The sequence below is a fragment of the Chanos chanos genome, chromosome 9 (genome assembly GCF_902362185.1).
Source record: "Chanos chanos chromosome 9, fChaCha1.1, whole genome shotgun sequence".
Taxonomy (NCBI): Eukaryota; Metazoa; Chordata; class Actinopteri; order Gonorynchiformes; family Chanidae; genus Chanos; species Chanos chanos.
In genome coordinates, this window is record NC_044503.1 from 27,759,606 (window position 1) to 27,831,694 (window position 72,089).

General features: G+C 39.7%; 3 protein-coding genes and 1 long non-coding RNA gene across 4 annotated transcripts in view; all 4 read left to right on the forward strand.

Moving 5' to 3' along the window:
- Positions 1 to 9,718: 9,718 nt before the first annotated feature.
- LOC115821548 (meprin A subunit beta-like) lies at positions 9,719 to 31,893 on the forward strand. The gene is made up of 18 exons (XM_030785362.1): positions 9,719 to 9,788; positions 9,871 to 9,912; positions 10,028 to 10,059; positions 10,194 to 10,272; positions 10,452 to 10,569; positions 15,527 to 15,705; positions 16,007 to 16,225; positions 16,829 to 16,976; positions 17,316 to 17,596; positions 17,894 to 18,340; positions 18,537 to 18,710; positions 20,364 to 20,472; positions 21,272 to 21,371; positions 21,774 to 21,809; positions 22,214 to 22,249; positions 23,539 to 23,574; positions 24,252 to 24,281; positions 31,849 to 31,893. Exons 1-18 carry the CDS (start codon positions 9,719 to 9,721, stop codon positions 31,891 to 31,893), a joined length of 2,181 nt encoding a protein of 726 aa, XP_030641222.1.
- A 1,529-nt stretch (positions 31,894 to 33,422) lies between these two features.
- LOC115821549 (meprin A subunit beta-like) lies at positions 33,423 to 45,493 on the forward strand. Its single transcript, XM_030785363.1, has 10 exons — positions 33,423 to 33,540; positions 40,734 to 40,766; positions 40,936 to 40,967; positions 41,101 to 41,179; positions 42,118 to 42,235; positions 42,760 to 42,938; positions 43,099 to 43,317; positions 43,862 to 44,017; positions 44,339 to 44,560; positions 44,886 to 45,493. Exons 1-10 carry the CDS (start codon positions 33,423 to 33,425, stop codon positions 45,491 to 45,493), a joined length of 1,764 nt encoding a protein of 587 aa, XP_030641223.1.
- Positions 45,494 to 47,466: 1,973 nt separating this feature from the next.
- LOC115820059 (uncharacterized) lies at positions 47,467 to 52,341 on the forward strand. Its single transcript, XR_004025566.1, has 3 exons — positions 47,467 to 47,495; positions 52,004 to 52,042; positions 52,279 to 52,341. It is a non-coding gene; the product is annotated as an uncharacterized LOC115820059 (long non-coding RNA).
- Positions 52,342 to 67,708: 15,367 nt separating this feature from the next.
- The window catches only part of LOC115821550 (meprin A subunit beta-like), a 5,537-nt gene continuing 1,156 nt past the window's right edge, over positions 67,709 to 72,089 (forward strand). The window contains exons 1-8 of the mRNA XM_030785365.1: positions 67,709 to 67,777; positions 67,975 to 68,053; positions 68,782 to 68,899; positions 69,608 to 69,786; positions 69,942 to 70,160; positions 70,757 to 70,912; positions 71,233 to 71,454; positions 71,763 to 72,089. The exon at positions 71,763 to 72,089 is cut by the window's right edge and continues 267 nt beyond it. Coding sequence (XP_030641225.1) covers positions 67,709 to 67,777; positions 67,975 to 68,053; positions 68,782 to 68,899; positions 69,608 to 69,786; positions 69,942 to 70,160; positions 70,757 to 70,912; positions 71,233 to 71,454; positions 71,763 to 72,089 — 1,369 coding nt within the window. The remainder of the gene's footprint in view (positions 67,778 to 67,974; positions 68,054 to 68,781; positions 68,900 to 69,607; positions 69,787 to 69,941; positions 70,161 to 70,756; positions 70,913 to 71,232; positions 71,455 to 71,762) is intronic.

Here is a 72,089-nt window from a genome sequence, read left to right on the forward strand (position 1 = left end):
TTAATTGTTCATAAATGATTGTGGTGATGTTATTATGAGTATCTGTGGTACTATAGAATCATTGTTATGATGATGATGATGATGATTATGATGATGATACTACTACTACTACTACTACTAATAATAATAATAACAACAATAAATAGAAAATTGAATTATTATTATTATTATTGTTATTATTATTATTATCATTAGTAGTAGTAGTAGTAGTAGTAGTAGTAGTAGCAGTAGTAGTAGTGGTAGTAGTAGTAGTGTTCATTCATCATGGCTCTTCCTTTGGTCAGCTGTTCTTTGGGGTGTTGGAACCCTACCAGTCTTCTGGGAGATCTAGGATCTTGTGAAGGATGTATCCACTTCCAAGCAGCATTGCTTCGATGAGGCCTGCTGCCTTCTTTGTTCCAGGCAGGCATCTTAGGTGTTTGTTCAGTTCAGGGCAATGGCTGCCCAGGAATCTGATGACTATTGAGATGACTCACGCCTTCACATTCCAGATCTTTTGTACTTCAAGTCAGAGGTCCTGGTATTTTTTTATTTTCTCCTGCTCCTTGGTTGAGACATTCTTGCCTGGAATTGCGATGTTGATGACCATTGCTCCTCTGTTTGCCTTGTTGAACACTGCGCTGTCCAGCCATCCTGCAGGGATTTTCCATGACAGCCCATGACCAGCAGGATTTTTACCCTGTCATCCTTTGTGACTGGTTCAGGTTTATGCAGTTGTGACAGGTAGAGCTACTATCTCCAGATGGCAGGAAAACTCAGGGTCTGGTCCCGGTCTCCGCACACAATTTAACTCAGACCTACACTGTATTGTGGGTAGGAAGAAAAGGGCTTCAGGAATTTTCAGTGTCACAGTGTTTACCGGAGGTGAGGTGTGGCCTAGTGTGTCCGTGACTGTGCTTACAGGTAATAACTCCCAGCCGCTTCCCTTAACCCCTTCACCTGCAGTAGTAGAAATGAATTGCCCCTGCTCTGGAGAGTCACTTCTGTAAAGTCTTCAATGAACAGCCCCAAGTTGAAAGAGAACCAATGAAGGGGTTTATTGCTTTAGCTGGGTGGAGTATGGTAATTAACTAACTAACTAAATAAATAATTATCACTTTGAATGCCAGAGGCTTCTCAACTATGTCCAGCAGACCAGTTTCAATTTAATTTAACGTAAGAAAAACTCAGTCTTACCCCTCTAAGTCTAACTCTCACCGGTGAGATACAAATAACCTATTAACCCTATTAAAATACCACACAACAGCATTAAATGCAAACCTTTGAATGGTACCATACACATGGGGATTACAAACCCCAAATAAAAAACTCACAAATAATCCCCCAATTCTATTACAATGTTTCTCAACAGTCTTAAATGCATACCTTTGAACTGTACTTTAACTGTGGGGACTGCAAACCCCCAATTAAAAAAAAAATCAACAGGGAGAGCAAAGAATTAGTGAAAGACTGTCAACAAAGAGAGCCAGTACAGTATGTTAAAATGGAAAGTAACAGCGCCTAATTATCAATTGTACTAACACACAATTACCATATACATAGGTCGGCCAGCCGCTGGGCCACGCATTCTCTCACAAGCAGAGTCAAATGAAATGCCCGTGCATGAAGCTACGAGTGCAGTTAACAGTTCGCAATGTGATTATTGTCTGTTGCACTCTTCTTTCATAACCCAGTGTTCGTGAGAGGGGGTCTCGTGTGGCAGGGAAACAATAGGCCATGCTGAAGAACGTCTGTAGCTTTAGTTAACATGGATGCAGGGAGAAAGCTGGACAACATGCTACTCACAGTCTGTGTTGAGAGAGAGCTGTATAAAGTGAGTATAAACCAAACAAAAGTCACCGTGCTTCACTGTGCTAGCAGCTTCGCCATGGCAGACAGCAACTAGCTGGCCCGGTCCTCTTCGGAAAGTGGTCCTGTCCTCCTTCTTTTCTCACGGACCAGAGTAGACCGACACTTTGGGGTGCAACTACTGCGACTGAAAACAACAAAACCGACTGTGTACTCACTTGGTAGACTGAAGTTATCTTGTTGCAAAGCAGCAGAGACTCCATGCACACCCACACCGATACTACCATCCCTCACTCTCTCTTGCGCGTGCGGTCTCTCTCACAAGCTTTTTCAAGCAGCTCATTGGCTGAGACTTAGGCATGCACTCACCAGTGGAATTGGGGGGATGAGCCTTAAAGGGATAGTGCATGAATACAAAAAGGGGAATAAAAATGTCTTTTTAAATGTCCTACACCACTCATTCTGAGTATCAGTCCACACAGTCATGGCCTCCGGGACCAGCTAGTGCCCTCAGGTCCTATGCAACAGTGCTGTAATGTTGTCATGCCTTTCCAAGTTCTTAGTGTTGCGGATCTTCTGGCATCTAGTCAGTAGGTAGGTGACTGTCTCTTCCCGTTCCTTGCTCAATGTGCACTTTGTGGCATTGGTGAACTTCAATATTTTTGCTTTATGACAAGTGTCTGATGAGACCTTCTGTGAATGCTCGCCTTTCTCATTCACCTGTATGCTTTCCACAGTAATTTGTTCCTCCAGTTGTCAGAACTGTCAGGGTCTTGTTTGTCCAAGTCCTGATGGTGTCTTCTATTTGTTCTCTCCTCCAGGCCTTATCTCCTTTGCCTGGTTTCATGTGAACTCTTCCTAGGAGGATTGCCTTGATGTTTGTGTCCCAATCTTGCTTTGGGGACATTGTATTCAGCCAGACTGAGTTCCTCTGCTCTGATGACTGTCTCTGATGACTGATGGTCATCAGTTTCCCTGTCATTTGATCCATCGGATGATTCCTCCAGTGTATCTTACTAGCATAAGATCATAGCTGTTAACCACTTGGATCTACTTTCATCCACTGAGCTTGAACTTCAGGATTTGTTTCAGTCTATGTTTGGAGGCACTTCTTACTAGTTTCCTTAATTCCTCAGACAGATTCTCCTGAAGGCATGTTCTGAGGTACTTGTAGCCATTCTTCACATCTGCATTCTAGATTTTTCCCTCATCTAGTTTCATCCATTGGTATTGGTGATATAGTCAGTAGTAATGCAAATTTGTCAAGTACAAAGAGCATCGTCCTTGGGTTTCACTGTTTACTTTAACAAGTCTCACATCCTATTGTAGTACCATGCTGTTCCAACTGTTACTGATTACCTCTGTACAAACATCTTGTTTCTTTACTCTGTTCTACCTTGCCTGTTTTTTTTTACTATAATTTAAACAATCCCTGGTATAATCTGTTTGCCAGTAACTGGAACACTACCTGTTTTGGCCTGACTATTGTCCTATATAAACATTCCACTCCACACATGCAACCGATCTGCCTGTCCATAAGGCTATCTGAAAAGTTGCTTATCACTGAGTTGAAATATATTTGTTGAAATAATAGCAAGCAAGAATCTCACCTCTGATCCACTCTGCTGCTGGTGTTCAACTTGAAAGGTGCCTCAGGCACCTCTGGGTGAAAGGGAAGAGATATGCATCTTATGCAAATTTTTTTCCATTTTCATTCTTAGGCATAGCAGTATACTTGAGAGATTTATGATCTATGCAAGAGTAAGCATGTCCTGAATGCTAATTACCAATGATGTTCACATCTAACAAAAAAGGGGGGAAAGAGGAAAATAAAATAGAAACAAAACAATCAAGATGTGTCATTGAAAATGAAAGATTGGATCTGAATGAATAATTCCTGAAATATCTTCCATGTAGCCATGTGTCATGAATTCAGTTGTCAGGGTAATCTTAATCCTTGAATTGCAATTATGCAGGCAGTAGAAGCAATGCTCAGTATTTAAGATTATGTGGACTGCAGACCAAGCAAAATGCCTATTTTATCTGGATTTTGACAAATTACATAATAAAAGTTGAGGAAAAGGTTATATGTCACTTCTTAAAAACATAATCAATACATACCTCGTATGACATCTTGAATTCTGGATACTAGTCAGAAGGATATGTTTCTGAGAACGGAACTTAATGTCTCAGAGCACAGAGGGTTTGGACAAGGTAATGGAAACGTGGTATTTCAAGACCTATAAATTTGCTGACGTTTAGACATTAATACGATTCCCAGTGATATGTAAATCTTGTGTATATGCACTGCAGGCACCCTGTGCTTTATGTATTACCCAAGATTTTTCTTTCTGTAGAGATCTGTGTATTAGTATAAGTCAAAATTTCAGATTTCAAAAGAGGGCAAATTGTTGGAGCGCGAATGGCTGGCACTTCAGTAACAAAAACTGCTGAGTTGTTCAATGTATCAAGAGGAACTGTTTCTAAAGTCATAATGGCATACCAAAAACTAGGGAAAACTAGTTCTGGGAAGCGTAATTCTGGATGGAAGCCAAAACTCTGTGAACATGACTGCAGAGCACTAAAACGTATTGTGATTTGTTGATATGAGCATAAAATCAGCCTTTAATTTGAACTCTGCGAGTTTTCCATGGCATCCTGTATGCTTGCACTGCAGCCTCAAGTACAAGAAGTAAGAAACAGGAAAAGTAAAGGCGTTTTCATTCCTCAGCTCATTAAAAGAGTCTAAACCCTTTTTCATCACTTAGATTTAGATGTAATTTAGATTTAGATCACCTTTATCAACCTAAGCCAAGCATGCAAAGGATTGTTCTCTGAGTATTAAGTGAAAGTTATGTTATGAATTTCATATATATTTTAAGTGGGAAGTGACGAGGAAGAATTTAAATTGTTCTAAATTGTTCAGTGGGTCTAAGCGTAGACTCAAGCATCAGGGAGTTTGGAGAAATGGCATCCAAACCTGGGAATTTACCTATCTGCATGCACTTGAATACCTTTCCAGTTTATTTTTTTATTATTATTTGCACTTTTGAGATAAATTTGGCAACTGTAAAGTGTCCAAAAATACTCTGCAGTCATCAGTATGAACAGAATGTTTTGATTTGTACGGCATAGTATAGACACTTTGAAAAGTGTTTAGGGCATCTGGACTAGTTTATATATTCATTTCCCTTTTCTCAATTGAATAAATAGTTGCTTTGGACTCATTTTCTTTACGTCTGAGCACAATATCCAGAATCTTTAATGCATATGTGTCAAACATATACAGTTACCTGGAAAGGAAATGAAGCCATGACTCTATGAACATACTTTTGCTTTCGTTTAATACAGCAAGCTGGCTCTTGATGCTCAGAATGAGGAAATACTGGTGTTCCGAAATATTTCCGCGTCATGTGTGCTCATGGTTTCCATTCTTACTAACGAAAGCGGAAATATTCATAATGATAAGAATAATCACTCGGTTATTGTCATCCCCTCATTTTCATATGTTCCAGTGTGGCATGTGACAGGCCACCCACATAATTGCTCCTAGTCTAATCATCAGGTCTTCTGTGATTGATAATTAATGAAAATAACCACCCAAAACTGGTAGCTCTACTACATGCCCCCTGAGGCAAAATAAATAAATGAGTAAATTCAAAGTTGAGGCATATTAAAGAACGGAAAATTACAGAAGTGGCTTATCTTTGGATAACACCGAGACTGATCTCACATAAATATTTTTAATGCTAATGCAGCAGTACACAGATTGGAGATTTAGAGGAGATTTAGCAAAGAAATCCATTTGATTTGTCCAACTCCTTGTGTGGTTATTTTGCTGAACAATATCAACCCACTGCTTGGAAGAACACAACGTGAATGTATTTGAAGCCATATCTTCATATTTGTTCATCGCTCTCAGAATGCATCAAACTGCAAATAGTTCTCTGACAGTTCTGGCCTTTCTAAGTTGTTCACCTCCATTTATCATGTGTGCTATTTTTAGTTTAATTTTTTAAAATACTTTTTGTAATGAGAAAATAACCATGCTGAAAAGCATGTATTAGTCTACAATTAAGGAACTTCTCTCCAGCTGATCTCAGATAAGACTGAGCAGGGTCTGGTAATCTTTTATTCAGAGAGTCCAAACCCCTCTCATCATTTAATTTTAGATATCATTTAGATTTCGGACACCTTCATCAGCCTAAGCCAAGTAAGCAAAGGGTTTTCCTTGTGGTATTAAGTGAAAGTTATGCCAAACTGGAGATGATCCAAATAATTTAAAAGGTCCACTCGTTATTTTTTTGTGAATTTCATCTATATCTTAAGGGGGGAAGTGAAGATGAATAATTTAAATTGTTCTAAAATATTCAGTGGATCCACATATAGACTCAAACATCAGAGGGCCTACTATGTCCAAGAGTTCTAAACACAGTTCTGGAGGAATGCCATCATGTTTGCATTTTTCTCTTAAGTTATGGGGTAATCTGGTTGTTTCTTACACTCTTGAGATAAATTTAGTAACTGTGAAGTGTCCAAAAATGCTCTGCAGTCATCAGTACGTACAGAATATTTTGATTTCTACGGCATAGTATAGACACTTTGAAGAGAGTTGTTGAGGGCATCTGGACTAGTTTATATATTCATTTCCCTTTTCTTATTTGAATAAATAGTTGCTTTGGACTCATTTTCTTTACGTCTGAGTGCAATATCTGGAATCTTTAATGCATATGTGTCAAACATATAGTGTTACCTGGAAAGAAAACAAAGCCATGACTCTGTGAACATACTTTTGCTTTCGTTTAATACAGCAAGAATGCTGAACTCTGCTTACGCTCAAATGCCAAATTTGTCTTTGGCCAAGTATGATAACAAAATTGTTCTGTACAGTTTAAACAACAATAACAGGTTTCAGAGTGACCTTTAAATTTACAAAGACCATGAAAACAGAGCAGGAGGAGAGATTTTTTGTAACAAGGTACGGTCTAGAATATGGAACTCCAGTGCACAAGCTGGTTCTTGATGCTCAGAATGAGGAAATACTGATGTGCCGAAATATTTCAGCGTCACGTGTGCTCATGGTTTCCGTTCTCACTAACGAGAGCGGAAATATTTATAATGATAAGAATAATGACTTCCTCATTTTCATATGTTCCAGTGTGGCATGTGACATACCACCCACATAATTGCTCCTAGTCTAATCATCAGGTCTTCTGTGATTGATAATTAATGAAATAACTACCCAAAACTGGTAGCTCTACTACATGACCCCTGAGGCAAAATAAATAAATGAGTAAATTCAAAGTTGAGGCATATTAAAGAACGGAAAAATATTTTTAATGCTTATGAAGCAGTTCACAGATTGGAGATTTAGAGGAGATTTAGCAAAGAAATCCATTTGATTTGTCCAACTCCTTGTGTGGTTATTTTGTTGAATGCTGAATATCAATCCACTGCTTGCAAGAACATAATGTGAATGTTTTTGAAACCGTATCTTCATATTTGTTCATTGCTCTCAGAATGCATCAAATTGCAAATAGTTCTCTGGCAGTTCTGGTCTTTCTAAGTTGTTCACCTCCATTTATCATGTGTGCTATTTTTAGTTTAATTTTTTAAAATACTTTTTGTAATGAGAAAATAACCATGCTGAAAAGCATGTATTAGTCTACAGTTAAGGAACTTCTCTCCAGCTGATCTCAGATAAGACTGAGCAGGTTCTGGTAGAATTTTATGAAAAGTGTCTAAACCCTTGTCATTTAATTTTAGATATCATTTAGATTTCGGACACCTTCATCAGCCTAAGCCAAGTATGCAAAGGGTTTTCCTTGTGGTATTAAATGAAAGTTATGCCAAACTGGAGATGATCCAAATAGTTACTATATTCCCTTCCCTGGTCTTAATTGAATAGTTGCTTTGGACTCATTTGCCTGACGTCTGAGTGCAATATCCAGAATCTTTAATGCATATGCGTCAAACATATAATGTAACCTGCAAAAGAAAATAAAGCCATGGCTCCATGAGTATACTTTTGCTTTCGTTTAATACAGCAATAATGTTGAATTCTGCTCACACTCAAATCCCAAATTTGCCTTTGGCCAAGTGTGATAACGACATTATTGGCTGCAGTTCAACTAACAATTAACCGGTTTCAAAGCTACCTTTAAGTTGTCAAAGACCATAAAAACAGTGCAGGGAGTTGGACTTTTCATTGCAAGGTGTGGTTTAGAATACGGAACTTTTGAAGTTCAGAATGAGGAAATACTGATGTGCCAAAATATTTCCGTGTCATACACAATTTACATATTGCTTAAAAACTGTGCACATTTCAACTAGCTTATCTTAGATGAGACTGAACAGGTTCAGGGAATTGTCTCCATCACAAATTGGCTGAATACTAAATCACAATTTAGTCTTTGAGAGATCCAGGTGCTTAAGGTTCTTCTATGCATTTTTTTAAATCTAATATATTATATTAATCTAATTTGGTGATTAGAAACAGAGAAACTAAATGGTATGGAATAGTAGTGTTAATGTTATAAAATCAGTACAGCATTTATCTAAAGGAATCTAGTCTGTTTTCATAGGGTAACTTATTTTTTAAACTCATTATTCCTTTTTGACACAGTAAAACAGTGAGAAAATGTACTTTCAAGCCTTTGTCCTGATGAATATTTTGGCTCTTTGGCCTCCTACCATAGGGGTAAGTACAAGCAAAATGTCACAATATTATTTTATCTTTCAAAACATATGTGATGTAATTTAGTTTGATACTGGTATAGACATATTTGTCAAGGCAGTTTGTCAGTTTTCACTCTTCCTCTTGCTTTCAGTCCTCAGTAAGAGTGATAGGTGAGTTCTCATCAAATCATAAGTCAAGAGGAGAGACAAATGTGAGTGCGACATTTACAATTTACAATTTAGCATTTAGCAGACGCTTTTAGACAAAGCGACTTACAGTTAGTGCATCAGTCAGATTCCTAATACCTCAATTATGTTGTACTCCAAATGTTACAGTATAAAGATTGAAATGCATTCAGGTGTCACTTTAAATTTTTATAATGATCTTTTGTGTGTGATGTGTTTTTTATTGTTTTTGGTGCTTCACAACAGATTGAAAGAATATGAAAACGGACAGGCCAAAATTCAAGTAATTACAGCTCTATTGAAATGAATTTGAAAGTCAGCATGCCCAGTCGACAGGCATAGGCAGTATTTCAATTAAATGTATCTAAAATATGTATTTGAGCACTGTTCAGTGTCCGTTGTATTTTTGTATTTTCAATTACTTGTAGTTTAATTAAATACATTTTTTCACACCATTTTTTCACATTTTATTTTGATACATTTGAAGAGCAAATATTTGCAATTTGTAGCAAGATACTTTTTTATGTATTTGTGCCCATCTCTGCCAGGTGATAAATTGTGTATACTCTAATGATAATACAGGGGATCCATTAGCCCAACATTGTAAATGTTGTCTGTATTTCCCCAGAACTGTGCTACTGACAAAATGCTATGTCATGTAATCTGTAATCATTGAGATATTACTCATGACCGTTGCGTCTGAATTGTTTTAGTCTCCCATACAGAAAGGTTTGGGTTTGTCGTTATTTCTGTACAAGTTAGAAGGTTGTGCAACATGATGATACAACTCATTTGTTTTGAGAATAATCCCAGTATAGTCCACTCTATCTGCCATTACAAAAAAAAATCATTGTGTCTACTCTGGTCTAATTTAAATAGTGAGACTCCAGAGGGATTTTATTTGTCATTTTAGCTCCTTTTCTCCCCTAGTTAGCTGTGGCCAATTCCCTTGGTTTTCTGCTCTCTGGCACTTAAACATAGCCCCACACTGTTTGGGGTGGGTGCAGACTACCACATGCATCCTCTGATACATGTGGAGTTGTGGACCACTTCTGTTCACCAGACCATGGAGAACTCTTCCTACACACAGACACCACCAGTTGTGGATGCCCGGCTAAGACAGAAGCACTACTACAGTGAATCATCATTTCATCATATCTTTTCCTCTCTTTTTTCACACAAAATACCCAAGGCTTTGTTTCCATTTTATTTTATCAGATGTTGATTCCGGAGACCATGATATCCCTGAGATCAACAAAGGTGAGGACTTCCAGAGGGAATATTTGAGGCTTTATAAGTTTGATCAAAAACACAAATATTTATTTTGTGTGTGAATATATGCTGAACAGCTCACTCATAATTTCCTCTGTCCTAGATTTAAATCTTCGAGAAGGGGACATTTTAGAGGTCAGCTCCTTTAAAAAGCTGAATTCTCTTGTGAAAAATGTTCTGTAGCTTACAGAGTCTGATATCAGTAAATCGCATAAGAGCCCTCTGATAGTTCTAAAATGAGATGATATTTTGAATATCCTATTGAACAGACCAACCAGAGGAGTGCTGTTTTAGGAGATAACTACCGATGGGAGTCTCCTGTTCCCTATGTACTGAATGCGGACCTTGGTAAGACTATTGATTTACAGGTTTTCAGTGCTGTGTCAGTAACTTTAGACCAGATTCAATTGTCCATTAAAGTGCTAGCCATTACATGACCATTGTAGAAAAAAGGAAGTAAAAAAAATAAATTTAAATAAAATTAATATGATTTTACCTTACTTGTACTCTACATCTGATATTTTCAGATATGAATGCCAGAGGCATTATTCTGAGGGCCTTTGAACAGTTCAGATTGAAATCATGTATCGATTTCAAGCCAAAAGAGAGTGAGGACTACTACATCTCAGTTGAAAAGAAGAATGGGTATTTATTTTTCATCCTTATGTTTCCTGAGCAATGCAATGTATACCCTTTCAGTTTCTAAGCTCATGCCACCTGCCATTACCAACTAATTCTAATTTCATTTAATTTGCTAATTTAATTTCATTCTTCCTGTGTGCTATACCCTGCACTTCAAACACATTAATTGTACATCGTTGTCGCAATTATTGGCCGCTTGATGTGAGTTTCGGGACTGTGAACGAGTTCACGCCTACAAAATCAAACCTTTTGTCTTGGTAATATGGGGAGTACTCAGCTAGATGCATTCAATCCTGACGTGTGGACTACCACATTTAATGAAGCTCATATGATATCAACAGAGACTGTTGCTGAAGCATCAGCGCAAGTGTCAGCCCTTGTAGGAAACCCTCCTTGTATGAGGTCCTACTCAGGTAAAGTCCAGCGAGTCTACCTGTATGAGTCCACTGAGCAAGGCCACCAACAAGGCAAATGGTCCTATTTGCCCAAGCACTTAAAACTCTGCACTCAGCACTATGCGCTCCCACTCAGTTCATGTTGTCTCCAGTACACACAAAAGGTATTGCTATGGCAAAAGGCAAAGAAATTTGGCTAACATCCGTTCTTTGCAATACTCTTCAGTCACATGTGCATCCATCTCTGTTGGGTTATGGAACTGTCAGTCGACAGTTAACAAAGCTGATTTCATTAATGCACATGCTAACCTGCTATCACTTGAGCCATTAGCTCTCACTGAAACCTGGATCATACCAGAAAACACGGCTTTCCTGGCTGCCCTGTCTAATAATTACTCCTTTTTCCATACCTGACACTATTGGTGGAAATTATTTTCCACCTTCAACACTTTTCTCAATCCACCACTCACCTAGACCACACACTAACCTTTGCCTCTTTCTTTACTGAAAAATTGGCGGCCATCAGTAGCCAATTCTCTGAAACACTTGGAGACAACCGGCACCCCCCCAGCTAAGGGCACGTCACTTCCCTCATTCATCTCCCTCACTGAGTGTGAGGTTCCTAAACTCCTGACATGTAGCCATCCTACTATATGCCCATTGGACCCCATTCCCACCAACCTCCTCCAAGCTGTATTACCCACCAGAATTCCTCACTCGGAATGACCTCCTTGATACAATCAGTCAGGCTTTAAGAGTGACCACTCCACTGTAACTGCTTGGTTATCTGTGAGAGAAGCCTTAAAGGCAGCCAGAGCTGCAGGTCAGTCCTCAGTGCTCATTGTGCTGGACCTATCAGCAGCCTTTGACACAGTCAACCACATCATCCTGCTACCTGTTCCTTCAGATATGGGCATCTCAGACAAAGCACATTCTTGGTTTGAAACCTACCTCACCGGGCACACCTTCAGTGCATCACGACAATGACAAATGTCCACATCCCATCGCCTCTTCACAGGGGTGCCCCAAGGGTTGGTGAATGGGACCCCTTCTCTTTGCAGTATACACCACCACCCTGGATTCAGTTATCCACTCACATGGCTTCTCATATCACTGCTACACAGATGATACCCAGCTATACCTGTCATTCCTGCCAGATGACCCCACGGTCTCAGCGCAGATCTTGGCTTGTCTCTCAGACATATCCTCTTGAATGAAAGAACACCACCTTCAGCTAAACCTCTCCAAGACCGACCTCTTGGTCATCCAAGTCAATCAGTGTATTCATCACAATATCAGTATAAAAATCACCTCTTCATCCTTAACCCCAACCAAAGTAGCGAGAAACCTGGGTGTCATGATTGATGACCAGCTATCCTTCTTCAAACAGGTTGGGTCAGTTTCCCGGTCATGCCGCTTCAGTCTTTACAACATAAGGAAAATCAGGCCCTACCTGACTTAGTCTGCCACCCAACTCTTGGCACAGGCCATGGTTATCTCTCGGCTTGACGACTGCAATGCCTTTCTAGCGGGTCTCCCAGAATGCCCAGGTGAAACCCCAGCAGATGGTCTAGAATGCGGTGGCACATCACATTTTCAATCAGCCTAGGAGGGCACATGTCACACTGCTACTCATCAACCTCCACTGGCTTTCCATGGCCACCCGAATCAAATTCAAGTCACTAATGCCTGCTTACAGAGTGACCTCTGTGTCCGCACCCATCTACCTGAACTTGTTAATACAAGCTTATGCCCCTCCTCGCCCACTGCGTGCCTCCAAGGAACATCGTCTGGCATTGCCATCTCTACACACAAGGCAGTCTCAGTCCAGACTGTTTTTTTTATGGCTCCCCGATGGTGGAACAAGCTAACTACTGCCATCAGAGCAGGGTCTTCCCTCTCTATCTTCAAGAACCTCTTAAAGACTCACCTTTTCTGAGAGCACCTTCTCTCCTAACAACTAACACCTCTAACACCCTAACATGCCTTAACCGCACCTACTCTACTCTACTCTCCTGTCTCTGTCTTGAAAGAAAACTCGCACTTATTGCTGCACTTTAAACAGATGTAATACTAACACTTACTCATCGGTCTGTCACTATACAGGATCTTGAATTGTTTCCCCCATTGTAAGGCCCTTTGGGTAAATGCGTCAGCGAAATAAATGTAATGTAATGTAATTCAAATATTAATACAAATAGAAAAATTCAAAATGAAAAGTACATTTTCTCAATTTTTCTAAGGTGAAAATAGATGTTGTTGGGCCGATAAATGGTAATTACAAAGGACACTGGGAAGCATTTTCAGTTGGGGGTGCTCAAGGTCAGTGGCATACATACAGTGTATAGTGCAATGTCATACTTGTACCCCATTGAACAAAGTAGACAGGACCATTTATATCTGATGATTTTAGCCAAAGAACCTCACACAAGGCAGAAAGCCAAAACGATTACATAGTTGCACAATGCACACCAAAAGACTTGAAAACTGGTAAACCCGGCTAAGCATACAGGCTTATGCAATGTGCAAATCAAAAGAAATCATCTCTACTTCAATTATTAAAAACTGCATTAGTAATACATGCATCAGTTCAATAACTTTAGCTCTTACTACTGCTGAGTTAATAGGCAATGGTACGTTTTTAAAAGCAGATATAGAAAAACAGCCAACTTGAACTACTTGGTAGACAACAACAGAAATTATGCATGGGAGAGGAGAGGGAGGGAGAGAGATCAGATGGAGTGCCAGACTACAACAACCCGGTTTGACGCAAGTGACAGATAACACCAACTGCTGACACTAGCGTTAGCCAGCAGCTGGTCGGGCTGGATAGGACTACTGAGCTTATTGGGCCTCATTCACCAATATCTTCCTAAGTTTTTTTCAATTAAATTTGTTCTTGAGAAAGGTCCTAAGATAAAGTCTACGTCAGATCCATGACATGTTCTTAAACCACAGAATTATTTGCATCTCTGTTCTAATGATGATTCCCATTGTCCTCGTAAATTGAAAGCAATTGTCCTTAGTTAGCATAGGTAAACGCCCCGCCAATCCTTGAGACTGCAGGGCCATGTGTACTCATGGAAATCTATTGAAGCCCATTTCCGGAACAGTAAAAAAAATTTTTTTTAATTGCTTAATTGCTACTTTATTTCTTGGAATTCTGACTCTATTTTGCGGAATTCAGACTTTATTTCTTGGAATTTTGACTTATTTCTTGTGATTCTGAGTTTTGTTCTAACAAACAACAAGTATCTTCAGCCATCACTTCTGGTCCAGCTTTAATGGTTCAATGCAACTCTCCTACAATGGCAGACAGGTGAGAAAGCTACAATGGCTGTGTCAGCGCTGTCGAGGTATTTTAATATTTATTCATATGTAAAAGTAAAACTGACTGATTCTCACACACCTGCTTTACAACCTGTCTGCTTTCAGATGGGATAACCCATAAGTAGTGTATGTAAAGTTCTCATATCACAGTCTCCAACAACTGTTATATTCTCATATTGTTCTTTTTGTTATAGTACAAAAGCATGAATGCAAAAGACCATAATGCTTTGTAAAATAATGAAAATAATTATGAAAAAAATATAAATGACCAAAATATTGTTGTAATTTAAATCCTATAATATTATACAACTGCAGAATTGAAGAAGATAAATAATAAACAATTATTTAGTACAAACATGTCAGCATTCAAATGTGTGTAAATGTGCTCTTGAGTGTGCATAGATTCTGTTGCTACCTGAGAACAAATCCCAAATGAGAAAACATCTGTGAATGTCAGAAAACTGATTAAGTGGGTTTTAAGAACAAATTTCCTCTTAAGAACGGTTGGTCAATGAGGCCCATTGTTGGAGCTGGAGCCATTGTTAGGGATGGACACCGTAACTGAAGCTGAATCATCACTCGTTTTTGAAAGTTTCACTTTAGAGTTATTGAAATCATTAGAAATTCTCTTTTGCAACATTTTGAACAATGCTACATGCGTGTGGTGCGTGTTGTCTGTGTAACAGAAATTACTTCCCTTTGCGGGTGCGTCAATCTTAATCAGCAAAGACAAATCTGACTGGTTAATACACGTTTGGAAAATAAGTAAACCAAACATAGAAATGAAATGCCCACCTTCTCTGCTCAGTCTTAGTGTAAAAAATATGTCGGTAATATATATGTTTATTGCCATTGCAGTTAAACAATACAGCAAAAGCAGGGGGTGCTGCAGCACTCCCACTTCCTGCATCCATGGTAGTTAGATACAAAAAAAAAACTTGTTGGCTCTCTACCCAGCACACACGTATTTAAAACAAATACATAAGCTACCAGGTTGTAGCATGACAGCGAAAGAAGTGAAATTTAAATTCAATCATCAGTTTAAGTCAAGTGTATGAAAGTGTTGACCTGAATAGTTGAGAAATGGAGCTCTTTTTGAAAATGATGGATTGAATTCTCTTGAAGATACTTCACAGTATATCAGATCTATTTAATCTATTTTTCATTTAGACATAAATCTGAAGGTGAAACATTAAATCATGCACACAGAGTGATTTGTATCTCTGATTTTCTAGGTGTTACTCATATGTAGGGAAAATATTTATTTATGGCCAAGTTCTCTCCATTGGTGCTTTTTGCGATACCATTGCTATTGTTGAACACGAGTTTCTTCACGCTCTGGGTTTCTACCATGAACAGTCCAGATATGACAGAGATGAGTATGTCACAATTGTCTTGGAAAATATCTTGGCAGGTATAGTAACTCATTTTCTCTATGTTTGCAAAATTATATGACTAAAATAATTCATAATTATTTAGACTGACATTATGCTATGCCAACATGTGAACATGCTATAGGAACTGAATATAAAAAGGCAAATGTTTGAACTATTTTAAATTTCTTTTTCACTATCCCAGTTTCTCTATGTCTGCGAAATTATATGACTTAAATCATTTGTTATCCTTAACACTGGTGGTATGTAAATGTGTTGAAGAGACCTAAGATAAAAGTCAAATGACTGAACTATTCTTAATGTCTTCTTCACTGTCTTTAGGAAGCGTTAGCAATTTCAATAAGTACACCAAGTATGAAATCACCACCCAGGATACTCCATATGACTACACCTCTGTGATGCACTATGGGAAAGATGCTTTCACCAATGGAAATGGACCCACCATCATCACAAAGCTGCCTGAGTTCCAGGATGTGATTGGTCAGCGACTGGAGATGAGTTCCTATGATGTCTTTGAACTTAACAGACTCTATAAATGCAGTAAGTGTTCAGTTATACAATCTTTAAAACAATTTAGACAACAGTAACGATTAACCACTGTAAAAGTTTTCTCATGGTATGGTTCAGTTTCCCTTTACAGCATTGATGTTAAAAAATAACTACATTAAAAATGCTGTTTTCTTTAAGAATAAATAAATAAATAAATTACTGCCCTACAGTCTGTCAAGTAAATATAAACAACAGAAATGATTCACTCTAAGAATCTGTCTCATCTTAGCTTTCTTGCAGGGTATCAAACTAAAAAATAACACCACATCCAATTTTTGATTGGTTAACATTTCAATAAACTTTCTCAGATCGCCTGTAATATTAAAGACCCTGCCTTGTCAAATATAACAACCAGGCCTCTCTTGTCAGTTCTTTTTGGCTAATCAGTCCTCATGTTAGGAAAACCACACAAAAATAATTAATGAGGTGTCATTATCAAATGGTCATTTTCTAGTTTTTTATGCTATTGCAAAAGATTATATGGATAACTTCAGCCAGCTGGGATTTGAACATAGAGAAATACACCTTGTTGCATGAAAGTGGCCTCACTCATTTGTTCATTGTTTATGGTTTGATTTGGCTTTCCTGTCTCAGATGCAGCCGTCTCATTCCTGGACCACTGCAGTTTTGATAGTGGGGGTCTGTGTGAGATGAGTGTCTGTTCTCGCTCTGACCATGGATGGGAAAGAGTGACCAATGCCGCTGGAGGTCCCCACTCTGATCACACTTACATAGGGGGTGAGTATTAAGGTGAAAACAAATTCAACAAAATTTATTTTAAAACACAGTTATAAGACAGACAGATCAGAGGTCAGATGTTTCTACAGAAATTCTTCCTGTTTATGGAAATGTCAGTCACCCACCTACCCCCTGACCTTCCATTAGCTTTTTTTCAAATTCTATTGTGTGAAAATCATGATACAATTAAATTTTATGTTACTTTTTAACATATATTGATTTACTGTGAATTCCATGCTAAATGCACCTCAGTAATGGGAATGTATGACACAAACATTAGAGGTGCTCAGCAGGTTTTTAGATGTCCATTTCAGATGGCCTCCACAATGGCTGATTTATCTAGAAATTCTGCTGCTCCTATTTTCATGAACAGAATTTTTTTTCTGTGTTCTTCATTCTCAGCCGGATTCTTCATGCACTCCAGCATGGCAAATGGTCGGGAAGGTGACACAGCAAAACTGGAGACCAGGACAATGACACCAAGCAGAGACTGTAAAGTTCAGTGTCTGCAGTTCTTCTATTTCCACAGTGGGAATGAATCTGACCAGCTCAACATCTGGATCAGAGAGTTTGACAATGAAGCTGATGCAAATGGAACACGCAGACTAATGAGCCAGATCACAGGTAGAAATTAGAATTAGAATAGAACTGTGAAATAACAATGACAACAGTCTCAATTTATTATTATCATTATTATTATTATTGTTGTTGTTGTTGTTGTCATTGTCATCGTCATTGTCATCGTTGCTGTTGCTTTGTTGTTGTAGATTTTCCATAAATAACTGCAGAGCCTTAAATTCAGTCAAATACATGTAAACACTTATAACAAAGTATAGCAGAGGACTAAGGATAAAGTTCTTTACGTCTCTGCTCGTAGCATGTTAGAGAATTGATTTTTCTGTGCCAAAACATTTCTTTCAGGTACCCCGGCCAACTACTGGCAACTCCATCATGTTGCCCTTAATGCTACAAAAACATTTCAGGTTGAATTTGAATCACATAAAGGAGCAGGAAGTTCCACTGGTGGTTTTTCTGTGGATGATATTAACCTGTCAGAGACTGAGTGTCCACACAACACTTGGCAGATAAGAAACTTTGAGGAGCTTTGGAATTTGAATTCTCCAGGTACTGACATCTTTAGCCCAAGGTATTACTCTCCTGAAGGCTATGGCTATCAGGTATTGGTAAGGCTCCAACAGGAATACTTTTCCATCTATGTGCGTCTGGTGTCTGGGGACTATGATGATCAGCTGCAGTGGCCTTGTCCATGGAGACAAGTGACCTTCTTACTTCTCGACCAGCATCCTCACATCCAACAACGTATGTCACATCAGAGGAGCATCACCACGGACCCAACTTATATTGATGGTGGGACCACTTATATATTAGGTTTTCTGTACACTTTCCTCTAATACAAAAATATTATAGTATTGATGTATTTCATGTTTTTTTTCACAATTATGAATACAGTTATGTCCACACAAAAATGTTTACATCTCACAGTATTTCACAGTATTTGCTTAATTTTGATTGTCATAATATTATCTCCATTATTGATGAACAGGTGGTGGTTATTTTTGGGACAACCCACGGAATGTTGGAACTCCGATAGTCGAGAACAATGAGACGATCTATGTAAACAATGGGTGGGGTTACCGATATTTCATATATCAGAGGGACCTCAGTGACAGAGCATTTGTTAAGGGTGGTGACATCTTCTTCCTCTTCAGTATGCAGGGTAAGAGTTATGACTTGGTCTCATGAGACTTGGTCGACTCAGTGGAGACAGTGAGAAAGAGAAGCAAGCATGTTTGAGGAGAAAAATAAAAGCAAACAACTGTGCCTTAAAATTGAACTCCAGAATTTTGAAAGCCTTTTTATAACCAAAATTTGTTTTTTGTTTTTTTAACCTCTTTGTCGTCCTCAGATCAAGCATGTGTGACATTGGGGGAGTCACAAAAGAACAGAGAATACAGAATAGTTGTCTCTCACAACAATTACAGATTTTTAACTGAGAATTTAGCTGAGACCGCAATCCCCTCAGGGCTTTTGCTGGGCAATGTGCCTTCCCAAAATCAGCCAAAGTAAAAAACAAAGGCATTGTTGGACGTGTCAGGGTTTTTTAATACCCGCACCCACCTGACCCGTTATGAGAGCCAACCCGCACTGTGCGACCCGCAGAAATATGCTTTAATCAACCACCCGAACCCAAGCTGTCCCGCAAACTGCCAACTTTAGCCTCTATAGCGATGGCATCCATATCACAGAGTAAGAGATAGCGTTTTCTTAGTTAGTGCCCAAAAAGGATAGACTCATGTAGACAAGAAGGTTTGCATGAGCAACTGGAGGCTTTAGCAAAGTCAGCAGTGTTGCACTATTTCATTTTATCATAAAACACAGTCATTGACCAAAACCACAATCGCCAAACACTGATAAAGCTGCTGATAAACAATTAGGCCAGGCAACAATTATAAATTATAATTATAAACTATAATCTGGGTACAGAGAGATATGTGAAAGATGTAGGTTACTTTATAGTTCGGTAATGCAGATTTTTGACAGCCAGAGCCTAAGATGACCTGCACACTCTGGTGCATGCATGTGTGTGTGTTTGGGAGAGAGAGAGAGTGACAGAGAGAGTGGAGGGTAGGTGGAAGGCGGACTGGTAATCACAGCCTAGTCTATTGCATGCAATTTGGAGAGCCTGAAATGCAGAGCCTATTGCACACAATGTTTTTGTAAGTTATCTATAACTTAGTTGGAATGTTGCTTTGTCACTTTTTGACCTGACCTGCCTGAGCCCATGATATTCTCATGTAAGCTTACCCAAACCTGCCTGACCCGCGGGTTATGGGTCGACCCTCACATCACTACAAAAAAGACTGATAACATTTATTACACAATTTAAAATATAACAAAGCTTTTGAAGAAAATATAACAAAGAATTTGAAAATAAAAAAAACAGATTGATGCAACAAGCCAGAAACTTATACCATTACATCTGAATGCTTTTAAAACAGTCTACTCCATCATTTATATCTGGGAAAATGGAGTCTGTAATTCACACTGCTGAGGCAAAGTGATATCATGGCTATTGTATATGTATTGTCTGTAAAACCAACACATATTCATACCGCTTTTATGACTGTGGAAAAATTGTCAAATAGCATGATGTATTTAAAGCACGCAAAATTATCACTACACACAAGACATAGTACAAACAAAGTCACACAACCCGCTCAAAATAAACTATAGAATCCAAATCCACATGTGACATAACAATAAACAAGAACAAAGACAAAAATACACACCCCCACATCCTCACTGTGTGACATATGCATGGAGCATGTGCATTCCATCATGTCATTCTTTTTATTTCTATTTTTTTCAGATATTTCCGGACTACTGCAAAAGGACTCTCTGCCTTGTCCCTCTGTGCCTGAGCAGAGCTTCACAAAGTCTTCAGAAGAACAAGCTGATGAGGGTCCATGTGTGAAACGGTACAATCATCAGAAAAGAACATTGCTGTAGAAGAACACTCAGACACTTTGGTCCATCCAAACTGAGTAATATTGAGTGAGATAGAAAATGAGGATTTGATTGTCAGCGGTTCTGTGATTTTTGAATTTGTTTGACTCACCATCATGTCTGTTCTCATCCTCATGTCTAATAATGGATTGTTGAATTTTACTCTTAGAAGTGTCAGCAGGCAGAAGATTTGTGAGAAATTGTGTTGAAATGTCATGTCATGGGATGATTAAGTTGCTTTTCCACTGCATTCAACTTGGCTGATATTTTACTTGCAAAGTAGTAGCAACAATAAAAAAGATTATTATTTTACATATATTTTAGAGATTAACTGATAACTTGAATATTATGTTTGAACACCATTACACCAAAAGACCAAAGGAACACCAAGGAAGTCATGTTTTTTAAGCCATATAGCTGAAACAAAATGTCATTCATTCATTCATTCATTCATTCATTCACCCGATGATTATGTTCCAGTCAACTTGCAAGTAAATTCACAATGAAGATTGAAAAACAATGAAGATGAAAATTTCTGTCTGTAATTACAACTATAACATCTAAAAACAAACAAGCAGACAAAGAAATAAGCAAACCAACCAAACAGCCATACAACCAACCAACAAACAAACAAGCATTGGTATAGAACAGAGGTCTTCTACGTTTTTCAGGCCAAGGACCCCTTGGCTGATAGAAACACAGTGGAGGGACACCCTGTTGCATATCATATAAAATTGTGTCGCTTATTGTGTCGCTAACATTAATGTGCAGGGTGGCCCACAGTGCCATGTTTAAATCCACAATGAAAATTTGTAAAACTTGTCTCTTTCTGCAGGAATCCAACAACCACTACCCCACCTACGACAACAACGTAAATATATTTCTCTTTATCCCAGTTGTCATAATTATCTTATAATTTCAAGGGAAACTAATTTGCTTATGTTTGCATATTAAACACACAGACTGTTTTCCCATAGTTCTACCTGTAATTACAACTATTACATCTAAAAACAAACAGACAAAGAAATAAGCAAACCAACCAACCAGTCATCCAACCAACCAACAAACAAACATTGGTGTAGAACAGAGGTCTTCTATGTTTTTCAGGCCAAGGACACCTTGGCTGATAGAGACACAGTGGAGGGACCCCCTATTGCATATCATATAAAATTGTGTCGCTTATTAAACCGGGCAAACATTAATGTGCAAGGCGACCCATAGTGCCATGTTTAAATCCACAATGAAAATTTGTAAAACTTGTCTCTTTCTGCAGGAATCCAACAACGACTACCCCACCTACGACAACAAGGTAAATCCATTTCTTTATCCCAGTTGTCATAATTATCTTATAATTTCAAGTGAAATTAATTTGCTAATGTTTGCATATTAAATACACAGACTGTTTTCCCATAGTTCTACCTGTAATTACAACTATTACATCTAAAAACAAACAAGCAGACAAACAAACAAACAAACCAACCAACCAGCCATACAACCAACCAACAAACAAACACTGGTGTAGAACAGAGATGCTCTACATTTTTCAGGCCAAGGACCCCTTGGCTGATAGAGACACAGTGGAGGGACCCCCTACTGCATATCATATAAGATTGTGTCGCTTATTAAACAAGGCAAACATTAATGTGCAAGGCGATCCATACTGCCATGTTTAAATCCGCAATGAAAATTTATAAAACTTGTCTCTTTCTGCAGGAATCCAACAACCACTACCCCACCTACGACAACAAGGTAAATGCATTTTTTTTATCCCAGTTGTTATAATTATCTTATAATTTCAAGTGAAATTAATTATGTTTGATTATGTTTGCATATTAAACACACAGACTGTTTTCCCATAGTTCTACCTGTAATTACAACTATTACATAACAAAACAAACAAACAGACAAAGAAATAAGCAAACCAACCAACCAGCCATGCAACCAACAAACAAACAAACAAACAAACATTGGTATAGAACAGAGGTCTACTACGTTTTTCAGGCCAAGGACCCCTTGGCAGATAGAAACACAGTGGAGGGACCCCCTATTGCATATCATATAAAATTGTGTCGCTTATTAAACTGGGCCAACAATAATGTGCAGAGCGGACTATAGTGCCATGCACAAAAGGACTTTGTAATGGTGTATACAATTCTAAGCCATTAAGAAAATAATTATTGACAGATTCATATATTTATGTTTTTTGTAAGTCTTTTTTTATTTAGGAAAATCAGGAATACACAATTTTGACTTACATTACTTGTACTGACGTGATCTGAATAGGTGAAAGATAAAAAGATTTATCTTTGCTTATTATTGGTTGTATTTGTGTTAATGTATAGATTTTGACATATTTTAATTGTTGGAAGAAAATTAAGTTTGGGATCTAATAATTTGGTGGACCCCCTGTTCTAACTTTGAGGACCTCCTTGGGGTTGCGGACCCCCTGTTGAAGATCTCTGGTGTAGAAGAACACTCAGACATATTTGGTCCATCCAAACTGAGTCATCTTTAGTGAGATGGAAAATGAGGATTTGATCAGTGATTCTGTAACTTTTTAATTTATTTGACTCAATATCATCTCTGTACACATCCTCTTGTCTCATAATGGATTATTGCATTCCAAAATTTGTGCTGACTGTCATGGGATGATTAAGTTGCTTTTCCACTGCATTCAACCTGGCTGATATTTTACTTGCAAAGTAGTTTACTAAAAGAAGTATTCACACTTTTAGCCAAACAAGACTCTCTACTTTGGAGGAAAAAAAAGAATATTATCTCACATATATTTTGGAGATTAATTCATAAATTGAATAGTATATTTGAACACCAGTACACCAAAAGACCAAAAAACACCAAGAAAGTCATTTTTTTAAAGGTAGTCTGAAACAAAATGCCATTTATTTCTTCATTCATTCATTCATTCATTCATTCATTCACTCACTCATCCATGAGTTTGTTCCAGTCAACTTGCATGTAAATCCACAGTGAAGATTGAAAAACAATGAAGATGAAAATTTGTCTTTTTCTTTCTACAGGAATCCAACAACCACTACCCCACCTACGACAACAAGGTAAATAATTTTTTTTTAAATCCAGCTGTTATAATTATCTTGTAATTACAAGTGAAAGGAATTTGCTTATGTTTGCATCATAAATACACGGGCTGTTTTCCCATAGTTCTACCTGTAATTACAACTGTTTCGTCCAAAAACAAACAAACTACACAAGGTTTTAATAATGACTTTTGAGGCTCCAACAGCATATGAAATAAACAAATTATCGTTATAAAACAAATATAATGGATTCTGTTATATATACAGTATGTATTGATTAAGAGGAGAATCCATGTGCAAAATAATAAGATCGTTTCAAAGAAAACTGACTGAATCCTACGTTATGGTATTTATTTAGAGATGATGATTTAGTGTGGCAGAGCAAGACCAATCATTTCTGCCTTAATTAACTTTAGTGTAAATCAGCTCATGCTTTATTTACTGAGTTAAAGACATCCATATCTAGGAGGGAATTCACAGTGACATCATAGACCAAAGGACATCACTGGTGTTAATGATTTTTTAAACTTTCATACATCAACTAATGGGCTTATTATATCATAATTTAACACTGTTTGAAGCTATTCCAGACAACAAAACAGCAAATTCATTCTTCCTAATCAAAGAACAATAAGGCAGAGACACATGAATATGAAAAATATGCTGTTTCCTCTTGGTGACATTATTGTCTTTAGGGAGACACCATCTACGCCAAACCCTGGCAGGTACTGTATCTCACCTGGCTTTCAGTTTTTCTCCAGCTGTACAACTTCATGTTCCATTTCTCATTGTTTATCATGACGATTAGGTCCAGTCAAAAATTATGAACTATGAGATTTTTCTTTAGTTCAGGAAAACCTATGAGTATGAGTGGTTGTGTATACATAAATGTCCATTTTTATACTAAACTGTGACAAAGTGTGTGTTTTGTGCTCATTTTCAGTGAATGCCTGGACATCTTTTGTAGTTCGGCTAACTACATGGTCCCATCTGCAGTGATGCTTCTTTTTGCTTTGATACTGGCACTGTACTTATCATTCTAGTATCTCAGTCATTTATTCATTTATTTAGGGATATTGCTTTCTTTCTGCAATTTAGGTCTTAAGTTTTGGCATGCAATGTCGTTTGATAAAAACACAATACGACACTGTACATCTTGGTTCTCTATCACTCCCTCTGGTGGCCATTTAGTGTTTTGCTTTCTCTGAAAGCCAGAGTTTTGTTTCATTTGGTTCAATTGCTTAATAATGTAGTCATTAAGAAGTTAATCATTAAGTTTTGGTAGACAATGCCTCTTGTTGAAAACAAAATAGTCCACTCAATTCTTCTATGCAAAATACTTTATTCAGCACTGGACACTTTTTTGTCTCAGAACATTGTTTAAAATGGGCATTTTAATACTTTCATCTTTAATAAAATCATTTAAAGTGCTTCTTCACTGTTTCATTCAGGGACCGTGACATACTTGATGGTAAAATGGTATTGCTGAATAATGAGTTACAGGGTTTAAAAAACTGTAGAAAAAGGACATTTCACCACAGATTAATTATTAATACTGTTAAGAAGAAGACTAATTACCGCCCCCTCAAATAAAATTATCGTCCCCTTAGTTTTAACTGTAACCTTAGGCTTGGGAGCTAAAATGATAGTGATTTGTACTGTTATATGTACCGCGATAGACACTTCATCAATAGGAATAAGAAATCTGTTCGATAGAATGTCCGATGGTTTCACTTAATACCTTAAATGTAAACCACCAGGAAAGCACATAAGGAATACACAAAATTCGGTTGCATGAATAAACCCCAAACAACCTTTTGGCACATCACCACCACATTATCATAAGCATTAGGACTTTGAAAAGATTGTGCAAGAAACTGTGTCTGTTCCAAAGAAAGAACTACACGGACTTGGAGGAAATTGCCTTTTGTTATTTAGATTTTTTCTTGTAAAGTATCTTTTTTGAAATATTATGACTTTATTCTCATTAAATTACAACTTCATTCTCATAATTTTATGATTTTTTCCTAATTTACAACTACGACCTTATGGCCGAAATCTCAGAATTTTTTTTCTCAATGTGTCCCAATACTCCATCGTGCAAAATAAAGTACTTAAATGCAGCCTTTTTTTCTCCTGTAATCAATCAAAATAGATCATTAACAATTATCAGTAATTATTGAAATAGTCTGAAAAGAAACACTTTGTCGTGATAGTTTTTTGAGCTATATCACCCAGCCCTAAACCTAATCATAATGTACACGTTTTTGCCCCCTAAGTCATCTACTGCAGTACAGTCTCTGCTTACATGGCTTATTTAGCAGTTGGTGACGCCATTGTTCTTGGTGGTTGCTGGTGTTGTTAGAGATGTTGTTAAAAGGGCTGATGCTGTTAGCTTTCTTTCTGTTGTAGTGGTATTACTGTTATTGTTATAGGTTTAATGGGAACTTGTTGATGGAAGAGACAGATATCTGAATCCAGGAATTTTTACTTTACAATTACAGGTGACGGGGGGAGGTGTTCACAGTAGCAGGTGTTAGGTGTGTCAGGTGGGTCTACTGCGGTCACGTGATATGGCGCGACACCGGTAGCTCACGGCTTTTAGGACTTCCGTTTGTTTGTTTTAAATCTCATTAATGCGGCAAACGCCGAACCAAAAGCATCTGTGTTTATAGCTGTGCCGGCAGTGATAAAACAGCAAGCTAAGACAGGGTTGGTGGCCTATTGGATTATAACATCAGCGGGAGAAGTAGTGTCTTTAAAAGTTTGCTTGAACCTGTTCAGTCTCAACTGAGCTAAGGTACTTGAAGTGTGAACACTTATAAAGCACATAAACTGTGCGTGACACTGAAATATTTCTACACATCACTATTTCCTCATTCTGGACATCAAAAACCAACTTGGTGTATTGGAGCTCCTAATTCTAGACCACACCTTGTAACGAAGTTCAGTCTTAATGGTCTTTGGAAAATTAAAGGTCACTTTAAAACCAGTTATTGTTCTTTAAACTGCATATAATAACTTGATTATCATGCTTGGCCAAAGGCAACTTTGGCATTTGAGTGTGAGAGTTCAACATTCTTGCTGTATTAAACAAAAGCCAAAGTATGTTCACAGAGTCATGGCTTCATTTTCTGTCCAACTAAACACAATATATTTGCCACATTTGCATTAAAGAGTCTGGATATTACGCTCAGACGTGAAGAAAATGAATCCAAAGCAACTGTTTATACAATTAAGAAAAGGGAAAGGAATGCAGTATCTGATCTAGATGCCTTCAACAACGCTTTTCAAGGGTGCCATGGAACACTCACACTCATGTTTGGGACATGAGCTGAGCTGGGAGAAAGTCTAAGCTAACCTAGATCTCACTTCAAAAAATTTGATCAGTCAATGCACCAATTTCAAGTTTATTCACAGAGCATACATAATCCCACACCAAAAGGTTCAAAATGGGTTTATAGCACTGAGCCATGACTGTGACTTCTGCAATAATAATATGGTTGCTACAACAATGATAATGGTACTATGTGAAGCTTTCTTTCATACATTCCAGTGTTCAACTTTTTAAACCATTTTACTGTAGCTCAAGTTTGCGAATTTGTAATTACAAGATTAAATAGGACGTTTTTGTGCATAGAGCCCTGGAATTGGGCTTGTGTCCCCCCTGGATATCCCAAAATGATTTCTGATATAGAAGATTCCCTGAATTTGCTCAGTCTTATCTTAGATCAGTTGGAGAGAAGTTTCCTAATTGTAGACTGATACTTGTTTTTCAGCTTGGTTATTTCCTCATTACAAAAAGTCTTAAAAAAAAAGAAATAAAGAAAAAAGAAAAGAGAGCATTATTAATAGAAGTGAACAAGTTGGAAAGACCAGAACTGTCAGAGAACTATCTGCAGTTTGATTCATTCTGAGAGCAATGAATAAATATGAAGATTGCATTTCAAATACATTCACATAGTCATTGTGAGAACAGTGTCAGTGGTATCAAAGAAAAGCTACCTCTGCAATTTTCTTTCCTTTATATGCCTAAAATCCAACTTTGAATGTTTTTTCTATGTTTCTTCTTCCACTTTCTATTTTTATTTATTTATTTATTTAGTTATTTATTTGTTTATTTGTTTATTTATTTTAATTGCTTCAAGGGGCATGTAGTGGAGCTACCAGTTTTGGGTGGTTATTTAAAAATGTATTAGTTATTACTTAACTGATAGCAATCACAGAAAACCTGATGACTCTGAGCAATTCTGTTGGTGGCCTGTCCCATGGCACACTGGAAAATATGAAAATGTTGGAATAACAATAAATGAGTTATTATCCTTATCATTATAAATATTTCTGCTTTTCCTTATGAAAATGAAAATCATGTGTGCACTTCTCTGGAACTGCCAAATCAGGCTGAGTGAAAACCAGACAGACATGCAATGATGCCTCTGTGCCTTTTCAACACTGGAACTGCCAAGACACGCGAGTGAAGACCAAAAAGACTGCATTCCTTAATGTGTAATTATGCCTCTGAACTCAGTAATTTTTCTGAGAGAGAGAGAGAGAGAGAGAGAGAGAGAGAGGGAAAGAGAAAGAGAGTGTCAAATACTTTTCATGGTTAAGAATGATTGAAATCAGCCTTAGGCTTCAAGCTTTTGAACTGTGATGAGGTAAACTTCAGTTTTCCTGTAGATGATCCTGACACATGTTTCAGCCTGAATTGCTCAAAAGATTTTTGACATTATTTCTTTTTGTATCAGAGGGGGGGAAATGTGATCAATGTAACAAGTGCACAGAGTCTTAAATGAACAAGAATCTTTTGATTTCACTCAGATATTATTCTTACACAAATCTACATGTGATCTCTAAATATATTATTAATCATGCCCAACACAGAGCCCTTCAAATGCTCTGAAGACAAGTAGTCACCTTAGGACAATCTGATGATCTGTACTCATCTGATAATGTAACACCAAGTGCAACATTTAGAGCATATTAAGCAAATTTTTCACCCTCTCTTCTGTTCCTTTCTGTGAGATAAACAAGAAGCAAAATCAAACATACAAAGAAAATATATTTGGGGCAGATTATTTTGAAGCAGATCATTTCCTCATGTATTTGTTTGTTTCTTTGTTTAGGCTCAATAATTTATATACTCCACACATTTTATCATGTATTTGCTGCAAAGTGTTTTTTTTTTTCTGGCCATGAGGAAAAGACAGAGAAAAGAAAGTGAGAATACGGGAGAACACAAAGAGCTCAGAGAAAACAGAGGGAGAGATAATGCTTTACCTCGACTCCTCTTTACTCATATCAAAATCAGTTGGGTTGGCGCTGAGATCTCTACATGATAAAATGACATTTTTGAGTAATGAGTCATAGGGTTTAAAAAAAGCTGTAGAAGATATCTGTCAGGAAGGACAACAGTGCTGGACACAAGTGCAGTGAACTGAAGATTTTTAATGACACGAAAACAAACAGAAAGACGCTCAACTCAAACGGGGTTAACAGGGGACCAAAGAAAGAGTGCAAAAATGGGTTAACAGACAACCAAGCAAACCTTGGAACAATGACATGAGATGGCTCATTAAACACATGGAAGGTGTAGACTTCACACCGACTGATCCGACGGAGGGGTTTACATAGTGAGGGGAATAATCAGAAACTAAAGTGAGGGCAGGTGTGCAGAAGGAGGGTGATCAGATTGGTGATTAGTAAAAAAAATGAGTAATGGCTGAAACCGGCGAGGGGCGAGGCGAGGTTGTTACACTGAACTTAGTTGTAGCATAAGGTGACCAGATTTCTGAAATGAAGACTGGGGACATTTCCAGTTTGGCGGTCAATACATCATTTAAAATATCCAATGTTTTTATCTATGAAATGAAAAAAGGGGGACAGGTTTTTTTGCCTTTCTTTATCTTTCCACTTTATTCTTCACTTTCCTCACTTCACTCTTTTTACTGCCTTAATTTTTCCTTCTCACTCTCCTCTTCTTCCTGTCCAATCTTAAATAATAAATAATAAATAGTACAGTATTAGATAAAATACTTTGGTTAACAGATTCCGATTGCTCACCTCATCTTCGTATTTTATTGTCTAGAATAACAAATTGGAAGGCTGTGTAATCATTTCTTTGCCTTTCCCCCTCTGTCTCCTTCATTTTTCTTCTTATACAGTCTTTCTCCTCCTTCTTCTCCACTTTCCCTTCAGGGATTAAAGCAGAAAAAAAAAAAAAAGAAAATCTTCTGACTGAACTTTTTTTTTTTTTTTTCCTCAGGCCAGGTCATATTCTCAATCCACAATTTGCAAAACAAGTTACAGAGGCAGCCCACATTAGCCCTTGATGCCTGCTAAACAAATTGCATGTTAAATATGTTAAATTAAAAATGATGCACTATATTTGTAGATCACATCTGAATAGACTGTATTCCTATAAATCAGCTACCGCCAGCCAGGGACAGCCCACCAAAACGGGTACTGTCTCTCGAAAACGAGGACATCTGGTCACCCTACTGTAGCTCGTATACCACAGGCAGCTTCTCAGTGGCTACATGCTTAGTTTGGATTTTTGCCTTAACTGGAAATCACTCTGGGTAAACTGAAAAAAAGTAAATGTAAATGTAAAAATAGTGTCTTTTGGAACATAGCCATGGTGCATTTCTTAAGAGAACACAGTAAAATTAATACTCACTGTAATACTCATTTATTTCTTATTTGTTATTTCAGTTTGTTTGGAATGAGGCATTAACTTCAGGTATTACAGTGTATTGGTGGATTTAGATGCTTACTCTGTCACGTATTTGGGAAGTGTAGTTCTTTTTTTGGCCATGTGGTGTCCTCAGTTTTTGTTTTGTGCCTCTTTAGTTCGCATGTGTCTTGTACTGTCTGTCTATTTAAGCCTCTTGTTTTCTTCAGTTGCTCAGTCTTGAGTTATCTGGTGTACAATTCATGTTCAAGCCTTGTAGTAAGCTCGGTGTGTTTTCTTGGATTGTTCTCTGTTGTTGAACCTCTGTTTTTGGATTAAGATTCTGCCTGCCGTTTTCTCTTGATTTGTTTACTGGATATCTCTGCTTACTGGGTTTTACCTCTGCCTGGAACTGTTTATTGATTTTTACCCGACTCTCTTGGATACCTCTGCCCATTAAAAAAAATCACTTTAACTGTATTACTTTTGCCTTGCTTTCTACATTTGGGTCTTGCACTTGGTGCCACCAGGGTAAGGCACTGGGCTTTCAAGCCAGAGTCCCAGGTTTGATTCCCAGGTACACACTCAGTATCTGCAACATGATCAACTTTCTTTTTCTTCCAAACTACATCCACAAACAAATGAGAGACTTTTTACGTCAATATGTGCTGGAATTCCACTGCCACAGGCTTTTTTAAGCATCACTGCGGTACAGCTTAACTGATGTGAATGTGCAAGGTCAGGATCAAGATTGTTTGTTTGGTATGTGTGTGCTCAGCCTATAGGTGTAGTTACTGTACTTGCCCTCGCACGTACTCCTCATCATCCATGCAAGTGTATCGGCTGGTATATGCAAAATGGCCAGAAATTTGACATGGCATGACATGGAAGATGGAACTCTTTCATGTGTAATTGTTTACAGTCTAATGTTTTAGTAGCTGTGACTTGTTTTGACTCTGTGCATTACATGCTGGCTAAGCTCATGATTAATATGTCATTGTGATTGTATCTACCTGCTTCAGTGTTCAGTAAATTCTCTATTGTGTTATTCTGCTAGATTACTATATATATATATATATATATATACACACACACACACACACACAGGTGTATTGTATGTATAACTTGGACACACTGGGTTGAATACATGCAGCATGCAGTTAATTAGGAGCCAGACTTTAGGTCTTTCTTGTTAGACAATAAGACTATGGCCTTCTGCTTTTGTTTCTACTTTTTGTTGATTTTCAAAAACACTGAGACAATAACAGAAATATCTCAAAAATATTGAGACAATTACAGAAGACTTGCACAATTTTCACATAAGATGGGATTCTTTTTATTTCTGTTTGGTATTCATAAGAAAATGATATGAATCTTAAGATGGTGCTGACAGAGATGATGAAGTGATGTAATTAACCTATAGGATGCCTTAAATTTGCTTTGTAAACAGTAAATGACTATTGCGTGTCAGTCATTATTCTTCTTTGCCCCAGATTAAAGCATCAGTCAAATACTAAGCCCCATTTCAACAATATGTTTTGAATAAAGAGGACTCAGGTAAAGTCCGTGTGTAGTCCCTCTCAGTGTTTTTCAGTTTCACTCTATGTCTCCTTTCTCAGGTTTACTTGCAGTTTGAAGTGTGGTCATGGATAGTGACTTTGTAACTGTTCACTTAACTGCATTGTAGAGACGTTTTGCAGGATTATAAAATTAATGTGTGGAATATTGATTTTTCTTTTCACCATATCTGTGATTAATGTCTGTTTCACAAGACCAGGCTCTTTTTAACAGTATTAGTCTCTTCTGAATGCCACTTTCTACAGTTTTTTAAACCCTATAACTCATTATTCAACAATACCAATTCAGCTTCAAGGGATCTACATGCCAACGCCACTGATTTTGATAGAACTAAAGAGGAGTCAAGATAAGGCACTCTTTCTCACTCTGTTTTCCCTCTGAGTCCTTTGCTTTCTCCTTTATTCTCATTTTCTCTCTTTCTCGCTTATTTACTTTCCTGCATTATGGCCATAAGGAACAACGCAGAGCAGAAAATGTATGTAAATCATTGAGCCCAAACAAAGAAACAAACAAATATGTGAGAAAATGTTCTGCTCCCAGGCGTCCCGCTTTGCATTGTACTGCTCAGCATTTTGACCCTTTGTCCCACATACTGAGATAATGTCTCGCATTTTCGGTGGTCATTTGGTTTTTAAATGTCAGAAATAAGAACACATGGAGGCATTCTTTTACCTGCCCGGCACATGAGCCGCTTATGCCGTTGCGGCATAGTGTCTACTCTATTTAGAAACACTATGTCAAAAGCAGCAACCTGGCTCACACAAATGCAACATAGCCAAGCTTTTCTAAAAGCCTGGCTCTCATCCATTGGCTGAGAAGAGAGCAGTGAGTGCGGTCATCAAAAGGCGGTGACGGCCATCAATCAAACTATGCAGACATGGGGCCAGATAACTCCTCTGCTACATCACAAAAACCAAACTTACACAAACTTTGTAGACATGAAGGTAAAGGCTACCTGGCGGCATCATGGCCACAAAGAAAAGAAAATGTTCTTCCATGCCTTCTGACCCTGCTATTCATCCAATAGAGATTTTGGTTTGATATAAAGATTTGTATTCCAATTGTTTTATTTTGCATAAAATCTCAATTTGAGCCTTGTTTATTCTTATAGTTGGATTTGGTCAGGAGTATATACTTGAGCCGCATGATGCCTGCTGCTTAAGGACAGTTGCCTTTGATGGTCCTGTAATGTCCAATGCATGTGGGGTGTCTATTAATAAAGACATGTTATGTTGCAAAATTAGTGTGCCTTTGGGTTGACAAACAGCACTGTGCTCATCATATCTTTCATATAGCAAAAGCTGTAGCCTGTATCTTTCATGGCCTAACTGGTATGCTGTGAAATCAACAAGAGGACAAAGTACAGGTATTAACGAGTCAAAAGGCAGAATGCAAATGTTCCTTACTCAGTTAGATAGAAATTATATCAAAGTTTTAAGTCACTTCTTAGTGTTGGTAACATGTCCCTCATTGTCCCACACAAATTTACTACTTGTCCCACATTTGGTCTTTTTGTATCTAGCCACCTTCGTCATAGATGGAAAATTTTTAAAGGTGAAACTCTTGTTTTTAAAAGAATGTATATGTCAACAACACTGTGATCTTAAACAACACCATGAACTTCATCCCCAACATCAGCATCCTCATCACCACTGTCATAACTACATACAACAACACTACAGTGAACAACAATGTCATCACAAGCAATACCGATACTGACATTATACCCAACAGTAAGAACACCACTCATATCAGCATCTTCAACAGCACTGGCAACAATAACAACAGAAGATGCAAGGTAATACAGACGATCTTTAATTTTCTTCTCTCTCCATATTCCCTTCACTTTCTTTTGTCTGTGTCTTTCTATGTTTCTTTGCTGAAGTTATGGCCTGTAGGAACAAAGTTCCCTTAAATATCAATTTTTGATTCACTCTACAGAGCTGCATTCAGTCTTGGTTTACATTATTTAGGACTCATTTACTCCAGAGCACTGTTTAAGCAAGCAAACAAAGTTTGAGGAAAAGTTAGCTGTTTTGAATGTACAATATAAACGATTTAAGGGATTGCAGGCTAATTAATCAAGCCAACCCAGCTTAGGTTTAAAAGGTCATGTCACATGTGCATTAACATACTCACTCTCTCACTCATTTTCAAAGCCACTTATCATAATTAGTGTTGCGGGGGGGTGCTGGAGCCTATCCCAGTGCTCATAGGATGAAAGGCAGGGAAACACCCTGGACAGGTTGCCAGTCCATCGCAGGGCGCATTCAGATACTGATAAGGCAAAATAACTTTTTGTCTAAGAGTAATGTGCAGAGCACTAATTTTACAATGTAGTTACTGGTAGAAATATTCCTAATACTATGCAATGTGTTAGTATTACAGCAAAAAAGCATTCAACTTTTTAGAAGTACAATAATGGTTGCAAGCTGTTCACCATTAAACCTTTGTACCTTGGTTTTTAGGTCATGGTTCTATTTGAAATAACAACTTGAAAGAAAATTGAACGAACTCAGTATTGAAGTTTCTCTTTGCTCTTATTTACATGGCAACACAGCTCTTCAAAAATGAAAATATACTGCTTGCTGTTTTTGTTTGATTGTTTGCATCTGATTTATAATATGAATGTGATTTCTGAGGCACCTGTTTTGAACAATGCTCCGTAAAGTCAGACTAAGACTGAATGATCTTACTACTAAGCACATTTATTAAGCCTTATTGGTTAGCATTTATCTAAATATCTGTCAAGTTTGCTTCATTAAACTATATTTGAAGAGTTTAGGTTGGATAACTCTGAATTCAGTGAGATAACTACCACCCTGCTTTGTAAAACATCACTGGGAATTCAGCTTTTTTGCTCTGAATATGGGTCTTTCTGGGGTCACAGAGATGAAAATATGTTGAATGAGAAGATGGCAAATTCAGATATTTGCACTTTTTGTGTTAATACTACTTAAGGTACTCTTGAAACAAGTCTCAAAAAATGTGAAGATCAAAAGAAAATAAGACACAACTAATGTTACAAATGGTTCAGAAGTAACAAAATTGTTCCCATTTCAAACAATGTATTACAAATCATTTATCTAAAAAAAAATTTTCTCTTGAAATTCTACAGGGACGCGAGAATGTTCTGTCATTCTCATCTCCAGGGCTGAATCCTGTGACTTTGGTATTGTTGCTGCTACGCTGACTGCCAGAACAATACACAGTGGACAGTTCTGTGCTGGCAGTCCTTCACAAGAAACTTATGAAGAGTTTAGACATATTGGGGTATAAATACAGTGTTAAAGGTCAAAATCTATTGCTTGTAAAGGTACAGCATCGGTACAAGCACTGTGGTGTCACAACTTGGCTGAAAGGAGGTGACAAAAAAGAGGGCAGACCATGCACAGATCACGTTAAGGACAAAGCAAATTTATTATAAAAGAAAAAAACACCCATAATTTAACGATTAGACTGGTAGTCAGCAGTATCAGTAGTGTAGGCAAGGTATGGATGTGTGTTAGAGAAGTGTGGGGGTGTTGTAATGCAGCTACCAAAATCCCCAGGAACCAAATGGTGGAGACCTGAGGAAGAGAGAAACAGAAAGTGTTTAGATGGAGGGGGGAGTGGGTAACCATCAGTTCCCTTTGGGGTTTTATACACCTGGGGATCAGAACACCCAGGTGCCCAGTATCAACCAGGACAGCCATTCCACTCTGATACCCAACCTGCACACAACACAAGTACAGAGCGGAGGCCGTCACAGTGGAATGTTGTGTCTATTGCTAATTTGCATTTAGGTTACAGGAAGAAAATATTTTATGTTGGCCTCTTTGTAGAGAATTCTTTATATTTCTTTTTGCATGTAATCATTTTGAGGTACAAACATGATTTGTCATTAAGGCCAAGATTTCCCTTCCGTTTAAACTTTACCCAATTTGTCTTCATGAATCTAACAAACAGAATCTAACTGAGGGTATCTCTTTCCCACTAGTTTACATGGTTTACTGGTTTTCAAATTAAAAGCTGATTTTATGCGCATATCAGCAAATCATTGTACATTCCACTACTCTGGTTGTCTGGGTTTCCACTGTCATTCTGTGTTATAAAAGTAAGTAATGACAGACAAGAACACATAAATATAAAACACAGTTTCCAGGGTATGATTAGTGAAAAAATTGGGGGGGGGGGGGTGAAACATTTGTATTCATTAAATAAATCTTAAAACTTTTTGGTCACATCCTTTGAGTCAGCCTAGGTGTTCCCATCATTCTTAGTTGTAATATTTCTAATGATTTTTTTTTTTTGTGAGGGTCCTGTAAAATACAAGGACATGCTGCTCTGAGTCCCTTTCATTTTTCTCTCATTTGGCTAGCTAGCTGTAGTTTTCATGCTGAAATAGACTATTTGTTCTTGGTGACATTCTGAAAAGCCGTGTATGGATCAAGGCCAGTGGAACCAGGATCATCATGTGGCTGCAATGTCATCTCTATTGTCACTCAAACACGAGCACTAACGGTGATAGACCACCTCTGATTTCATTGCTGTTTGCACTATAGACTGTTCTCATATTGCAGCGCTTTACTCAGACGTATTTTTTTTTTTTTTTTCTTTTTAGATATTTTATATGGTCTGTTGGTAGAGTAGCATTAATCCCTATGAGGTAGGGTATACATTTTGTCCCTAGTTGGTAGAGTAGCATTAATCACTATGAGGTAGGGTATAAATTTTGTCCCCAGTTGGTAGAGTAGCATTAATCACTATAAGGTAGGGTATAAATTTTGTCCCTAGTTGGTAGAGTAGCATTAATCACTATGAGGTAGGGTATAAATTTTGTCCCCATCAAGGATAAAAATAATTCAACAGAGGCAGGGATATATAGACCAGAGGCGGGGAAATCCCCCCCAGTCACCCCCGCTCCCCCCAGCAAATGGCACAATGACAGTTTCTGTTAAATAAGCAAAATATTTCCCCCTTAACAGCAGTAAACTTTCTTGTGTAACACTGATAGTGAGGGCTTGATATGGCATTTGTATCTTTCTCTGGTCACTTCACTCAGCGTGTCTTCAACACCTGTAGGACAGGTTCAAGTCTGAGATTACTGTAGCTTTATGCTTCATTTCAGAAGAATGGAACATACGCAACAGTAAATGACTGAGCATGTGTGTCAACGCGTGTGAGATGTGAAGACCGTGAGAGAATAAAGCAGTCCTCCTCGTTTTTCTTTAGAAATGCTCTAAAAGAAAAAAAAGAACAATGCCTATTGCACACCCGTTTTTGGTCTAAAACGACTCACCAAAAATGTTGAATGTTGAACCCGATCCTTAAAGCCAAGTACAATGATTAAGTTATACTATAATAAATTATTCTTTGGTTAAGTACAATAACCAGGTTAGTCTATAACTATTCAAGTTACTCTATATCTATTCACGACTCAACATTCATCTAATGTATATTAAAATAAAATTGCTCCAGCACCAATATGAAAATATATGATTTAAAACATCAACAGTTCCCTCTGCAAGCTTTGCATTATTTCCTCTGGCACATTTCCATATGATGCAAATAAACTGATATTTACTGTATGCTTTGAGACATTAAGTTCCGTTCTCAGAAACATGTCCTTCTGACTAGTGTCCCGAATTCAGGATATCATACGATGTTTTTAAGAAGAAGTGACAAATGACCTTTCCTTTAACTTTTATAATGTAATTTGTTAATTTTCAGATAAAGATCAGCATTTCACTTGGTCAGCAGTCCACATGATCTGATAAATACTGAGCATTGCTCCTACTGCCTGCATAATTGCAATTAAGGGATTAAGATTACCCAGAAAACTGAATTCATGACACATGGACACAGGGAATATTAATTCAGATCCAATTTTCATTTTCAGTGGAACGTCTTTCTGTGTGGAGTTTGCACGCTCTCCCCGTGTCTGCATGGGTTTCCTCCGGTAGCTCCAGTTTCCTCCCACAGTCCAAAGACATGCAGGTCAGGCGAAATACTAAATTGCACCTAGGTGTGAATGTGTTTGTCTGTGTGTCTGGACTGGTGACCTGTCCAGAATGTTTTCCTGCCTTTCGCCCAATGAATGCTGGGATAGGCTCCAGCACCCCTCGCTACCCTAATTAAGATAAGCAGCTTAGATAATGAGTGAGAGGTTATTCTGAGGACAAAAAAAAAGTTTATCACTCAGTGCTCAGGTACACCACTGATAGTTATTTTGGTTGTTCAGGTTATCCTGTGTGTGTGTGTGGGGGGGGGTGTTTTTCTTTCAAATATTTTAACAATGTCGCTGATCGGCGATGATGTGATCTGCTCTTTTGCTTGAGTGGAAACTGTGTTTTAGGTTGCTTAAAGTGACACATTTGTTTAGCCTTTTAAGGGTTAGCTATTTTTTCAATTTGCACCAGTTGGTTTCTAATTGACCTTTACTTGATGATAGATTTTTTAAAGATCAGCGATGGAATCAAAGTAAGGACAAAGCAGAAGGAAACACATTTTTCAACAAGGTGTGGTTTACAACAATGGTGCTTTAGCACAAAAGCTGGCTTTTGATGCTCAGAATGAGGAAGTAGCTACATGGAAAAATGCTTCACCTTTACGTAGATATTACGTATACTCTATAAAGGTGCACATTTTGAACATCTGAGCTTAGATGAGACAGAACATGCTATAGGACTCATCTCCATCAGAAGCTGACTGAATATTAAACAGTCTAATTTTTGAAAGATCCAGGTATTTCAGGTTCTTCTATGCATTTACATATCTTTTTTTTTTTTAATCATTTTAATCCAAGATATTATGTTGACATCATTTGATGATTAAAACATAGCAACCCAGTCATTTGCGCTTGACTGATAGGACAATAGAAAAAAAAAAAGACTTATTTTACTTCTTTGAACTTCTAGTCAATCTGTAAAGCAGTGATATAACTTCCGCCCAGGAACAACTAGAACTTTGTTCACTGGATCTTTTATTTTATTTGATCTTTTTTGTTAATCTTTTAAATTTATTTGACACATTATTCTTGCTTGATCCAGGAAAAACACTGAGAGGATGTACTTTCAAGCCTTTCTCTTGGTGAATATTTTGGGTCTTTGGCCTCCTTCGGTAATGGTGAGTAAAAGAACAAAATGTTATAATGCTATTTTATCTTCAACTTCATATGTGATGTAATTTACTGTATTGCTGATATAGACACATTTGTCCAGGGAACATTGTCAGCTTTTCTTCTTGCTTTCAGCCCTTACCAACAGGTGCACCAACAGTAGTAACAGGTGAGTTCTCTTCAAATTATCATTCAAAAAGGATGAATGTGTATGCCAGATTCATTGTCCGAGCCTTAAATTCTACACTATTGAAATTAATTTCTAGTTAAGGTCTTGTCACACCTTGTTCTGCTTGTTTCTCCCTCTAGTGGGTACTGTTATGCCCTGTTCCTTTTGCTTTCCCCCTCTTGATCAGTTTTGATTAAGTTGTGTTACTTACTGATTTCATGGTTTAGTGCTGTCAAATCAGTCATTACTCCCACCTGTCTTCAGTTAGTTCTGCCTCGTTTAATACTGTGTAAATACTCCTTCTTTTTCCTCTTTCTTTGTCTGGCATTGTCTGGTGCATACCCTATGTTACGTTGCTTTTCCTACCTTTCTGATGTTCTAAAGCTACTCTGAGGACACTTGCGTATGTATCCAGTCACTCCTACCCGATGCGTGACAGGTCTATGCTGAATACTGCTTAAATGCTATACACACACACACACACACACACACACAGGGTCAGGACGTGTAGCGGATGGGTAGACGGGAATAACAGACGAGAGGCAGGCGAAGAAGGCAGGCGTGTGGCGGGTGAGAGGCAGGCCAGCGCTGAACAGGCGGCACAGGGAGATAATGCTCTTCTTCGCTGAACAGGTTAACACAACCGACAAATCAGACTTGTTCTAATACATAAACAAACGATAACTCTACCGAGCAAATTTAGGTAACGAACTGACGGTGAGTGGTGGGAGAACTGGGGTATAAATGCAGCAGTGGTGATGAATAGATGAGAAGCAGGTGTGCCGCTAATCAGGATCCGGAACCTACACACAAACACACAGGCAGATACACAGCAGGGGGAGCAGAGGAGACACAGGGGAGAGGGAAACACTTAAAAACACAAGGGAAAAACGAAACCAAGAGCACAGCCGAAGCCGTAACAGTGAGGGGTTTTTTTTATCACTACTTTACAGTTTTGAAGTGAGGCTTTTTAGCTTCTCAAAACATTGGATGGCTATAAAAAACGAACTGGCCAAAATCCAAGTAACTGTAGCTCCACATGACAATACAGGGAATTAGTTCACATAGTGTTTTGAATGGTTATCTTCATTTCCCCAGGGCATGAAACTGTGCTACTGATGAAATGCTATGTTACATTACCTGGAGTCATCAAGATGATTAAATTTATATGTCTGTGTATTTACCTGTTTAATTTTCAGTGGTGTTTCATTGTGTGCTTTCTTCTTGATTTTATTATTGCTGTTACTTGAAACGGGACCTGAGTACCTCATTCCATTTTCTTTCATGTACAACATGCTCTGGAATGACAATAAAACATCCTTATCCTTATGATTGATATTACTTGTGACTGTAGCTTCTGAATTGTTTCAGTCTTCTGCACAGAGGGAGGGATCTCTTCGTTGTTATATCTAAGCACATGCTCTGAGACTTTATGCTGTCTGCCATTCTGAAGAGATCACTGTGTCAACTTTGACCTTAAAGTTACACTAGTGTTAGTGACGCTCACCCCCAAGAATGAAATTTTTTTCAACTTCAAGGCTTTTTTGTTTTTTGTTTTAGGATAAAATGAAAAGACCTTTTTATCATCTATTTTTTCTCTTCCATTTTCTTTATCATGACAAATACCCAGTCATTGTTTCCATTGTTTATTTTATCAGATGTTGACCGAGACATTCCTGAGATCAACAAAGGTGAGCACATTCAAAAAGAATTTACGTGCACCTGTGAACCTAAACACAAATATACGTATCTGATTATGTGTGTGTGTGTGGGTTTTTTTTAGATCTATTTTTTCAATATTGTAGACACATTGTGCTCCAAATCATTTGAAAAACTCACTAATTGATTTCTATGTCTTAGATTTACATCTTCGAGAGGGAGACATTTTGGAGGTGAGCTGATTTATAAAAGTCACTCTCCTGTGAAAATATTCTGTAGTTTAGAGTCTAATACCTATAAATCAAAGAAGGGTCTTCTGATAATTCTACAATGAGATGATATTAATCAAAATCATCTTTTTAACAGAACAAGCACAGGAGTGCTATTTTAGGAGATGATTACAGATGGGAGTCTCCTATTCCCTATGTGCTAAATGAAGACCTTGGTAAGACCGGTGATTTTTTTAGCTTTTCAGAACAGTGACAGAGTCTACAGTCAAACAATCTATGCTGCTGCCTTGTATTCAGTAATCACTTCTTAAACAAATCATCATGATCATGAGAACAAATAACCAAACAAACAAGATGAAGGGAAAATAATGTTTTCCACCTGGCTGTGAGGTTTTGACAGACCAAGACCCAATTGCAGACCCACTGGGTAAAATAAGATTTATTCAAAAACAAAATCAGAAGCCAATCTCAAAAACAGTGTCCAGTCCAAGGTCTAATCCAGAAATCCAGAGAGCCATCCAAATCGTTAGGCAAAAACAGGTCCAGGTAAACACAATCAAACTTACAAATCACAGAAGGCAAACTTTAACAGGCATGCACAGACAACAGGCAGGCACAATCTGACAAAGAACAGACACCAGCACAGGACTTAAATACACAGAACAATTGTCATCAAGGACAGGTGATTGGTGGAAGCAAATGAGGCAATAATAGAGATCCGGTAAGGGGCGGGAACAGGAGAACACAGGAACAAACAGAAGCACATGGCAATACGAGACACAAACAAAGGCACATGGCAACACAATACCCAGAATGGCCAGCAGGGTGGGCAAAAGACAAAGTCCTGACAGGAGTACTGACACTGGTGCAGAGAACCTGATGTCTTTTTTTTATTTGTTTGTGAAACAGTGAAGTTAATGAATGCTTATTTGGCTCTATACAGGCAACTGGATTTCACTGGTCTCACTGGTTTTAATTGGTTGGATTGTTTCTTTTTTCTGCTTGCATCATCAGCTATCTGTGTAAGCCTATGAAATAACAAGCTGAGGAGTGTCTTATTGTATGACTGGCTGAACAATTGTTTTGTCAACAAAATTTCCATGTCTTTCTCTTCACCACATTCAGTTTGTACTATGTTTTCTGATGCTTTCAGATATGAATGCCAAAGGTGTTATTTTGAGGGCCTTTGAACAGTTCAGGTTGAAATCATGTATAGATTTCAAGCCAAGGGAGAGTGAGGACTACTACATCTCAGTTGAGAAGAAGGATGGGTACTGTTTTTCTCAAATCTTTAATCCTTGTGTTTTATGAAGGAAGTATCTATGTCATTATCTCATATTATTCCACCCACCATCTCTATTAAATTTAAAATATTAAAATATGAGTGAAAAAAAAATTTCATGTAGCTATTGAAAATTAATTTGGCATATATATATATATATATATATATATATATATATATATATATATATATATATATATGTCACCCCCCTCCCCCCATATATATATATATAGCAGTTTTTTTTTTTTCTTTTATGGAAAAAAGGATGAAAAAGCAGTAAAAGGTAGGCTGCATGCAGTTGTTATGATGTACATTTGATTTTTAGCTTTTATTTGGGTAAAATAAATAATACTATAAGATTAATGGTGATTACACACAAAAAGAAACGTGTTAACACATTAATCATGCATGTAGCTTTATAAGTTCAATGTCCAGTCAAAGCAAAAAGATAAACATGGCAATTTTGTCATCTGTACATAAATAAAACATTTGTTTGACTGTTTGATTTTCTAGGTGTTACTCATATGTAGGGAACACATTCACTAACGGCCAGGTTCTCTCCATTGGTGCTTATTGTGACACCATTGCTATTGTCGAACATGAGTTTCTTCATGCTCTGGGTTTCTTCCATGAACAGTCCAGATATGACAGAGATGAGTATGTCACAATTGTCTGGGAAAATATCTTGGCAGGTATGATCACTCATTTTCTCTATGCCTGCAAAATATATGACTTAAATCATTTGTTATCCTTTCCACTGATAGTGCAGTGCCTGCATGTAAATGTGTTGAAGAGACCTAAGATAAAACTCAAATGACTGAACTATTTTAATCCGTTCCTCACTGTCTTCAGGAAGAGAGAGCAATTTCAATAAGTATAATAAGGATGAAATCACTACCCAGGGTACTCCATATGACTACACCTCTGTGATGCACTACGGGAAAGATGCTTTCACCAATGGAAATGGGTCCACCATTATCACAAAGCTGCCTGTGTTCCAAGATGTGATTGGTCAGCGACTGGACATGAGTTCCTATGATGCTTTAGAACTCAATAAACTTTATCAGTGCAGTAAGTGTTCTGTTATATAATCTTTCAAACAATTTAGACAACAGAAAACTTTCTTGTTGTATTGCTCAGTTTCCATTACAGCATTACTGTAAAAAAACCAAACAAACAAACAACCAAAAGAAAACCCAACATTAAAAAGTTTTAAAAAAGGTTCAAAATCAGTCAAACCATTCCAAGCGCATGTGTCATGAGTTTAACATATGATCATTACTTAACATTTCAATCAACAATCTTAGGTCCTCTGTAATATTAAAGAACCATCCTTGTCAGATATCACAGCCAGGCCTCTCCTGTCCATTCTTCTTGGCTAATCAATCCTCATGTGAGGAAAACCACATAAAACACATAATTAACAGGTCTCATTATCACATCATCATTATCTGGTTTTTAAACTACTGAAAAATACTCCATGGATAAGTTTAGAGAGCTGGAAAGTGAAAATAGACACAAAAAAGACCTTAGGGAGAGCCAAGCTCTCTTGCATGAAAGAGGCCTCAATTGTTTTGTTCATTGTTTATGGTTTGATTTGTCTCTCCTGTCTCAGATGCATCCATCTCATTCCTGGACCACTGCAGTTTTGATAATGGGAGTCTGTGTGAGATGAGTGTCTGTTCTCGCTCTGACCATGGATGGGAAAGAGTGACCAATGTCACTGGAGGTCCCCACTCTGACCACACTTACATGGGGAGTGAGTCTCAAGGTGAGAACTGATTCAATGAAAACTGATTTAAAACATAGTTATAAGAACAGATAGGTCACATGACTGTAAATACAATGTTTACAAAAAGGGTCTTTTTGTTTGTAAAATTGTCAGTCACCCACCACCTTCCACGAGCTCCACCTCAAAATACTCAGAGGCAGAAATAATATTTCAATGAAATTTCACATTAACATTTAATGTTTAAAATTTTACCAAAGAATTGCAATTTATAAGCAACTTTTCAGATGGCCTGTTCTGTCAAGAAATTTTTAAATGTGAAACTTTATAAATCTGAATATTTTTCACTGTCCTCATTCCCAGCTGGATTCTTCATGCATATCAGCACAGTAAATGGTCTGGAAGGTGACACAGCAAAACTGGAAACCAGGAGAGTGATACCAAGACGACACTGTAAAGTTCAGTGTCTGCAGTTCTTCTATTACCACAGTGGAAATGACTCTGACCAGCTCAACATCTGGATCAGAGAGTTTGACAGTGAGGCTGACCCGAATGGAACACGCAGACTGATGGGCCAGATCACAGGTGAAAATTAGAATTCAGCTGTGCAATAAAAAAATATTGATATGAGTTGTTATCAAGTGTGTATTCTTCATATATGCTCTAACGCTGTAATTGTTAGCATTAGCAACTGCCTTTATTTATTTTTGTGGATGCTGCTGTTGTTGTTGTTCTTGTAAACTGACTGAGGTGTTCTAGACACGCATCTGATATTGGCATGTAAAATTCTGTTATAAATATCCCAACATGGGGACAAGGGATAATAGAGAACAAAGGATACAGTGTTTTTGCACTCACTTCTAGATTGCTAGAAAATAAGATCTTTCTGAGCTAAAACTTTTTTTTTCAGGTCCCCCAGCCAATTACTGGCAGCTCCATCATGTACCCCTTAATGCTACAAAAACATTCCAGGTGGAATTTGAATCACATAAAGGAGCAGGAAGTTCCACTGGTGGCTTTTCTGTGGATGATATTAACCTGTCAGAGACTGAGTGTCCACACAACACTTGGCAGATAAGAAACTTTGAAGAGCTTTGGAATTCGAGTTCTCCAGGGACTGACATATTTAGCCCAAGATATTATTCTCCTGAAGGCTATAGTTATCAAGCAGCTGTAACATTCTACACAGAAAATGCTTTTGTCCATGTGCGTCTGGTGTCTGGGGCCTATGATGATCAGCTGCAGTGGCCTTGTTCACTGAGGCAAATAACCGTTTTACTGCTTGACCAGCACCCTCACATCCAACAACGTATGTCAAGACAGAAGAGCATCACCACAGATTCACAGTGGGACAACCCCCAGGTGATTGGAACTCCGACAGGCGAGAACAACAACACAGTTTATGCAACAGAATGGTTTTACACAAACTTTTACGTGGAAAGAAAAAACCTCAAGGACCGAGCATTTGTTAAAGGTGGTGATGCCTTCTTAGTCCTTGATATGCAGGGTAAGTGTTAAGACATGACCTTGTGACCGCTCATGCTGAGAAAGAAAAGTGAATGTGCTCAAAGTACTTGGTAAAAACAATGTTGACATCCGGAACTTTGGAGCTACCTTTAAAAAGAACAAAACCAAAAATTTGATGAACCTGTGTAACATTCTCCAATTCTCTCAATAATCATATGAGGACACTATTTATATATACATTTGGCCTGATCATGAATAATGGGAGTGGACACAAAACAAATTTCTCTGACTACGCTCAACAAAGTACAGCACTGAGTTTATAATTTTGAGGGTTTGAAATAATCACAGTGATAACAAAACAAAATGCTTTTCTTTCACTTTTGATGTACTCAAATCAACATCATCTTTGAGACGAACAGATATGTAAACAACAACCCCTGTTGATGTAGACACAAATGGTTGCCCAGACATCTTTTAATCATATACATGTTTTCATGCTACATGTAGCATTTAGCCTCTGCCATCTTGGTCAGACTTTTTTGTTACTATCGCCTCTCTAGAGGACGTCACGTACCAAACACATCACACGCCGCACTGATTGGTTCTTGCGTGGCTCTTATTTGCATAAAGTTGAAAATTCATCATCTCAGTTTCGCATGCTTCTGCGAATTCACACCGATTTTGCAACATCAGTGCGAATTTCACACCCATTCAGTCCCAATGAGAGTGCTGCGAAATTCGCAGCTGTGGGAACATACCGTCAGCTCTCTGCTCTACTTTGCATGATGTCACACGGGAGCACTGCTCTCTGGCGGGCTCTACTCCTAAGCTGCTCTTAAAGTGACAGTACTACTTCTATAAAAAAAATAATAAAATAAATTAAATAAAAAACAGCTATTACAGTACTAATTCCCCACTGTCTAACCAGCCCAAGGACACTCTTTCATGTGTGTGTGTATATATATATTTGTGTGTGTGTGCATTTGTGTATGTATGTGTGTGTGTGTGTGTGTGTATATATATATATATATATATATATATATATACACACATTTTCTAGTATGTTTTATTTTTCCACAGACATCTCAAGACTGACTCAGAATGATACTCTGCCCTGTGCCTCTGTACCTAAGCAGAACTTCATAAGGTCTCCAGAAGGCCTGGCTGATGAAGGTCCATGTGTAAAAAGGTATTATCAGTGCAAAAACCATTGATGTAGAAGACCTGCTCAGGAATCCTCAGTCCATCCTCACTGAATAATGTTGAGTGAGAGAGAAAAATCACAGCAATGTGATTTTTATGATTTAGGGTTTGACTTGTCATTGCATCTTGACCTATCTATATGTTACCCTAGGGATGGTTATATTAAACTGTTAGAGATGTCCACAAGGAGACAATTTGGGGGAATAAAGAAAACCAGTGCAATTTCATCAGTATGAAGTTGGGTTGGTTGTCCCGTGATAATCCTCACTGCATTCAAACTAGCTGATATATTATTTGTAGAACTGGAATAGCCTGTCAAAAGATTTGTTTCTACCCTGAGATTGAAGCAGAAAATTCTGAACTTGCAAAACCAGAACAATTTGACAGTTATGTTGAATATTTTTGGGAGAGGAATTAATGACTCATGTAGCTAAAAAGTGAATGGATCTTAATATAATTCAGCTTGAAGGGTAATCTTGTCAGAGGTATTTTTGAGCTTTGAAATAATAATTATTTCACATTTATCATACTGTGATCCTTGAATCATTCACCTTTTGTTGATTGATAGTCTTAGTTCACCTCCATAAAAAGATATCCCCAGCTCATACATCTTTCAAGGCAGAGAAAAAAAAAAGAAAGTTAAAAAAGAAAGCTATTTCACATTAATTATTAATTGAAGTTATATGGTTATTCTAAAATAAAAAGGAGTTTTTTGTCATATAAGAAATAAAATTCATTTATTTATTGCTGTTGGTATGTTCTAGTCAACATGCATGTACATCAACAATGAAAATGTCTCTTTTGCTTTGTACAGGAATCCACCAACCAGCACTCCACCTAGGACAACAAGGTAGATTCATTTTTATCCCAGTACTTACAATCACCCCTTAAAACATGTTTTTATTGATAGGACAAATAATGAACAACTTACTTTTATTAAAATATTAAACCTACAGCCTATGGTACATATAAAATCCAAATGTGTGTGTAAAAACACATGCATTTGGATCTGGGAGAAAACTGAATTTATTAATTACTGTTGATGCATCAAAACCACATGAAAACAATAGGTTACCATAATATAACAAATATAATGGATTCACACGATATACCATAAGGAATGTTCACAAGGGGGAATCCATATTCAAACTGATAAGATTGCATCCTGCTTGCCTTCGTTTAGAGGTTTCTTTTATTTATCTCTATCAAAAATATCTACTTGATACTGAAGCATAAGAGCAGTCGTTTCTGCCTTAATTAATCTTTCGTACAAATCAGCTTCCTCTCATGGGAATCGTAGATGAGCGCCTGGTGGCCGAACCTGCCACGGGGTCCGGCCCGGGCTCAGCCCGAATGAGCAACATGGGGCTGCCCTCTTGTGGGCCCACCACCTGTGAGGGGAGAAATAGGGGCCGGGTGCGATGCCACATGGGTGGCAGGATGGGGCGAGGGCCCCAGCGGACTGGACTTATGGTACAGAAACTGACTTTTGGTACGTGGAATGTCACCTCTCTGGGGGGGGTAGGAGCCGGAACTTGTGCGGGAGGTGGAGCGATACCAACTAGATATAGTTGGGCTCACTTCTACGCACAGCCTTGGCTCTGGAACCAAACTCCTGGATGGGGGATGGGCTCTGTCCTTCTCTGGAGTTGCCTGGGGTGAGAGGCGATGGGCAGGTGTGGGGTTACTTGTTAGCCCCCGAATGACCGCCGCTGTGTTGGAGTTTGTCCCGGTGACTGAAAGGGTTGCCTCACTACGCCTTCGGGTTGTAGGGGGGAAATCTCTGACTGTCGTGATGGCGTACGCGCCGAACGGCAGCTCAGAGTACCCAGCCTTCCTAGACACACTGGAAAGTGTCCTAGTGAAGACACCATCTGGGGACTCGGTAGTTCTACTGGGAGACTTCAATGCTCACGTTGGCAATGATGGAGAGACTTGGAGGGGAGTGATTGGGAGGAACGGCCTACCCGATCTGAACCTGAGTGGTGCTTTGTTGTTGGACTTCTGTGCGAGTCATGGATTGTCCATAACAAACACCATGTTCGAGCATAAGGCAGCTCATAAGTGTACCTGGTACCAGAGCTCCTTAGACCAGCGGTCGATGATCTACTTTGTAGTCTTCTCATCAGACGTGCGGCCGTATGTGCTGGACACTCGGGTAAAGAGAGGGGCAGAGCTGTCAACTGATCACCACCTGGTGGTGAGTTGGATCAGATGGCGGGGGAGGCTGCCAGACAGACCCTGGTAAACCCAAGCGCATAGTGAGGGTGAACTGGGAATGGCTGGCTGAGGACCCTGTACAGAAGATCTTCAACTCATACCTCGGGAGGAGCTTCTCCCTGATCCCGACTGGGGACATGGAGTCCGACTGGACCCTGTTCAGAGCCTCCATTGTTGAAGCGGCAGCTTTGAGCTGTGGCCAGACTGTCATCGGTGCCTGTCGTGCCAGCAAACTGAGCTTCTGTTTTTTCCTGCAAAGAACTCCCCAACAATTGACACTGCAATCACCATCGAGGTATCTGTGGTGTTCCCCACCACAGCAGCCAAAAACCTTGGCATAACCCTCGACAACCAGCTAACCTACTCCGGTCACATCGCGGCCGTCACTCGATCCTGCAGATTCTCCCTATACAATATCAGGAGAATCCGCCCATTCCTCACACAACAGGCGACCCAGCTCCTGGTCCAAGCACTTGTCATCTCCCGCCTGGACAACTGCAACGTCCGACTGGCTGGCTTACCGACCTGCGCCATCAGGCCGCTCCAGCTCAACCTCCCTAAGCACTCTCACGTCACTCCACTGCTTACTGCGCTCCACTGGCTTCTGGTAGCTGCCCGCATCCAATTCAAGACACTGGCACTGGCCTACCAGGCAACAAGAGGCTCCGCCCCATCATACCCTCAGTCCCTAATAACTCCGCATACCACTACCAGAACCCTCCACTCTACGACCTCTGGTCAGCTGATGGTCCCCTCACTTCGGGATGCACTGATTGTAAGTCGCTTTAGCTAAAAGCGTCTGCTAAATGCTAAATTGTAACTTGTGGCGGCAACCCAAGGACCCGGTGGTGGACGCCACCGGTGAGGGAAGCCGTCAGGCTGAAGAAAGAGGCCTTTCGGGCTTGGCTAGCATGGGGGACTCCGGCATTGGCTGAGAGGTACCGGCATGCCAAAAGGGCTCCAGCGATTGCTGTCATGGAAGCAAAAACTCGCGTATTGGAGGAGTTTGGGGAGGCCATGGAAAAGGACATTCGGTTGGCCTCAAAGAGGTTCTGGCAAACCGTCAGGCGACTCAGGAAGGGCAGGCAGGGCCTCGTCCAGGCTGTTCTCAGCAGGGATGGGGAGGTCCTGACCTAAACTGAGGATGTGGTCAGACGGTGGAGGGGAACACTTTGAGTAGCTCCTAAACCCGACTGACACGCCCTCCACAGAGGAGGCAGGGCCAGAAGATTCAGAAGGGTCGTCACCCATCTCTCTGGCAGAGGTCACTGAGGCAGTTAGAAAACTCCGCAGTGGCAAGGCGCCAGGAGTGGATGAGATCTGCCCTGAAATGCTGAAGGCTTTGGATGTTGTTGGGCTGTCATGGCTGACACGCCTCTTCAACGTTGCGTGGGAGTCAGGGACAGTGCCTGGGGAGTGGCAGACGGGGGTGGTGGTCCCTATTTTTAAAAAAGGGGACCGTAGAGTGTGCTCCAAGTTATCGGGGTATCACACTACTCCCTGAGAACATTACTCCAGGGTACTCGAAAGGAGACTGCTACCGATTGTCGAACCTCGGATCCAGGAGGAACAATGTGGATTCCGTCCTGTCCGTGAAACAGCGGACCAGCTGTTCACCCTTGCACGGATACTGGAGGGATCATGGGAGTTTGCCAGTCCAGTCTACATGTGTTTTGTGGACCTAGAGAGGGCTTATGATCGTGTTCCCTGGGGTGTCCTGTGGGGGGTACTGTGGGAGTATGGGGTGCCAGGTTCGCTGCTGCGAGCCATTCGGTCCCTGTATAACCGTAGTGAGAGCTGTGTCCGTATTCTTGGCACAAAGTCAAACTCATTCCCGGTGAGTGTTGGACTCCGCCAGGGCTGTACCTTGTCTCCGATCTTGTTCTTAATTTTCATGGACAGGATCTCAAGGCGCAGTCGGGGTGAGGAGGGTGTCCAGTACGGTGGCCTCAGGATTGCGTCTCTGCTTTTTGCACATGATGTGGTTCTGTTGGCCTCATCAAACTGTGACCTCCAGCACACGTTGGGGCGGTTTGCAGCCGAGTGTGAAGCGGTCGGGATGAGGATCAGCACCTCCAAGTCCGAGGCCATGGTCCTATGCCAGAAAAAGGTGGCTTGCCCCCTCCGAGTTGGGACTGAGTTTCTGCCTCAAGTGGAGAAGTTCAAGTATCTCTGGGTCTTGTTCACGAGTGAGGGTAAAATGGAGCGGGAGATCGACAGGCGGATTGGGGTGGCGGGGGCAGTCATGCGGTCGTTGTACCGGACCATCGTGGTGAAGAAGGAGCTGAGTCAGAAGGCAAGGCTCTCAATTTACCAGTCGATCTTTGTTCTAACCCTCACCTATGGTCACGAGCTCTGGGTAGTGACCGAAAGAATGAGATCGCGGATACAAGCGGCGGAAATGAGCTTCCTCCGCAGGGTGACTGGGCGCACCCTTAGGGATAGGTTGAGGAGCTCGGACACCCGGGAGGAGCTTGGAGTAGAGCCGCTGCTCCTCCGCATTGAAAGGAGCCAGTTGAGGTGGTTCGGGCACCTAGTCAGGATGCCTCCTGGGCGCCTCCCTATGGAGGTGTTCTGGGCGCGACCAACTGGGAGGAGACCCCGGGGAAGACCCAGGACACGTTGGGAGAAAGTTATATATCTCGGCTGGCCTGGGAACACCTTGGAATCCCCCAGGAGGAGCTGGTGGATGTAGCCGGGGAAAGGGATGTCTGGGCTACCCTCCTCAGCCTGCTGCCACCGCGACCCGGTCCCGGATAAGTGGGAGAAAACGATGATGATGATGATGATGATGATGATGATGATGATGATGATGATGATGATGATGACAAATCAGCTTGTGGGCTCATGGTCATGAGATAAATACATCCACATCTAAGACGGAATTTAAAGTGATACCGTAAACAACACTGGTATAACAACTTTTGAAGGTTCAGTGGATTAAGTGTTGAACCTTATGAAAAAGTTATCATAATTTAACACTGTTTGAAGTGTTTCCAAAAACACAACAACAAAATAAAGTCAAATAACAGGAGTCAGTGTGAACTTATGAACAACATTGCAGGAAATGCAGTAAGAATGCACAACATGAATAAGAAGTCTATCTATCTGTTTCCTTCTTGACATTTTCTTCTTTAGGGATGCACCATTTACAGCTCCACCGCCAACCCCTGGCAGGTACAGTATCTCATCCAGCTTCTATATTTCTCTCAAACCACAAAAGTTAAGTTTCTGTCACTCACATTTTACTGTAATGATGATTAACTTGATGTCCCCAGAAAAAATCTAGTGAAAAACTATGCATACATGGTTTTCCTTAGATTTATGAAAACTTATGAGCATATTGGTCTGTGTATTTGGTCTGCGTTTATACTAAATTGTAACAAGATATGCTTTTCTGTACCCATTTTCAGTGAATGTCTGGACATCTTTTGTAGTTCAGCTACCAACATGGTCCCATCCGCTGTGATGCTCCTCGTGACTTTGATACTGGCACTGCACTGATCATTCTAGTATCTCAGTTATTTATTCATTTCTCAGGGATATCATTTCCTTTCCATTATCTTGGGTCTTAAGTCTTTGGGTCTTTGGGTCTTAGACTTTGGATAGAAATACAAGAAGACACTGTCACACCTTGGTTCTCTATCACTCCCTCTGGTGGCCATTTAGTGTTCTGTCTTCATTGATTCAGCAAGTGTTTTATTTTATTAAATCATTTAATAATTCAATCATTAAGAAGTCCATCACTAAGTTTTGGTAGACATTGTCCTGTGTTAAAAATAAAGTAGTCCCCTTAATTCTTTAACACTACATACTTTATTCAGCACTGTACACTTTTAGTCATTTTTTGAGCATTGTTTAAAATTAATACATTAATCATTAAAAATGCTTGTATGCAAAGTTCTTCACTGTTTTATGAAGAAACTGGGACATGTTTTTACACAATAGTAGACTGCATCCCATACTAATTCATCTTGTTTGTTTAAAGATATACATCTGATCATAATAGCACAGTGGCATTTAGAACAATGGGAATATTTAAACACTGTTATTATTAAGGGAGACTGGATGCAAGCATGGAGTGAGATGTTTATATAGGATGATAGTCAGGCCAAAACTGGCAGTGGTCCAGTCACTGGCAAACAGATTACATCAGGAATCGCTTAAATTAAAGTAAAAAAACAGGCAAGGCAGAAACAGAGTAAAGAAACAAAAGGTTTATACAGAGGTAATCAGTAACAGTTGGTATGGCATGCTACCATGACAGGATGTAAGACATAGTACACAGTGAAACTCAAGGGTGATGCTCTTTGTACTTGACAAATGAGCTAGGTTCATCATTACTCATGGCAAGATCACCAATACTGATAAATAAAACTGGATGAAGGAAACATCAAGGATGGAGATGTGAAGAATGGCTTCAAGTACCTCAGAATATGGCAACACCAGGAGAATCTGTCTGAGGAATTGAAAAAAAACAGTAGGAAGTGCCAACAAACAGAGACTGAAAATATAGCTACAAGCAGCAATTCCAGGGCCCAAGCACAAATAAGCTAATTGCCTAGGGGTCTTTAATTTCATGCACTGAAAGTCTGTGATGAAGATTTTTCAGTATATTTTTCATATATTAAAAACTGGTTTTAAAATGGGCATGTTGAAGTGCTTGTAGAGTGTGTGTTTTTTGATGGATTGCTTTTAAATTTGGAACATCATTTCAGCAAGGCCTTGTCATTGTGCAAAAGAAATCTGAGAATGATTGATACAATGATAAATGATATTGGCTCATTTGCATATTAATTAATAAATGAGTCAACTTGATTGGCTTGTGGTGGCCAACTTTTCCTTCATCAATTAGACAGAGGTCAGGGTTTTACATACCAAGTTTTGTGTTGACTAGACTAGTGCTTCAGAAGCACATGAGTATTAAATGTCAAAAAACTCATTATGTGACCACTGCAATTTGATTGACACATAGCTCTGATGTTATTTGACGTAGTGTCTATTCCTTCACAGTTTAGATAGATCACACCCCAAAGGGCCATACAAGTGAAAGTTACATCAGTTGAAGTTATGGTTCATTAGAAGAAGATGTTTAAGTGTATTTTTCAAATATTAAAAATTGGGTTAAAAATGAGCATGTTCAAGTGCTTGTGGAGTTTACGTTTTGTGATGGATTGCTTTTAAATTCGGAAAATCTTGTAAGTGAGGTCTTGTCATTGTGCACAAGAATGAGTGATGCAACAGAGAATGAAATAGGCTCATTTGCATATTAATTAGTAAACAAAGCAAACTGATTGGCTTGTGGTGGCCAAGTTTTTTAATGTAGCAGCTTATTCCATGCAATTTAAGTTAGGACGTGGTTCAAGATCACACGTTTCAAATTTGATGCCACGTTGTAGACAATTGTTCTGGATATGACCCTCAACCATCCTACCAAATGTGGTGACTTTTTGATACACGGTTTTCGTTTTATGAGCAAAATAAAAAAACGTAGCGGAAGAATAATAATGATAATCTGAGTTAAAACGAGAGGGTTCCAGCTGCGCTTTTGAAACCCAACAAATCTTGAGGTTCAAGCTCAAAGGATGAAAGTAGATCCAAGTGATTAACAGCTATGCTTTCCAAGTAATAAGATACACTGGAGGAATCAAATGACAGGGAAATTTGTGACCATCAAAAAACAGTGAGAAAATCATCAGAGCAGAGCAACTCAATCTGGTTGAATACATTGTCCCCCAAGCAAGATAGGGACACAAACATCCAGGCAATCTTCCTAGGAAGAGTGCAGAAGAAACCAGACCAGACATCAAATAGAGGACACAAATGGACAGACAAGACCCTGACAGTTCTGACAACTTGTAGAGGAACAAATCACAATGGAATCAGCATACAGGTGACAGAGGGAAGCCAGCATTGACAGAAGGTCACATCAGGCACTTAACACCTGTCATAAAGTAAGAATATTGAGGGTCAGCAATGACACAAAGTGTAGACTCTACAAGGATTGGCCGGTTGCCAGAAGATCAGCAACACAGAGTATTTGAAGAGGCACAACAACATCACAGCACTGCTGCAGAGGACCTGAGAGCACTATCAGGTCCCAGTGCATCAAAAGCCATGACTGCATAAACCTGAACCAGTGACAGATGATGACAGGGTGCAAATCCTGCTAGTCAGGGACTATATGGAAAATCCCTGGAAGGTGGCTAGAGAGCACAGTGTTCGACAAGGCAAACACAACAGCAGTGATCAATTCCACACAAGAATGTCTCAAAACAACAGCAGCAGCAGCAGCAACAACAACAACAACAACAACAACAACAACAACAACAACAACAACAACAACAATAATAATAATAAACATACTAAATCAGAAAATTGAACAAATACTTTAATCATCGTCATAACAATAACCATAAGAATGATTCTACAGTAACACATTCATAATAACATCACCACATATTCAATTGTGAACAATTAACAAATAAGAAAATATATTAAATACAACATAACAACATCATAACCTTTTCATGGATTAGTTTTTCAAGTCTCAAGTCTCATGTTTATTTACAGCCCAGCATCACTGTTTACAGTCTCAAAGGGCTTTACATGCCACAACAATCAAAATCAAAACAGGACAGTTTTTTCTATTTAGAAATATGGCTAAAGACAAGATTGTTTTCTAAGATTTTACAAAAACCTCACAGACGCCGGTCACTCAAGCATTTGCTTGTTCACTTGTCTCAACATGGCCAGAAGGGGGCGTGGTCCATCCGACCTTTCTCACTGCATTTCAGGGAGTGATAACTACCTATGTTTTAAAGACATATGTAGTTATAGTATATTTGTATGGTGCTCAAAAGTGTGAAACACAGCTTTCAGTACTAACTACTAAGTTGTTCATTTGTAATACACACAGAATTACATAATTACGCGATTGCAACAAACAGAATTACCAAAATGCAACACAACAGTAAGTGCAATAAAGTTGATTGTAAAGATAGACTTCAGAATTTCTCTTGAATTATGTTTAGCATTTTCTGTTTATTTTGTCAAAACAAAATAATTGTTTGGTTATCCACTGTGCATTATTTAAACTGCAGCAGCAACAACAACAACAATGAAAACCACAACCATCAGGTAGAGTATTACATCACCAATGATATTATTTGCCCCATGATAAAAATCAAACTTTGACTGTTTATGTTATTGTACAATTAACAGAAATGATCCTTACCTGATCCTGAGAATTACTTTCACTTTGATGATATCTTTTATGTGCAGACACATGGTACTGCCATGGGCTCAAGAGAAGCCTCTGATTTTTAGGCCTCTGATGAAAAAATTGGTAACCTGTATAAACACCCTCACCTCTGTGCATACAGCAGAAGAAAACATTTAAAAGATATTCAGGTTTTGTCTGATTTGTGACTAAAGGGGAATTTAAAGCATTGTTTCTCTCTGTTCTCCCTCTTAATCACCCCCCCCCCCCCCCACCCCCCACCCCAAACAGATATGTGAGAAAATAGGTTGTTTCTCTCCTGGTGTGGTCTCATCCTCCTGGGCTGCTTATCATGCTTTTGATTGTATTGCTGCTTGCATGACTGTCAGACCTGTCAGACCTTCACTGACGTTACACCCTAAAATGTTGCAGTTGAAGACTCAGTATGCAAATAGCTGTACACCAGTTTTACTGGATCATAGATGTAAAGTTCCTATATGTGAAACATGCAACAGGAAACTTTTTGTTGGCTGTTGTTCCAAGAAAAGCTATCGTCTTTCTGAGTAATGAGCATTATTTCCATTTCGAAAGTGCAGATGTCAGACTATACAGATGGGTGAGTGTGTGTCTGTGTGTGTGTGTGTGTGTGTGTGTGTGTGTGTGTATGCACATCCCCATGTGCCACGTGTAAGTGTTAATCTATGTGATTATATTACATTTGAGAGATGACAATGCTCTTGAGATGACAATGTTCTTATCCTTTAATTTAACAAAAATGCGCAACTGATAAATGCACCAAACTCATCTCTGGGCTCTAATGAAAATGAATCAGATTATGCACAAATATAAACAACATGTCTCAAAACACTAGCAGTTTCATCTACGAGTGACAGTTTACGTAAGGTAACAACCCATCCCGTGCAGTTCCAGACCTGCTATCAAAAGTGAAAACATCTACATCGTGACATGTGCAGAATTTAACATAGCTTGGTCCACAGTCAGATGCCAAAGTTGCACTGTTATCATTTTATATAATTAACAAACAAAATATTTATTTCTGTTCACCATATCTGTGATTAATGTCTGTTTCATGAGACCAAGCTCTTTTTACCAGTATAAATCTGTTTTGAAATGTCGTCTTCTTGTCAGGGTTCCTGCATGAACTATTTCCCCTGTTGTGCCCCTGCTGGCCATGTTGGAGTTAGCTGTCATTTGTTTTTGGTTTTGTCATGTGCTTTTGTTTATTTTGGTTTTCCATGTGCCCTGGCCCCGCCCCTCACTTGTCATTGTGCTCACCTGTGTCTCGTTGAAGTTGTAATTAGTCTGTCTATTTAAACCCTGCCTGTTCTACCCTTTGTTTGTCAGTTCGTACCGCTTTCCACAGTGTGTCGTGCCAGCCTTTTGTTATCCTGATTGTCTTCTGTTCTTGACCTCTGCCTGTTTTTTGACTTTGTTTGCCTGTTGGATTTTGCCTCTTCTGCCTGCCTGCCTTGCCCTGCACCTGGTTTTGAATCTTTCGCCTGTCTCTGGAATTTGCCTTTGCCTTCTGTTTTTGGATTGTTCACTTGCCTCTGACTGCTCTATGGTATGACCCCTGCTTGTTTTTTGGATTCCGATTTCGGTCAAGTGTATTGAAAGACTTTTGCCTGGCAAAATAAACATCTCATTAATTTCAGTGAGTCTGCAATTGAGTCCCCTGTTTTCCCTGACAACACGAACTGACCATAATGGATTCAGCAGACCCCAGCCAGCTTCGAGAGGTTCTCGCTCGACAGGGTGAAATGTTGGGAAGACATGAGGGCCATTTTGCCAGCATAAACCAATCAATGGAGGCCTTCTCTGCCACTCTGACCAGCATGACTTCCCAGTTACAACAGATCCAGCTGGCACTGAAACCTAGCCATGCACCACCAGTAACGTCATCCGCACCCCAGCAAACCACCCAGCAAACCCCTCCAGCTCAGCCGGCCCGAGAGCCCCGCCTGCCACCACCCGAATCATACAACGGCGAACCAGGAACCTGCAGGTCCTTCCTCTCGCAGTGCTCTCTGGTTTTCGAACTCCAGCCTACTACCTTTCCCACGGATCGAGCCCGGATTGCATATATCATCACTTTACTGTCTGGCCGAGCAAGAGAGTGGGGAACGGCAGTGTGGGAGACTCAGGCTCCATTCTGTAACAGCTACCAGGCATTTTGTGATGAGATGAGGCGGGTCTTTGACCGTTCCCAGCATGGGAGAGAGGCCGCCAGAGAGTTGCTGAGAGTCCGGCAGGGAGTCCGCTCAGTCTCAGATTATGCTATCCAGTTCCGCACTCTTGCCACCACGACCAACTGGAATACAGAGGCCCAATACGATGCCTTCCTGAACGGTCTGTCTGAGGCCATTAAGGATGAGCTAGCCACCCGGGAGCTACCAACTGGCTTTCAGGATCTAATAGATTTGGCCATACGAATCGACAACCGCATGAGGCAACGCCGTCAGGAATGGAGTACTGAAGGATCACGGGGTACCTCCAGGAGTCATGTGTTCACTCGCCAGCCTGAGTCAGGGTCATCTTCACCAAGTCATCTGTCACCATCAACTGTCCCTCCAGAGCCCATGCAGGTCGACCGCACCCGTCTGTCCGTCTCAGAGAGGCGAAGGAGGATCAGCAGCAACTCCTGCCTATACTGTGGTCAGCCTGGCCACTTTGTGTCCACCTGTCCGGTAAAAGCCAACGCTCACCCGTGAACAGGGGATTACAGGTGAGCAATACTCTTTCCCGATCCCCTACCACACGTACTCTGTTCCCAGCTTACCTTGTCACCGACAGCCATAGACACATTATTTCAGTGCTCATCGACTCTGGGGCAGAGGGGAACTTTATGAACGCAGGCCTGGCCGCCCGACTCGGAATCCCTGCCACTCCACTGCAGTCCCCAGTGGAGGCCAATGCACTAACGGGAGTAAGGCTTGCTCGGATCACTCACACAACAGCTCCGGTGAGACTTCTCATTTCTGGAAATCACTGGGAGAATATTGTATTTCATTTGATTGATTCACCTCAGGCATCTGTTGTTCTAGGCCATCCCTGGCTAGCTCAGCACAATCCCCACATTGACTGGTCCCGTAATAAGGTTCTAGAATGGAGCTCCTTCTGTTCAAATCACTGCCTCCGTGCTGCTCAGGCTCCTTCAACCCCCGTTCCCTCATCTCCAGAGGAGCCTCCTGACCTGTCCTCAGTTCCTCCTGAATATCGGGATCTCAGCATGGTGTTTAGTAAAGCACGAGCCACTTCTCTGCCACCTCACCGTCCATATGATTGTGTCATAGAGCTGCTTTCTGGGACTTCACCACCCAGAGGTCGTTTGTACTCCCTGTCACCACCAGAGACTGAAGCCATGAACAGGTACATACAGGACTCTCTAGCAGCTGGCATAATTCGCCCTTCCTCTTCCCCAGCGGGAGCGGGGTTCTTCTTTGTGGCCAAGAAGGATGGGACTCTTCGTCCCTGTATTGATTACAGGGGCCTCAATGAGATCACTGTAAAGAACCGCTACCCGCTTCCCCTAATGTCGTCTGCTCTTGAACTGCTGCAAGGTGCCACAGTTTTCTCCAAACTTGATCTCCGCAACGCCTACCATTTGGTCCGCATAAAGGAGGGAGATGAGTGGAAGACTGCCTTCAATACCCCATCAGGCCACTATGAGTATTTGGTTATGCCATTTGGTCTCACTAATGCCCCTGCCGTCTTCCAATCCTTTGTTAATGACATCCTTAGAGATATGCTAAATCTGTTTGTCTTTGTCTACCTGGATGACATCTTAATATTTTCCAGATCACTCCCTGAACACATCCAACATGTCCGACGGGTGCTCCAGCGTCTCTTGGAGAATCAGTTATTTGTGAAGGCAGAGAAGTGCGAATTCCACAAGAGCACCATCTCGTTCCTGGGCTATGTGATCACGGCAGGAGGGATTCAAATGGATCAGCAAAAGATAAAGGCGGTGGAGAATTGGCCCCAGCCCACTTCCCGTCGCGACTTGCAACGGTTCTTAGGGTTTGCCAATTTTTATCGCCGCTTCATTCGCAATTTCAGTACCCTGGCAGCCCCCCTCACCTCCCTGACTTCATCCAAACTGAGATTTTGTTGGAACCCAGCTGCCGAGAGGGCATTCTCTGAGTTGAAGAGGCGGTTCACCTCGGCTCCCATCCTCATCCAGCCTGATCCTGCCCGCCAATTCATTGTTGAGACTGACGCATCTGACGTGGGAGTGGGTGCCGTTTTGTCTCAGTTTTCTGCTGTTGACGGAAAACTACACCCTTGTGCCTTCTACTCCCACAGATTAACCCCCACGGAGAGTAATTATGACATCGGAGACCGGGAGTTACTGGCTGTCAAACTTGCTCTGGAGGAATGGAGGCACTGGCTCGAGGGGACGAGTTCTCCTTTCTTGGTTTGGACAGATCATAAGAACCTTGAATATATCAGGTCTGCAAGACGTCTCAATTCCCGTCAGGCCCGCTGGTCTCTCTTTTTTGCTCGCTTTAACTTTACCCTGTCTTATCGCCCTGGTTCCAAGAACTGCAAACCAGATGCCCTCTCCCGTCAGTTTCAGGCATCTGAGGAGACCCCGGAGGTCACTACAATTCTCCCCGAGCGATGTCTGGTCGCAGCTGCTCGATGGGATATCGAGTCGGTGGTCCGATCTGCACAGCAGGGTGAGTCTGGACCCAGCTCTTGTCCTCCTAACCTCCTGTATGTTCCTCAATCTGTCCGCTCCCAGGTTCTCCAGTGGGGACACTCCTCAAGGCTCTCCTGTCATCCTGGGATCCGACGTACGGCTACCTTCATCACTCGGATGTTCTGGTGGCCTTCCATTAGGGACGATGTTCATAGTTTTGTCTCAGCCTGCCCAGTCTGCGCCCAAAACAAGTCCTCCAACCGACCCCCTTCAGGCCTACTACAGCCTCTGACAGTTCCCAAGAGACCCTGGTCCCACATAGCACTGGACTTTGTGACTGGATTGCCTCAATCTAATGGTAACACCACCATATTAACTATCGTGGACCGTTTTTCAAAATCTGTGCATCTGGTCCCTCTTCCCAAGCTACCCTCTGCTAAGGAGACTGCCCTCCTCCTCATTCAGCATGTTTTCAGGCTTCATGGTTTACCCACGGAAGTAGTGTCAGACAGAGGACCACAGTTCACCTCTCACTTCTGGAAGGCTTTTTGTAAGTTGCTTGGAGCAAAGGTTAATCTCTCCTCTGGTTTTCACCCACAGACTAATGGCCAGACTGAACGGGCCAACCAACAACTGGAAGTGATGCTCCGCTGCCTGTCCTCCCAAGAACCCTCCTCCTGGAGCCAACAACTTCCCTGGGTTGAATATGCTATTAACTCCCTACCCTCTTCCTCCTCTGGTCTGTCCCCTTTTCAGTGTTGCCTGGGCTATCAGCCCCCCCTGTTCCCTGCCCAGGAGGAGGAGGTCGGAGTCCCTTCAGCACAAGCATTCATCCGGAGATGTCTACGGACCTGGAAGCGTGCTCGGAGGGCCCTGCTTCGTTCCACAGCCAGGATAAAACTACATGCTGATCGTCATCGCCGCACGGCTCCTCGCTATCGTCAAGGTCAGCGCGTGTGGCTTTCCGCCCGCGACATTCCCCTGAGGGTGGATTCCCGCAAGTTGGCCCCTCGTTTCATTGGTCCCTTCCCCATCGCCAAGGTGATCAGTCCTGTCGCTGTGAGGCTGAGACTCCCCCCCACTCTCCGTCGTATCCACCCTACATTTCATGTCTCACAAGTTAAGCCCTTCATCCGCAGCCCCCTCTGCCCTGCTCCCAAGCCCCCTCCTCCCCCCCGCCTCATTGATGGCTCAGAGGCCTTCACGGTGCGCCGTTTATTGGATGTGCGGCGCCGGGGTCGCGGACTTCAATACCTCGTTGACTGGGAGGGCTATGGTCCTGAAGAGAGGTGTTGGGTCCCAGGTCGGGACATCCTTGACCCCACACTCATCCAGGAATTCCACCGTCTCCATCCCACACCACCCGTTGGGACGCCAGGAGGCGCCCGTAGGAGGGGGGGTACTGTCAGGGTTCCTGCATGAACTATTTCCCCTGTTGTGCCCCTGCTGGCCATGTTGGAGTTAGCTGTCATTTGTTTTTGGTTTTGTCATGTGCTTTTGTTTATTTTGGTTTTCCATGTGCCCTGGCCCCGCCCCTCACTTGTCATTGTGCTCACCTGTGTCTCGTTGAAGTTGTAATTAGTCTGTCTATTTAAACCCTGCCTGTTCTACCCTTTGTTTGTCAGTTCGTACCGCTTTCCACAGTGTGTCGTGCCAGCCTTTTGTTATCCTGATTGTCTTCTGTTCTTGACCTCTGCCTGTTTTTTGACTTTGTTTGCCTGTTGGATTTTGCCTCTTCTGCCTGCCTGCCTTGCCCTGCACCTGGTTTTGAATCTTTCGCCTGTCTCTGGAATTTGCCTTTGCCTTCTGTTTTTGGATTGTTCACTTGCCTCTGACTGCTCTATGGTATGACCCCTGCTTGTTTTTTGGATTCCGATTTCGGTCAAGTGTATTGAAAGACTTTTGCCTGGCAAAATAAACATCTCATTAATTTCAGTGAGTCTGCAATTGAGTCCCCTGTTTTCCCTGACACTTCTACAGTTTTTTAAACCCTATGACTCATTACTCAAAATGCCATTTTATCATCTAAGGCACAGAGTATCTGAGGTTTTTGTGTGTGTGTGCTAGTCTATGTGATTATGTTGCATTTGAGAGATGACAGTGCTCTTGAGGTGACAATGTTCTTATCCTTTAACTTAACAAAAATGCCCAGCTGATAAATGCACTAAGCTGATCTCTGGATTCTAATGAAAATGAATCAGATTGTGCAAAGGTATGTAAAATATGTCTCAGAACACTAGCACTTCCATCTATGAGTGACAGCTTGCGTAAGATAACAACCCATCCCATACAATTCCAGATCTGCTATCAAAAGCAAAAACATCTTCATTGTGACATGTGCAGTATTTAACACAGCCTGATCCACATTCAGATGCCAAAGTTTGCGCTGTTAACATCAGTATAACTAACAATGAGTTTGTTTCTGTTCACCATGTCTGTGATTAATGTCTGTTTCATGAACCCAAGCTCTTTTTACCAGTGTTAATCTCTTTTGAAATGAGGTTGTAACAATCTCGCCTCCTCCCTTGCCGGTTTCAGCCATTCCGTGCTCAGTGTCGCTGGAGTACTAATCACCAGTCTGATCACCCTCCTTCTGCACACCTGCCCTCACTTTAGTTACTGATTATGCCCCTCACTATTTAAACCCCTCCGTCAGATCAGTCGGTGTGAAGTCTACACCTTCCATGTGTTTACTGAGCCATCTCGTGGTTCGTGTTCATTGTTCCAAGGTTTGCTTGGTTGTCTGTTAACCCATTTTTGCACTCTTTCTTTGGTCCCCTGTTAACCCTGTTTGAGTTGAGCCTCTTTCTGTTTGTTTTCATGTCATTAAAAATCTTCAGTTCACTGCACTTGTGTCAGTGACAGATGTCTTCTACAGTTTTTTTTTAAACCCTACGACTCATTACTCAAAATGCCATGTTATCATCTAGGGATCTCAGTGCCAACCCAACTGATTTTGAGTAAAGAGGAGTCGAGGTAAAGCATTATCTCTCTCTCTCTGTTTTCTCTGAGCCCTTTGTGTTCTCCCTTATTCTCACTTTCTTCTCTCTCTGTGTTTTCCTCGTGGCCAGAAGGAAAAACACTTTGCAGCAAATACATGACAAAATGTGTGGAATATGTAAATTATTGAGCCTAAACAAAGAAACAAACAAATACACGAGAAAATGATCTGCTTCAAAATGATCTGCTCCAAATACATTTTCTTTTTATTTTGCTGCATTTAATTTTGTTTCTTTTTTTTACAGTGCTTTACAGAAAGGAACAGAAGAGAGGGTGAGAAATTTGCTTAATATGTTCCAAACGTTGCACTTGGTGTTACATTATCAGATGAGTACAGATCATCAGATTGTCCTAAGGTGACTACTTGTCTTCAGAGCATTTGAAGGGCTCTGTGTTGGGCACGATTAATAATATATTTAGAGACAACATGTGGATGTGTGTTAGAAAAGAATCTGAGTGAAATCAAAAGATTCTCATTGTTCAGTTAAGACTCTGTGCACGTTACATTGATCACATTTCTCCCCTCTGATACAAAAACAATTAATATCATACTGGAAGCTTTTGAGCAATTCAGGCTGAAACGTGTCAGGATGACTTTCAGGAAAACTGAAGTTTTCCCTCTCTCTCTCTCTGCTTCTCTCTCTCTCTCTCTCTCTCTCTCTCTCTCTCTCTCTCTCTCTCAGTTTGTGATTGTGTCACACACAACAGAAAAGTTTCACAAAAGGGCAGCTGAGTTCACAACAGGGCAGCTGAGTTCAAAGACATAATTACACAGTAAGGAATGCAGTCTTTTTGGTTTTCACTCAGCCTGACTTGGCAGTTCCAGAGAAGTGTACACATGATTTTCATTGTCGTAAACAAAAGCAGAAATATTTATAATGATAAGGATAATAACTCACCTATTGTTATGCCGTCATTTTCATATTTCCCAGTGTGCTATGTAACAGGCCAGTGACAGAACTGCTCCTGGTCTAATCATCAAGTTTTCAGTGATTGCTATCATTTGAGCAATAATTAATAAATTTGTTAAATAACCACCCAAAACTGGTAGCTCCACTCCATGCCCCTTGAAGCAAAAACAAAACAAAACACAACAAGCAAACAAACATTCAAAGTTGCATAATTTAGAGGAGTTTTTGCTAACAAATCCATTTAATTGGTCCAATTGATTTTGTAGTTATTTACAGACTGTTTTGAAACTTTGTTTCTCTATGTAGTCATTGTTTAACTGGTATTTACTAGCCATATTGGCAGCTGTTTACATGGACATTGTTCTCCTCATGTCTGCGTGGGTTTCCTCCAACAGTCCAAAGACATGCAGGTTAGGTGAATTGGAGACACTAAATTGCCCCTTGGTATGAATGTGTGTGCGAGTGTATTTGTCTTTCTGTCTGCCCTTGGATGGACTGGCAACCTGTCCAGGGTGTTTCCATGCCTTTCACCCCATGAGCGCTGGGATAGGCTCCAGCACCCATCGCGACCCTACTTAGGATAAGCGGCTTAGACAATGAGTGAGTGAGTGAGTAACCCCTTGGTAATGACCAACATTGTGATTAGTAATTTAATTACATATTTTTTCTCAGTAATTCTAACGGATTACAGTTACATTTACAGTTACATGTAACTAATTACTCCCCAACAATGACAGTCACCAATACGTACAGAATATTCTGATTTATATGGCAGAGTACAGAAACCTTGAAAAGTGTTGTTGAAGGCATTTGAACTAGTTACTATATTCCTTTCCCTTTTCTTAACTGAATAAATAGTTACTTTGGACTCATTTACTTTACGTCTGAGTGCAATATCTAGAATCTTCAATGTGTATGTATCAAACATATAGTGTTACCTGGGAAGAAAATGAAGGCATGATTCTGTGAACATACTTTTGCTTTCATTTAATACAGCAACAATGGTGATATCTGTCAGCACTCAAATACCAAATTTATCTTTGGCCAAGTATGATAATCAAGTTATTGTATACAGTTCAGACAACAATAACTGGTTTCAAAGTGACCTTAACGTTTCCAAAGACCATGAAAACAGAGCAGGGGGTAGACTTTTCGTAACAGGGTGCGGTCAAGAATATGGAACTCCAGTACGTAAGCTGGTTCTTGACGCTCAGAATGAGGAAATACCGATGTGGTAAAATATTTCAGTGTCAAGCATAATTTACATATTGCCTTATGAGAGTGCACTATTCGACTAGATCAGCTGAGACGAGACTGAACAGGTTGAGGGAATTGTCTCCATCAGAAACATCTGAATACTACATCACAATCTAATTTTTAAGAGATCCAGGAGCTTCAGGTTCTTCGATGCATTTTTTAAACAAATACATTTTGTTGATCTAATTTGCTAATTACAATATGGTAACTAAATACCTTGAAATGTTAGAGTTAATGCTGTAAAATCAGTGCAGAATTTACTCTGAAGGGATTTTCATAGGGTTACCTATTACAGCCAGACGTTGAGTATTACATGCAGATACGATGGTTCAGTGATTTAACACTGTAAAGCTCTTGTCAATATGTAAGACAGTGATCTAGCTGTCCAAAGATAGCTGTACTCTTTTTTACTTATTATTCCTTTTTTGACACAGTGAAACACTGAGAGGATGTACTTTCAAGCCTTTTTCTTGGTGAATATTTTGGCTCTGGTAGTGGTGAGTACAAGACAAAAATTGTCACAATACTATTTTATCTTTAAAAACATATGTGATATAATTTATTCTGATACTGAATAGACACATTTGTCAAGGCAACATTCTCAGCTTTTTTACTTTTTGTCTTGATTTCAGCCCTTCTCAGGACAAACAGGTAAGATCTCTTGAAATTATAATTTAAGGGGGGACACAAATGCATATGCCACATTAATGCTCTGCATCAAAGATTGTTCAAATGCACTGAGCTGTTGCTTTAAATGATCTTTCATGTGTGATGTGCTTTTACTGTTTGCTACTTGACTGTTTTTACAGTTCCACCCAAATGAATTTGAAAGTCAGCATGCCCAGTCAAGAGACTGCCTGTACTCTAATGACAATAAAGGGGGATTCATTAGCACAACATTATAAGTGCTGTCTGTTTTTCCCCAGGGCATGACAGTGTGCTACTGATTAAATGCTATGGCACATGATCTGTAATCCCTGAGATGCTTGATACTATTCATAACTGCAACTTCTGAAGTGTTTTAGTCTTCCACACGGAAAGAAAGATTTCTTTGATAAAATGTTAGAAAGTGGTGCAATGTGATGATACGGTTCATTTGTTTGGAGAATAATCTCTTTGAACTGTATTGTTCCCCAATTTGAATTTATCTGCCATTTTACAAAGAACATTGTGTCTAATTTTAGTGAAGCTCACCGCAGGGAATGAGAACAACCTGAACCAGAAAGATTTTTTTTTGATGTTTTATCCCCCTTCTATCCTAATTTGGTGGTTGCCAGTTCCCTTGCAATTACTTCATGCTATGCTCCTGTTGTGTCGCGTTGTTGTAGTGAGAGACAGCCTGAGGGCGCTAGAGGACGCGGTAGTGTTATGTACAAATTCTGTTATGTTGCAATGTTGAGAGAAAGAAGAAAAGGACAAAGCTGAAGGGAAGCACATTACACATCTCTCCAGTTAGGACTTTATGTCTTTACAAGTGTAAGATACCATAGCTCCCTAGAACTGCTCACCACTGTCGCTGGGTTTCTGTAAGGGTTGCTTTTTTTTTTCTGCTGCATCACCCAAATGCCCAACCAGAAGATCATTTTATTTCATCTTTTCATCATCTCTTCTCCTTTCTTTTTTCAAAAGTAATACCCAGACATTGTTTCTGTTGTTTATCTTAGCAGATGTTGTTAATAGAAACCGTGATATTCCCGAGATCAACAAAGGTGAGAACTAACCAAAGGAGTTTTTAAGACTATATATGTTTGAGACAAAACATAAATATTTATTTTGTGTGTAAATATATGCTGAAAAGCTCATTCATAGTTTCCTCTGTCCCAGGTTTAAATCTTCGAGAAGGAGACATTTTGGAGGTTAGCTCCTTTAAATAAAAAAAAAAAAAAAAAAAAAAAATCAAATTTCTTGTGAAAAATGTTCTTTAGCTTACACAACATCAATAAATAATATCAGTTTGATAAATAATATCAATTTATGTAATATGTAATGAATCACGTAAGAGCCTTCTGACAATTCTAAAATGAGATGATATTGTGAATAATCTGTTTAACAGACCAACCAGAGGAGTGCTGTTTTAGGAGATGACTACCGATGGGAGTCTCCTGTTCCCTATGTACTGAATGAGGACCTCGGTAAAAGAAGTGATTTACAGGTTTTCAGTGCTGTATCAGTAACTTTAGCCAGGATTCATACTGCCCATTATGCCGAAATGCTAATGTTAGCTATTGCAGAAAAATAAATAAATCTATAAATAAAATATCAACGAAAAAAGTACATAACAAAAAGAAAAGCAGAGTGAAATTGTTTTTCTGGGCAAGAGAAGTTGCTGGCATATTTTTTTGTAAAATAGTGTATTGAATAATGACACCATAGCATTGTTTTCTTGTGACTTGACTGTACTGTGTCCCTTGTATTTGCTGTGCTTCCCACAGTGGTGAATTTAGGTATGGGCAACACGGACAGCTGCCCAGGGCAGTATCCTGCAAGGGGTGGTGTGGGGCCCCCAGAAAAAAAAAAAAAAAAAAAGTTCGGAATGGTGATATTTGCATGATTGGTTTTCTATCGCTCATTTGCACGTTACGTCATTGATGTCATGTCACAGTTTGAGTCAGTTAACCTTGTCAGACTGGGTGCCCTGATTCTAGTTTGTGAGCTAGGCAGGCTACTGAGTAGGACTCCCACTCAGAAGTACTAAATGGGGAGGGGGGTGGGAGGGATGGAGGGGCAGACACACAATTTTTTTTGGCGGGGGTAGGGGGCGGGGACGCTGAAGATGGGGTTTGCCCAGGGCGTCATACAAGCAAGAACAGCAACTGGCTTCCCATCTTTATTCTGTATGCTTTATTTGTGATATTTTCAGATATGAATGCCAAAGGTGTCATTCTGAGGGCCTTTGAACAGTTCAGGTTGAAATCATGTATTGATTTCAGGCCAAGGGAGAGTGAGGACTATTACATCTCAGTTGAAAAGAAGGATGGGTATTTATCTTTGATCCTTATGTTTCTTGAGCAATGCATAATCTACCCTCTCATTTTCTAAGGTCATGCCACTGTCATTTCTAATTACTCACTCACTCACTCATTCACTTACTCATTATCTAAGCTGCTTGCCCTGATTGGGGTCACGGGGCATTATTAATTAATTCAAAATATCAATACAAATATTAAAAATCACATCAGGCCATGAATTTGAATTCACGCGTATATGCAGTACCTGTGGATTTATATCAACATAAAATTAGTTTAGAAAGGTCAAAGATATGTTGGGGATTTTATTCAAAGTGAAAAGTACATTTTTTCAATCTTCCTAAGGTGTAAATAGATATTGTTGAGTCAATTAATGGTAATTACAGACGAAAAAAACTTGTTCTAGTCAGTACACATAGCCCACTATTACAAAATCCAGATTAAACAAATACATGAAGCTCCCAAGGTTGTAGCTTCAACGACAGCAACAGACGTTGAATTTAAATTTTAGCAATCATAACTTTAAGTCCATGGTCAATGAAAGTGTTGACATGATTAGTCGAGAAATGAGGCGATTTATGAAAATGATGGATTGATTTCTCTTAAGATACTACACAGTTCATAGGATCTATTTCATCTATTTTTCATTTAGAAATAAATCTAAAGGTGAAACATTAAATCATGCACACAGAGTAATTTTTTGTATCTCTGATTTTCTAGGTGTTACTCATATGTCGGGAAAAGAGTCACTGACGGCCAGGTTCTCTCCATTGGTGAGGGTTGTGACACCATTGCTATTGTAGAACATGAGTTTCTTCACGCTCTGGGTTTCTACCATGAACAGTCCAGATATGACAGAGATGAGCATGTCACAATCGTCTGGGACAATGTTGAGGAAGGTATGATTCTCAACGTCCCTATGCAAAATTACATTAATAATGTGTTATTATTTATACTGACATTATGCTATGCCAGAATGTGAATATGTTGTAGGAGCTGGATATAAAAAGGCAAATGTTTGAACGATTTCAAATCTCTTTTTCACTATATAAAGGACAAGAGCACAATTTCAACAAGTATAATCAGAGTGAAATCACTACCCAGGGTAGTCCATATGACTACAGCTCTGTGATGCACTATGGGAAAGACACTTTCACCAATGGAAATGGATCCACCATTATCACAAAGCTACCTGAGTTCCAAGATGTGATTGGTCAGCGACTGGACATGAGTTACTATGATGTGGTAGAACTCAACAAACTCTATCAGTGCAGTAAGTGTTCTGTAATATAATCTTACAAACAATGTAGACAACAGAGATGATTAACTACTCCAAAAAACTTTCTTGTTGTACTGTTCAAGTTTTCCTTTAAAGCATCAGTGTACAAAATATATGCATTAAAACAATACATACCCCCCCCCCCCCCCCCAAATAGAAATGATTAACCATTTGAAGAATCTTTTTCATCATACTGTCCAGGTTTCCTGTAGGGTATCAATCTAAAAAAATAAAATCCATTACATTTTTGATTTCCATACACAGTTATTGTTTATGTTTCAGTAAACATTCTGAGTCCCTCTGTAATATTAAAGACCCTCTCTTGTAAGATCTCACAACCAAGATATCACAGGCCTCTCCTGTCAGTTCTTCATGGTTTATAAACACTGACATGAAGAAAAACCCACACAAAACAACTAATTAACAAGGTCTCATTATCACATTATAATTCTCTGGTTTTTAAACTAAGGACTTTGTGGATAACTTTAGGGAGTTGGAAAGTGAATATAGACAAAACAGGCTGAAGCCCTCTGGTATGAAAGAAGCCCCAATTGTTTTGTTCATTGATTCATTTATCTTTCCTGTCTCAGATGCATCCATCTCATTCCTGGACCACTGCAGTTTTGACAATGGGAGTCTGTGTGAGATGAGTGTCTGTTCTCGTTCTGATCATGGATGGGAAAGAGTAACCAATATCACTGGAGGTCCCCATTCTGATCATACTTATCTAGGGAGTGAGTCACACGGTGAGGACAGATTCAGTAAAAATTGTTTTAAAAAAGTTATAAAAACAGATACATCAGATGTCTTCAAATATCAAAGGATATTGTGTGAAAATAATATTCTGATGAATTTTTATGTCACTGTTTCACACAAAATGTTTTACATGAGATTCCATGCTAATAGCACCTCAGTGATGTGACTGTATCACAGAAATATTAATGGTGCTCAACTGGGTTTTAACTGTCCCATTTCAGATGGCCTTCAGAATGGATTTTCAAAAAAAAAAAAAAATTGCAGTTCCTATCCAAATAAATATGAATTTATTTGCATTATTCATCCTTAGCTGGATTCTTCATGCACTCCAGCACAGTAAATGGTCAGGAAGGTGACACAGCAAAACTGCAGACCAGGACAATGACACCAAGCAGAGACTGTAAAGTACAGTGTCTGCAGTTCTTCTATTACCACAGTGGAAATGACTCTGACCAGCTCAACATCTGGATCAGAGAGTTTGACAGTGAGGCTGACCTGAATGGAACACGCAGACTGATGGGCCAGATCACAGGTGAAAATTAAAACTCAGCTGTGCAATTATAATTATAGGTTGCCATTAAATGTTTATTCTTAATTTAAGCTCTAACACTGTAATTGTCAGTATTGACAGTTGTCCTCATTTATTGTTGTTTTTGTTGTTGTAAATCTTCCATCACTGACTGTAGTGTTCTAAACATGCATCTGATATTGGCACTTACCATAAATATCCTAACATTAGGACAAGGGATAACAGAGAACAAGGGATACAATTCTTTTGAACTTACACTTACAGAATGTTTGAAAATTAAATATGTCTGAGCTAACACATTTTGTTTTCAGGTTCCCCAGCCAATTACTGGCAGCTCCATAATGTGCCCCTTAATGCTACGAAAACATTCCAGGTGGAATTTGAATCACGTAAAGGAGCAGGAAATTCTACTGGTGGTTTTTCTGTGGATGATATTAACCTGTCAGAGACTGAGTGTCCACACAACATTTGGCAGATAAGAAACTTTGAGGAGCTTTGGAATTCCACTTCTATTGTAGCTGTCTATAGCCCCAGGTATTATTCTCCTGAAGGCTATCGCTACCAAGCAGGTGTAGTATTCTTCCGAGGTAGGGCTACTTTCTATGTGCGTCTGGTGTCAGGGGTCTATGATGATCAGC

Bases quoted from the DNA above. Each gene is read 5' to 3' on its own strand.
- LOC115821548 (XM_030785362.1), top strand. From the start codon at position 9,719: ATGGAGAACTCTTCCTACACACAGACACCACCAGTTGTGGATGCCCGG. The intron at 9,789-9,870 runs GTGAATCATCAT...TTATTTTATCAG, and splicing joins AAGACAGAAGCACTACTACA to ATGTTGATTCCGGAGACCAT. The intron at 20,473-21,271 runs GTACAATCATCA...ATTAATGTGCAG, and splicing joins GAGGGTCCATGTGTGAAACG to GGTGGCCCACAGTGCCATGT.
- LOC115821549 (XM_030785363.1), top strand. From the start codon at position 33,423: ATGAACTTCATCCCCAACATCAGCATCCTCATCACCACTGTCATAACT. The intron at 33,541-40,733 runs GTAAGAACACCA...TTATTTTATCAG, and splicing joins TACTGACATTATACCCAACA to ATGTTGACCGAGACATTCCT. The intron at 44,561-44,885 runs GTGAAAATTAGA...TTTTTTTTTCAG, and splicing joins ACTGATGGGCCAGATCACAG to GTCCCCCAGCCAATTACTGG.